Source organism: Etheostoma cragini, chromosome 1 (assembly GCF_013103735.1).
Source record: "Etheostoma cragini isolate CJK2018 chromosome 1, CSU_Ecrag_1.0, whole genome shotgun sequence".
Lineage (NCBI taxonomy): Eukaryota > Metazoa > Chordata > Actinopteri > Perciformes > Percidae > Etheostoma > Etheostoma cragini.
In genome coordinates this window covers 28348501-28412539 of record NC_048407.1, presented here as the reverse complement: position 1 = coordinate 28412539, position 64039 = coordinate 28348501, and the positions used below count along the sequence as shown (strand labels likewise).

The 64039-nt window shown below is 38.3% G+C and overlaps 1 long non-coding RNA gene across 1 annotated transcript; it reads right to left on the bottom strand.

Moving 5' to 3' along the window:
- Positions 1-32513: 32513 nt before the first annotated feature.
- On the bottom strand, positions 32514-54551 carry LOC117945330. The gene is made up of 3 exons (XR_004656777.1): positions 54538-54551; positions 46873-46879; positions 32514-32634 (listed from the first exon to the last, which is right to left on the bottom strand). It is a non-coding gene; the product is annotated as an uncharacterized LOC117945330 (long non-coding RNA).
- Between the last annotated feature and the right edge of the window lie 9488 nt (positions 54552-64039).

The following is a 64039-nucleotide window of genomic DNA, read 5'->3' as shown; positions in this document are numbered from 1 at the left end:
CCTTAGTTAGTTTTATATGTCTTACCTACTCATCTTTAAGTGGTCCCCAGTAACACAACAAACACGTTGGCTAATCCGCTGGTTGGCTGATTTATATATCGTTAGCTAACTCAAACATATGAAATCCAAGCATAGACATTTTGTACCTCCCCAAAACTACTTCTCAGCCAGTTACCTATCAATATGTCAATCCCTCCTCAATCCCTCTTATGTACTGCTTTAACACCATCATTTCCCATTCATTTGGGATCAATAAATATCAATCTATCCATCTATCTATCTATCTATACAATCACTGTAAACCAAAACACATTTTAACAGGAATTTACCATATATGAATTCTAAATTTTAATTGCATAATTTAAAATTATTCTCATCATTGGTTCATAAACTAAAGGACTTGGCTGTGTGATGCCCAGAAAACATCAATAATGCAACAAACAAAGATCTTTAAACGACTATGTGATTGTATATATATGATTATATAAAGTGTTTTAACTGTACACATTGTAGAGAGAGAGTTGCTTTTACCATTTAGAATTAGCAACCCATTTGCTGTTTAAATCTACAGACTACAGAAAAAAAGTGAAATTCATTAAATGGGGAATGTATAACACCTCCCTGGGCCTCCCATATTTTACCTACCAGAGTAACACCAGTGAATATTAATATTTGCTTTTCATTTCAAGCAGCAGTGGTATTCTGTTCAAGAGGAGTGAAAAAGGGAGGAGAGCCTGAGTGTGGCAAATATGGCCTTCAGACAGGATATTATAGTGACTAAGGGTGCTTGATCGCCCAATGAAATAGAAGTTTACTGTAATTGAGGATATTTTTTCAAAGGTAAAATAAAGACTTACATTGTGAGGCCTCATTAAAGCTGTGAGCAGGAGACGACGATTGAAAGAAGATGAGTAAGTCGCCCTGTCACACCAACTGCCCCCGTGCATCTTTCGACGACTAGCTGAAAGCAGTAGCACTAGCTTTGGAAAGGGCTTACCTAATAGTCCACATAACAATTTCTTCAAAAAGAGAACAATTCCAAGGTAAAAGAGCTTCAGTATATATCGCACAGTAAACGGAGAACCTGTTTGGAGAGATGATATCCAAAGCACCAAACACTGTGAAACATCACAAGGAAGCATATCTGTAAGTGATTTACAACAGTGGAGCTCCTTGCACTCAATTTTAAGAAGTTCTGTTTTTTATTTTTTTTATTTTACAACCTGGGTCCCGTTGTCATAGTGTGGCCAATTCATTTGTAAGTTTATCGAAACGTTGTACTATTCACTATTATTGTAGCGACTGTAAACATGAATGGTCAGCAGGAGCAGCCTGTGTGCCCTATGTGGCAAGAAAATGTAAAACTCAGATGGCTTTAATATGGTTTAAGTTATAATCACACTATAAAAAAGGAACAATTTTGAAATCAGCATTAAAAGGTTTTTACCCTGTTTATTATGGAACTACTTTTTGATGAAACAAAAGGGAACAAATATTGTCTGTTGCTGTAAGAAAAAAGGTTTCGGGCTTGTTCCCTTGGTCAAATTAAACTGTGAATGTCCAAAAGATTGCTATTTCCACAGTTACCAAAATAATTTAGTAATATGATATTCATTTATTGGTCAAAACTACAACGTCAAGATTTTTAGAGTTAAAAAAGTACAGAACAGAAGTATCATTCCTCCAGCTTTCCAAGAAAGCACAGGATGATCATGCCTCATGATATGCTGTAGGTATAACATGGCAACGACTGTTGAGGTCAATTAAAAAAGGAAAAACTGACGTTTTCTACATAGTAACAAAAAGAAAACGTAATTCATCATTACAACATATGCAGGAACCACAGACAAGTACAGAAGGAAAACTTTACTTGAAATATGGGGTAATTTCCATCTTTCAAAATTATTCCTTAACCTCATAGGCAATAAAATGCCAGAAGAGGACTGATTCCACATGCAACAAATAGGAGGAGGGAGACTTGACAAGAAAGAGGGCCATGTTTCAGATTTAGGAGAGTGCCCACTCATTCTACACTTCAAAGAGAAATGTATGATTCTGCTAAAATGGTGTCAGGGTCTGCACTCAATTTTGGTAATAACTTGCTTCAAGAAAAAAAGAAAGAATCTGGAAGCAATTTGTGACAGTACAGCCATTTTTTTCCCTTTTCTCAAACGAAAGTTATTCTAACTATTGACCTTCTCAGCGCTTGAATGGCATTTCCAAGCATTTTGGGATGCCACTGCTGCTCTCAAACAGAAATTTTTAATTCTGTGTGTCAGTGTTGTTTTAGGCCTCATCTCCTGGGTAAAGCACTTAGACTATTACTCTATGCTCACTCTTTTACCACATATTTGAACAGTTGGTCTTTCTGCTGTTCCTTTACTGTTGGTAACCCAATATCAAATAAATTCCTACAAATGTATACTTGTTCTGACTTGTCACTAAAAACTGTGAACTTTTGTTTTCACTGCATGGGTGTCACATTGGAAACTTGCCGAAAACCAGACACAGACATCAGTTGTCCTCCCTGCTCTATGATGTGATGTGTTTAAACAACCTACTGAGCCCTCTTCCTTTAACACTGCTGCTCCCTTGTGGTGTATCCAGATATAATAGGCTGGTTTGACGAAGTGTTAATCCAATTGTCTCAGGTGGTTAATTAACAACAAGAAAAGAGATGGATGGCTGTGTTCATTCCTGTTGCAAGAGATAATAAATAGAAGTTGAATTGGTTTTCTTTATGAATAGAAATATTAGAAAAACAGCTTCCTGTTTTGTTAAATTTTAACAATCCTACAATTGTACAGAAAAGCTTGAGTTTGTTTGGTTTAATATGTGTCAGTGTAAGTGTTCTTGACTTGCCACTTGGTGCTGCGGTCATGAGTTGGCTTGATGATCAATGTGAATACATATGGTGGCTGGCTGTATTTAATCTGATAATTGAAAGACAGTCCACACCTTCACATCACTCCAATCCCAAAGTCTAGTCTCTCAGTCATATCTTTGTCCTGCTGCCCTACCACGCTCATCCTCGCTGGACTCTCACCACAGCAATCAGGTAAATCCCACATTAACTCCTGGGAAACAGCCCATTAATATTTCACTTGTTTCCAAGCCTGTTTGTGCCATACATCAATGCCCAACCACTCCTTTAAAAGCCATACATTAGAACTATTTTAAAAATACTTCATTGTCAGCCTGTGGCAGCCTCATTACTTATTAAGATAAGAGAAAAAAATGTGCAGGAGTAGTTGGTGGCTTAGATTGCTTTAAAACCTCATTTCTACTGTTTCCACCTCTTCTGCCTGCCTCCTACTCCACCTCCTTCTCCTCCTCCATTGTAGCCTACTCGCTGTGTGCCAACGCTGTCAGAGAACTTATAGGAAGTTGCTAGGCTGAAAACAAGTGGGATGTTGGTTTAGTTAAGGCAAAAGAAAAGAATGCCTGCCATGCTGGGTAAAGTAGGTGTACTAAAATAACTGTTTAGCCAGCACTCTGCAAGCTGAGTCAAAGTCTGTCAGTATTTGTAAAGCATCAATTTGCCCTTACATTTTCAAGAGGAATGTTAAGAGCAACATATTTGTATGATGTATGTTGGGTGACGTGTGTACAGCATTTGACTATAAAATACAATAAAATGAAAACATCTTTGAATCATGTTAAGCTGTAGTATTACAGTAACAGCCAGTAATTAGTTACACACCCTATAGCATAGATATTTCAAGGCTATAATTCCCAAGAATGAAATGTGTCATTACAGCATGGCTTATTCTTAAAAGGCCAGGAATGTGTGGGGAAATGATCACAAATTATATGATAACTATGTAGCAACACTGGTTTTAGATCTAATGTTAGAGAGGAACATATAGCAATTACATGATTCTGTGATCAATGGAGAAAAAATTGGGCCTTAAGAATGAACACTTCAGGAAAGGCATTGTCATAATGAATGAAGACTAATAATCTCTACATTAATTGACACGTAAAGGGATAATGGCTTGATCAAAGCCCCACTAGGAATGTCACCTCAGGCATATGAGGAATATCTGCAGAGCAGTTCCAAAAGATTAGAAGGAATACTCTGCCATACTGGAGGGGTGACAATAAAAAAAGTGATTGCATTGTTATTGCCTCATCCTCTCTGGTAAAACATATTAAATTGCTATGAAGGGTGTAGAAAAACTACTACAAAAGGAAGAAAGGATCAGAGAGTCAGATGTAAGAAAGTTAGAATCTTACTTTACTGTCACTCTTTCAGCATGATGGCATACCTTTGTAACCATTTGGAAACACTTCCAATGCTTCATTAAAGGTCTACCCATCAAACACCTTGACAGCAGAGGGACGTTGTTCTGACAGTGTTTTCAAATCCATTATATAAAAGCTGTATAATACATCATACTTCTATTGAATCTGAAGGCCCACAATTGTGGAGACAATTCATCAGGTAGGTTAATAAATTGAAACCAGTCTATGGAGTGGCAATTAATACTGTAATCGAGTACTAACGGGAGGTCAACACCGGGTTGATAGGAAACTGGGTCTGACATTAATTTCCTCAAGTGTCACAAAATTTGCCAAAGTCTCCCATGGAAAGTCAGGATAAAAAAGTATAATAGTCTTATGTTGTCTGACTGACAAACTCTCCTGTGAACAGTACTCAAACCGCTGGGCCTATTGTGTTTGTCAAACGTGTCATTCACTATGTGTCAAAGAACTGTATTAATCAATTAGACAGATAGGTGTACTGTATACTGAATTCAGTATAGACTGAACTGTGTTCAGGAATTTGCACAAAAGACGTTTTGACTTGTCACAGCAGAAACAGCACAGGTGTGAGCAATAATCCTAATTATAGCTCTGTTTATTTTAAGTATGGCTGTCCATGCCAATCAGCAAACGATAATTATAGCATGACTCTGGACCTGGAATCCAGCCATCATTATTAATGTGATTAATTACACCTGTGCTTTTCCCGCTAAGGAAAGCCAAAATGTCTAGTGACAGCACAGTGTTACTGGTCTTTACCTTCACGTACTGAATGACACAAAGTGGGCTATGTTACATTAAAACCACCAGAGTAAAAAAAAATGTTATTTCATCGTGTAAAGCAACAGCAATTACTACGACTATAACCTAATTACCATTACCTAGCATACCTATTAACTAACAACAGTGTAGTCTATTACAAATAGACAAAGGCAACAAGGTTTACCATACATAAGTTATATCGAGTTAAGTAGCTAGCAAAATACCTAACGTTAGCATTTAGTTTGAGTGCATTTTTAAATAATTTTCGTTATATATTGTCAAAATATGTCCAGCAATTAACATTTTACGTCATGCAAAGCAACGTACTTTCACCCAGTAAACACGGCAACAAAGCAGGAGGAAAGTAGCGTTAGCACGTAACATTACCTAGCATCATTTCTCTTCAAAATGTCTTCATGGTGCTTCTCTCGACAACATTGGCATCTATGAAAGGCTTACTGTAATTCAGTTTATCACGGTCAGTTTTGTAAACTCTTTCTGTTGGCCGTGTCTTCTCTTCCATTTCTAGAAAACACTTAGGAAAAGAGCGAAATTGGGAATAATATTTTTCCAACTTTCTTTCCATTCAGACAGTCTGATTGACCTTTCACCTCTGCCCGCTGCCACTTTTCCCGTCATCCTCGGTGCCTCGCTGCAGTGAATAAAAAAACTACAATCCTGTTTTATCCATAGACTGTAAACGGCTCTGGTTTTATCTAGGCCTAATGTCATTGTAAACAAAGTTGTTCTTCTACTAATTAATAGGCTTAGTTAGGCTACATCTATTTTTGTATTGATGCAATCTTTTTGTGGACCTTAAGCCATCTCGACTGTAAAGCACTTTGGATCAATGTATGTTATTTTAAATGTGCTGTATGAAATTATTATTCATTTTAAAGTTTCATTCATTTTATTACCATAAAAAAAGAAAAAAATATATAAAATTGCAACTTGAAAGAAATAAAAAAAAACTTTCCACTGAATTACTTTTAGACATGATTGTTTTTTTGACATATTTGTTTTACAGAGGAAATATGTTAACACAACGTATTAGTTGGTGGGGGAAGGCTTGTCTGGTTACTTTAAAGCAATCATGTACCATTTTTAATTACCAGCGCTTATGTTATTTGATTACCATGTCACAAACCCTTAATGTTTCCAGCGTGTGTTTGCGACTGGGCTCACTTAAAAGAAAACATTATCTCTACATGACAACATTTTGAAATGTGCCTTCTCTTCAGTTCCTTAGCTACAGTGTCATGGATTTAGGCTGACAACACAGGCACTCTCACTTTAACGTCCAGTTCACTTCTCCTAGTAAAGCCATATATTGACATTTTCAGTTGAGATAGTGTTTCTTAAAGATCCAATACAATTTTGGGGATACCTACCATGATAGCAACATCCTCACACAGCAGTGATGGTTAAATCACAAAGGAACATCTTGTTGCCAGGAGAAATTGAAATAGGATTTTGCAGGTTTCACTTAATGTATCTGCTGCTGGGAATATTGTCCGTGAAACTTAATCTCCGTTTATAAAAAAAAAAAAAAAGTTTCCCCCTCTGTATTTCTCATTTGCTGACAGTGTAGTTTAACATATAACATTACACTTTTTTTAAATGATAATCTATTTGCAAAAACATTGCAAATCATTGGTACATTAGGAAAAAAAAATCCTTTTTATCGCTTCAGTGGGCTGCATTGCATTCAAAACAGTTGTCACAAAAGAAATTGTGGGAAATGTTTACCAAACTAAAAAGATACAGGGCATTATTTACAGTCCCACACAGCCACCTTTAATAAAGACAAAGCTTGGTCAGCACTGCTAAGTTGATTAATGACTGAAGTAAGGACATATTTTTCAAACCACTCCCAAAGTGGGCACTTCCATGTACTTTTCCTAATGGTTTAAAAAAAAAACGCTTGAGGGGCCGGGCAGGTGCAGTGCAGGGAGCATCATCTGTTCCCAAGAAGATTATTTACACTGTGCCTTTATCAGCCATCTAAACTCAGGCTATTTGTCATCACAGAGCAGACGAAAAGCCCCGGAAACTGAGCATTTACTGTTAAATGGTGATGAATGGAGCAGCACTTCACTGGTCATACATCATCGCCGCATCAGCTATACATTGACCTCTCATCTTCCTCTGGATATTCGAGTTAATATTTAGTATACTCATAATTTTGGGATCATATTTACAGTTATAGTTAAACTTGTAACACTGGGAAACTTGAGTTAACATCCAATACCTATAGAGCTGTTTTCAGTCTTGATGAGATAATAAAAGGCCTTTACATTGAAACAACAAGGTCAGTAAACTAAGATTTCCAGTTACTGCTTAAGGCAGCATTAAGGCAAACTATTTGCTATCTATACATGCTGCTGTGTTTTCTGAATTTTACATCATAAGGCTTTTAATTCTTTTAATAGCTGCATTATTTTGATACCACTAATATGTATGATGAATACTGCACTTTCAATTTTAATTTTTGAAGTTTTGCCTTAATCTTAAAAGGTTAGTGTCATCCCTGAAAAATGAGCAGATGAGTGCAGATGGAGTATTTTGGTTCATGCCTGCCTCCACTTCAATCTTTCCATGTGTGTTCTGAAAAGAGAAAACATTTTGCAGTTAAATAGCAGCACAATCTTGGCTTATGCTTTATGTTTCTCAGTTTAGTGCTCAGCATGAAAGACTTGCCTCAATCAGTGCGTAGGAAGTCAATGTGTAGTCACTCTGCTTGGGTTTGCTTGTTGACTAATTTCTCTTAACCCATACTCAAACAAATCACCAGCGGGTGTGGGGGTCATTCTAGTGAATCGAATCCCTGGCAAAGAGCCGACAACTCTCCCAACAGACACAGCGGGAGTGTTTGGGATATAAACAAACCACCAACATTATTCTACCTAATCCATACATGCATTCTTTTAGCCATGATGCACCACCAGGCTTCCTTTCGACCAAACACAACCCTCAATGCACACACAAACGCACACACAGCCATGCCAACAACTCTTTTTGCCGGTACAACCTTATAAACACACTTCATTTTGCATTTACCTGTTATACCACCAATTTCTTGGTTATGCTTACACATACACACACACACACACACACACACACACAAACACAAGCACATGCATAATGCATAACCACACAATCATGCAAGCACTGTCATCTACAGTACATACAGTAAATATGTACATGGACTTTGGAGCAACATAGTAAGGGTGATAGGTCTGGTAGATGTGCACATCTACAGGTACTGTACTGTATGTGTGAGTGTGCGGTGTGTATATGTGTATAAGAGAGTTCGGCAAGGACGTCCCTGTACTTCAGTGTGTGGCTCCCACGACAGCCTGGGGTGGCACATCCATCTATGTCTTTTTGCCAAATTTGATTTTAAATATTTATCACACCATACATCTTGGCTGAAACAAATTGCTGGCAAAGTGCTATTGTCTGTGAAACATGTAGTAAGAAGGATGGAGGCTTAGAGGGAACATCAATGTTTCATTTGGTAAAATATATGAGTGGGAAGTGTATGTGCAACGACAGCATTTTAAAACAGGAGAATGATACAGAAGAAAACTTTTGAGGTACAAAGGTGGAAGCAACTATTTTGAGATTGAATGAACGTACTCTTCTCTTTCTAAAGCTGCATACTGTATGTGAACATTTATATTCAAAGGGCCCCTTTATTTCTTACAAAGCCATTCATGGACATTTTCCCTTGTTGACACCACAGAGCTCTTCTTAAGGGTTTTCTTCAAGCTTCGTGTACAGTAAGATACCAATATCTGAAGTCTTACAACAAAGTAGGGTACAGGTACATTGTGAATTATTGTGACAATTTGCTTAAATTATTTTACATGTACATGTGCTGCCTGTATCACATTTCTTGAAACTTTCTTTTAATTCAAGGGAGGTTTGCTACTTTGCTTGTTCTTTCTTTTAAAATACACTTTCCATTACTTATATTTAGACTCGAAAAGTACCGTAACTCAGTGCAGTCTCCACATTCTACTGTTAACCACAGAGCAGCTCTTTACAGTGCCTTGCTGGAGGGCATTTAGACAGTGGTTTTTGAGGGAGAGGAGAGCAATATTTATTCATTTTCACATTGCTGTGTGCAGAGAAACCAATATATTGGACCGGCTGCTGCTAACTGTTGGAGTAACAATGGGCCAAATTCAGAGTAATGACAGCTCTCCCAGCAAACAAAAAATGATGTACAGCTTACCTGGGGACAGGAAAGACACTCCAACACAGCATTCCTCTGCTGGATAATGTCAAAACAGCAGCAGAGCCAGGTGAGTCAAACATTGCTCCACTTTTGTAACAATGCTGTGCTCAAGGGAAGGCACTGCACCAGATGTGATTTACTACATTGGTTTCACTTTGAAGAACACACATTTTCTTTATTGTATTGTATCATATGATTCAAAGTGTAATAATAGAAAAAGCTCTGTCAATATCAGCAAGTAGGGTAAAATATATAGCGATGGAGAACTGCAACAGGAAATAATAAATAACTGATGGTCTGACCTATTTGAGGAGAAATAATTCACACACTCTGGACTCTTTAAGATGTTTGAAGTGAGTTATCTGACTGAATCCTTCCAACATACATCCAAATTATGTGAAGAAAAAATAATTATACGAAAAAAAAACATGTTGGCATTGTGCAGAATAATGCTTTAAAAACATCTGGCTTTGATACATTCGTTTAAAATGTTTTTATTCATCAACGTTTGAAATGAATCTATGTTTGGCTAAACAATGAATAGTAATCTCAATGTGTTCAATAAATTATTCTTTTTATTTCTGTTGCCTCAGTGTGCAACCCAAAGATGACCACACGATGGTGGTCTTGCCTTATGTAAGATGAAAGAATACCATTCACATGAAAGGGAGAGAAAACATATTGCTCTGGCAGCGTGCAACATTCTTACATTTGGGACTTTATAATATAATATGCATCTTACAATCTGAAATCTAGACATGTTTTCCTTATTTGCAGAGATATTAGCTCAATGTATTGTAAGCCACAGTTTCATACTAACACTTCATATCTGTAAAGTGTCCGTCCCCTATCATAGGCCTCCCCCGACTTAGTGGGGATTTGTGTTATTAGTACTTTCTGGATCAACATATTCGCGCTTGGCCTGGAGAGCTTGACAAGCTTCATGGTGAGTGCATTACCACCAACTGTGAGCCATTGTACCTATTTCTCTTCCCTGGCAACAGCAACCTTCCACTAGGTGGCACTAGTGTAGCACTGCTGCTGGGAGAAGAGGCTTCTGTGCCGTTGCCATTGTTTAAGTCAGCACCATTCCCTTTAGCAACTGACTACTACTTCTATACTGGCTAAAAAATGCAGCAGTGATTAATTACTGGTTCAGTGTCAGTACAAATTACTATGCAGTATTCAAAAAGAGGCGCACCAAAGCTGCTATGCCACCAAACAGTGCACAAAAAACAAAATGAGGAGCTTTAATGTCATTTGGAGATGCATCCCACAAAGCTTCTCACCACATAAATATGTATTACATCTGCAACTCACTTAGACATGGTGAAACTGGCCTTTGGGGTAGAAACCTGTGAACTTGCATAGATTTTCGCTAACCACTCCTCCATAGGCCTTAAGCTGTACGGCTTTTGCTTTTACTGATAATCATCCCAGCTGACCTGTATGTGGAGGTTGTGATCTAATATACACTTTTGATACGCGTGCGCCAAAGGCTTTAAGCTGCTTGCATACACCTGGACAATGCCATTAAAGTGGATCAGGGTCTGCCGAATAGCTTTATTACAGTCAGCCGTGTGGAGCTGGCATATGCAAATATCCCAGAAATCCAAATGGAGAAATGTAGCTTCATTAAATTTGGCAATAAAATATTTGCAATACCTCATTGGCCTCTAATGGCCATAATGAGTAGTAAGACTGAATCCAATCGGTGTGCGTAATATTTAATTTGTTTGGCATTTCACAGATGGGAATGCATTTAGAACTGTGAGTAGACATGAGATGTCATTACAAAAACCAGGACATAGACGAAAGCTTGCCTTGTGGTGAGGCTGTGCCACCATAGAGCCACAAAGACCTCCACTCTTTCCAGTAGAGATGTTTCCCAGAATGCTTTTATGGAATATGCAGAGGCCTGAGCCTCAACCACATACTGGAAATGCCAGTGGTTGATTTTACCATATTGCGTTTCAACATATTAGGTTACCGGAACTTAATTAATGCAATTCCATTCCTTATAACTATCTGCAGCTGGCTTTTGTCCAAGCCCAGATAAGATTGGCCGGCAGACTACGCATGCCAACTCAGACGATACCAGAGGAATAAACAATGAAGCTGCTTGTCAACTGAAAAAAGAGGTAAATGCAGATAGACAATGCCAGTCCAACGCTGTTTTGCAGACTACAAAATTTGCATTATTTGCACTATAATCTAGTAAGTGCAGAAACTGATCCATCACACTGATAGTCGGATCGGTAATAGATTTTTGTAAGTCTTTTTATTTTCAATAAGCAGCCAAGTGATACACATGGGTAAAAAGGATTGCCTCATTTTATGGCTGCATACGACAAATAGGTCCCTCCACATGTCTGCCAACAAGCTGTCAAATGTTGCGTGTACAATAAGTGCTCAGTAGACACTTAATTAAATGTACTACATGCTATGTGTAATTCTATTTATCTTTAGTTTGCCATATATTCAAAAAATATGTTTTGCTGGTGGATGTAGCAGCTGTGATAATAATAAAAACAATGCTAACAGGAGAGGAAACAATGAAGACTACAGTGTATGAAAAATTCATAGCACAGTGCAGATGATTATATTCTGACAGGAGTATAAGGCTCAATTTGATCATATCCTTTCCTTTTTAGGGCGCTACAGCAATCTATTCTCTATTCACAAACTAGCTAATCAATAACGATCCCCAGCTAATGTAAAGATGCTTTTCATACACAACGCCCCTCACAGTGTAGTGCTAAGATAAATTGGCTGTGACCCAAGCATGACCCTGGCTGATGTTCATGAGACCATTAAATGTTGTGCAAAGAGGGTGCTGTGGGGTTCTTTGTGTGTGCATGCGCATTTGTGTGTAAGTATGTGTGTTTGTATGTGTGTGTGTGTGTGTGAGTGTGAGAGAGAGATACACAGAGAAGTAAAATAAGACAAGGGGCAGGCTGGGCAGAAAAAATAGAAACAGAAATGTGGTGAGGGGTGCACACATAAACATGAGTTACACATTACTGCTTAATCTCATCTGCTTTTAACAGATGTTACTTAAATACCAGGCAACCTTTTTTTTAAAGGTGTCTGGGTTTTGAAATAAGGGATAGAGTATATTTATTTTTATTCATTTATTTAAACTCTTTATTTTTCAGTTTTCCAAGCTTTCTGTGCTGTTCTTGTACTAAAATGAGACAGTGAGTAGAATTTGGTATGCAGCCACATTAACCCTTAGATATGTCATTGGAACATACACATACCAAAAATGACCTGCATTAGAAGCATTCACTTTTAATATGCTACAAGGTTATGATGGATCTGTATTTTTCATAGATGTTGTAGTTATCTTTTTAAAAGAAAAGTAAAGAAAAGGAAGTAACAGTATTGTTGTATTTGACAAACAACCTCAATTCTATTTTTATTTTATAAATTTATTTATAAGGACATTGCACATTTGTTGACATTACTGTAAACGTGCCAGTGTTAGCCAGGCTAATTTTCAACTGTTGTCCGTTGGCAAGATGTTATGAGAACTCAATTGACTTGGTCAGTTGTTCCCAGATGTCAAGGAAGCAAGAAAATAAGCAAAAAAATACTCGTTCTGGCTGTAATCATTGCACACATGTATGTTTCATTTTATGCTATTGCATTCACTTCTGCTTGGGCAGATCTAACACTTTATTTACACCCTTCTGTGCAGCGTTGTGGCTTTTGCCACCCCACACCTTCCTATTGCTTCAACGATTAAATTAATTGTGTCCTCATGTGTGGTCTGCCATGCTCCTTTGTGAGCTGGCTGAGGAAATGCTTTGATGATTTAGTGATTAGTCCAGGTAGTCTCCATCTGAAATGTTAGATAAGTCTTACCCCATCACTAATTCTTTATCCAACATCTATGAGACCATTTCAGCAGACATCTAACGGCGATGTCAATACTAAAGAAATACAAAATCAAGAAAATGTTTTAAATAGTAGTAATAATAGTAGTAGTAATCAATCTCTGGCACCACCATCATCACATGCACTTCATTATACTTAAATATTGGTGTGGTTTTATTTCAGTTAGCCCAAGAGCTGGTTTGATTTGCATTGAGAGATGATTTTATGGAAAGTACCCAATGCCAATCTTTAGGTAAGATGAAGTGTATGTGATGATGCGGGGCTATTTTAATTCCAAACTCTAAGGGAACTTTATCAGGATGCATAGTATCCTGGATCCATGAAACAACTGGCCTTTAACAATAGAAATCTGCCTGCCTCTATGGGAAGTCAACATACAATTGTGTATACGTATGCTCCCTCTATTGTGAGGAACAACATTTATTTATTCACAATACATTATTTGTTCACAAATAAAATGGGTCTCCTTGAAGGTTGTTTTTTTTCCCTAATTTTCTCAATGAAGGCAGTAAAATTAATATCTAAAAAGATGTTTTTTTTATTCCTCTTTTTAGTCAACTTTAACATGGGTTCATAAACTTATGAGCACCACTGTAGACCACATCCAAATAGGAAAGGGTCCATGTCCGGATAGAGAGGTTGTGAGGTGGTTTCCAACGGGTTGCAACCATTCTTTGCCGCTGTAAGTCCAGAAAACACAGCACGTTTCTGATTCCCAGAGAGCTGAAGGGCTGACACATCAGTCAGAAACAAGACATTGACAGTAATAGGCACAGTTACAAGGCGGAAATTTTAGATGCAATACTGTTCCAGCACTGACCAACGAGAAAGCCCTCCCAGATCATGTGAAGATATACGCCTTGTGTTTTTATTGGGCAGAAAGTGCATGAAGGACTGTTATTAATCATTTTCACATGGTGCATTTTCACGGGGGTGAGATACGTCCTACAAATGAAATTGTAGTGAATCTGCTGATGGTCTGGATTGCATGATGCTTCTGGAATGCTGGACTCTACAACATGCCAGTCGAGATCAACTTTCAGTCCTTGGAAATTGCGTGCCCACATCCTCTCAATAGGAAGCCGCCAGATATTACTAAGAACTGATAAATCCTTGATACCATACCACAGTTTATAGGTTGCACTTCATTCAGCAATTGGTTCCACACTAAATTGACAACAAAATAATGTTAACCCTCATGTTGTCCTTGGGTCAAATTGAACCGTTTATAGTAAAAAAAAAAGAAAAAAAAGTCACAAAAAATGGGCCGTTGAAATAAGCGCTGAAAATGTAAACATAAAAAAAAAAAAAGTGACAAAAATGTCGGAAAAAGCGATAATAATGTTGGAATACAGTGACCATTGTTAACGGGAAGACAACACAAGGGTAAAACTGGCTTGAATTAGCATTCAGAAACACAGTCTCTATAATCATATCAGACAACAAAACCAAGACACATTTAGAGAACAAGACAAACCAATGGTCTAAGTTCATCAGGCAGTTGTTTCAGTCCGGATACTTCCCCACGGCACCCTTCGCAATAGAATCCGAAACGTCGGCCGGAGGAGGACGGGGCGCAGCCCGTTTCACATAGTCCTCAGGCAGAGGTGAATGCTCTATACTGGACACCGTCCCTGATCTTCAGTGTTTCCGGACAAAGCAGGGAAAAATCCCGACTCTTGACTCATGTTGAATCCATGGTTTGATTATGCTTGACAGTGAAGTTGCTGTGATCCAGGGAGAAGCAAATTTTCCTGCCCTCAATGATGAGCGGAGATTTCCAAGCAGCTAATAGGATAGCCTGCCTGGTTGTGTAGCAAAGCCCGTTGAAAATCAATGTGCGATTAGTAGGGGTGTCCTTCTTTGGGCTATCACTATAACTTCGGTGGGCTCTGATAATCTCGATCTGAGCATTTGCTAGATTCAGGAACCACTTAGGCATGGACCGTGAGAGATACTGGATAGCATTGGCACATCCAAGCCCCTCTTTTAGCTCGACGATGCAGATGTTGCATCTTCGTTTCTGTCTTTCATTTCTGATAGCTTCACCTCCCGCTCTTAACCAGTGTTGGCATGGTTGGCAAAAAAACCTGTGTTGCTTTCCAGTGTGGTTTTTAGGTTGTTCACATCAGATCTGATAGAGCCAAGGCTCGCAGTTAGAGATGCTAGCTGGGAATGGATAGCAGTTATCTTATTGTCATTGTCGATCCCTATCTGTTGAAACTAAGATTGAATCTGATCTGTTTCTCGAGCAATGCCTCTGCAATGGTGTCCAAATCGGCGCGTTGTCCTTTGTTCTTGTTTGCCGTTCTGCTTTATGTAACTCTAATGAGCACAAAATGGTAAAATATCAAAGTTGGAATCATGTAAAACAACTATTTGACAAATTTGGGCCAGGAGCTACACCTTAAGCCGCCATCTCTGTCCAGCCGATCACCCAATGTCAAAAATTTTTGTTCCCATCAGTCACTTAGACACACAAACAAAGGAAAATAGGGTTAAAACTCCAGGTTTTACCTACCTCTGGGAAAAGAAAATGGTAGTCCCCCTATCATGGCATATGTAACACATGCTTCATTACATAGGAACAGCATTTGTTTACAGCGCAAGCACACCACTCTGTTCCTCTGTTGTTGTTTTTTTTGGCTCAAATAATAATTTAAGTTTTTTTTCCAGGTTGAAAGAAACGGTAGTTACCTTTTAAATAAAGAGTTAATTCCAGGTCAAGAAATTCTTGTTTTCTGCGTGACATGTTCCAGGCTCAATCATTGATTTCCGCTAGGCTCCACTGGGTGATCTGTATTGAGGCAGATAGCAAAATAGTAGATTGACAGTAATGGGAGTTCACCATGCAAGGTCACCTGATAGAAATACATGAACATCATCTTCTACATCCATGTGATGGATTCCAGAGAAAAATGGTGTGTAATTTCTGAAAAATGATCCCAATTTGCCAATTAAATTCAGCAAATGCATCACTCTCCCACAGACAATCCATTTATTTTGTGTAATATCTACAATGAGGACAAATGGGATGGTCTATAGCATGTCACAAATAAAAGTTGCTAACAATTTGCACCCAAACAATGCATGACATCGCCCCAATTACTTTAATGCCATTGGCACTGCAGAGATCAACTGTAGAATCATTAGCTTATATTAGCCAACAGACATTGAGTGGAGGATGCCACAGGGGTAATGTGAATCTTTACACATGTTGCGAGCAAAATGATGACAATTATTTTCGTTGCACTGTATCTATGTGCTGTGTGTCCCTGATCCTTCTAATGGATTACCATGGTGTCCATGGATTCAAGGGTCAGCTCTTGTAGCTCTGGGGTAAGACCTCACTGTACTGTACTTATCCCACAGCGTTAAAACGCTTCCACTCCGCTGTGCTTGAGGCATTGTTGAGGTAGTGAGAGGCCCCACCACAGCAGTTTGTCATGTTAACGTAATCCAGAGTGATGTCTGGTTAATTTGTGTCCCTCTTCTAATAGCCTTGTATATAAAAATAGTTACCAGCAGGATGCTTATTTTATGGATTTTCACCTCTTGAGCCTCAGAGGAAATTAGTATTTGAATTTGTAATCAAGTCTCTTTTAAAAGTTGCATCACATGCAGAGGCTGAAATGAGGAGACAATTAACCTGCACAGCAAAGTGGACAAGAGGATCTGACAAAAATAGCTCAGAATAAAATTAAGTCAAGTTATGTATTTCATGTGCTGTTCTAATCAGGTTGGCTAAATACTTCATTATCCAATCTCAGTAACATGGGTTGTAATATGATATAATTGTAAGTTGAGCAATACACCTCTTTTAACACAATGTAATATAGCTTTTATAGAATTGGCAGACACACAACAAATAGTTACAGTGTATAAATGTATTTATAAAATGGGAATTTATCAGGAACCCAATAAAAACAGCCTTATTTAAGCTGCATGACAATACATTTTGCCATTATTCAAAGTGTTTTTGGATGACTGCACGAGCCCGTGGTTTTTTTAAATAGTTGGAGGAGCATTCTTCAGCTTCTTTGAAAGAATGAAAATCACCAAAATGGGATGTTTTAATGTCCCCTCCTGTGCTGAACACATACAATATATTAAAGCAGGCTACATGGCACTCTACTCAATCAGAAAACAGTTGAGAACTATGTCTTCAAAATGTTTCCTTGACATATACTCTATGTAGGAACCAGTTTTTAAGGACACACAGGAAGTACGGAATGTTCACAAACTATCAATTAAAGCTACCATGCGGACTTTTTTTGTAACAAAGACAGTTTTTCTCTTCCAGATTCAATATTTTCCACCTAGCGCCACATTAAAAACATGCCAGGTTCGCATTAGGAGTCTGTCATGTTGTACAAAGCAAAGCATGAGTAGTGACTCATAGGGACAGAAAGTTAGGGTTATTATTAATAAGTGGAGGAGAAAGAACATTATGCTGGCAAGCTGGCTCATGAGCCAGCAAATTGAGCTTGCAAAGTACTAAAGCACCACAGTGATAGGTCATTAAGATACCCAGAATGGAGCTAAGAAACACAGTTCTCACCATAAGGATTCTGTGTACGTCTGAAAACAAGTTTTCTTGTATGCACAACTGCTAAACCCTCCTAGTGCTGTAGAGAAACATTAAGACAGGTTCTCTATGCAAGTATTGGCTCTATGCAGAACCGTTACGGTGCATGAAGCTTCAAACAAAGGTCTTCAGCTGCTAACTTCTCCCACAAGCAAATGCTTCAACCACTTCAACTCAGATCTGCAATATTTATTTGGATTTGTTGGAGTATAGAACTATTAAACCAGCAGGTTCTATGAGGAAGCACTAATGGTTTTGCAAACATCAGCAAACAACCAATGAAAGGTTGAAGGGGCCCTTGAAATGGTGAACAATCTATAGCTAAATTGGTTGCCAGTAAGAGCCACAACATGCTCAAAATAGTAAACAAAATCATTAACGACAAAGCTCTGAATAGATTTAAATTACATTTTGAAGGCATACATGTTAGAAACAACAGTTGTGCCTTTGTAGATACCCAGATCCTTGGGAGATGAGGTTTTATTCAAGCAATCGTCAAGAGCTGAACTGAAAAGTTATTACTGGAAAGGATCTTCTTGTAAATGATGATTACCTATCTGTCTGCTGCTCAAGGACATACTTCCATTTCTTCATGGATAAATGGTATTTGATTTGAAATGATCAAAGAAAGAAAAAAACACCATCTCTGGGACAAAAACCCTTTGGAGAACCAGGATTGGGATTTGCCTTCTATCATTCACTCTCCATCCCTAGTTTCTCTAGGGAGCGCTGACCCACTAACCAGGAGGTCACTGACTTGTGTGGTCACCTCTGATTTCCTAAGCTAAATAACTGTCTGTATTACTTTTGGTTATGCATTTTCTGTCTACACTTTTAAGCGTTTTAGTTTTTCTCTACCATGGAAGTAATGGAATTGGAAATAAAATGTTTAAACATAAACAGGAATAGCAAGCAATTGGGTGGCATTGGGTGGTAAATATTCAACATTGGTATAATTTGGATACTGAAAACCAAGGAAAACAAAAACATGTTACTGCTGTTTTACAATGTAATGTATGCACATGTGCACTTATGCCAAGTGTCTGTGTGTGTGTGTGTGTGTGTGTGTGTGTGTGTGTTACCATGAGCATCAGCACTTTTACTTTTTTACCTTTAATAAATCAGAGTTTAATCTCCCCTGTTCATGACTCCACATACATAACAAAATAACCATAAAAACCATGTATGAATACAAAACAAGTTGTTGAGATTCACCAGTGTTACTTTATTAACACAGCAAAAATACCAAAGTACGGTCCCATTATCGTTGCAACAGAGATAAGAACGTGAAAAAAGCCCTTTCCAAAAGCAAGATCTAACTAATCAACAACTCTCTTTTCCAGCCCATCTGATATACAAATTGTGCCTAATGAACCTTGCAAAATCAATTACCAAGGTAATACTTTGCATGCTAGGGAAACCAAACACAGACTGCATGATGCATACGTAAACAGACATTACTCACTGCAGATTATTTTGCTCCATTTACATTGCATTAGCACTAGAAAAAGCAAACTGACTGGTGCATATTCCTCAATCATGTTCATTACATTAAAATGCAACTAGGCCAGATACAGTACATAAACCATATCCACCTAAAGACTAGTTAGAGCATCCATTACACCCACACACTCTAGCTTGGTTAATGTTACAACATGCTGGACATCAAATAACAATAATGTGTATGTTGGAAAAGCTAGGGCATAGAATAATACAGCATAAAGTATTTAATTGACTCCTGAACAATGGATGATGGTACTTCATTCTTCTGATGAAGTTCTTTTAACATGCTGATTTAGCCTTGATACTTTAGCATGCAATACTTTCTCATACATGCTGAAGATAACATTCTTAATGTATTGTTTGACCACGCTGTAGTTTAGGTTTAGGGCATGAAAAGAGAGAGCTTTACGAGTCTGTTCTTTGTGGTGCCTTGAGACTTCGATTAAGCATCTATCTAAACTTTCACATGCACCATATAGGAAGCTTTTTCCAGAATGAATTGGCTTTTGTAAAATGTTTTGAGGTATGAGCCTAATAATGAAAAGAGGCACAGCACATGCCCTGGATACAATTCGTCCTTCAGTGCCTGGTCCGTTGCATTCACAATAAAATGGTATGTGATCAACGATATATCATGCTTGGTAAAAAGTTGTTTAACTGTACATCAAACTTTCAAAAAGCTGATTCACAACTCTTCTGCAAAGTAACATACTGGAGAATTTTCTGTTTCTGAGCAGTGGCACGAATCTAAATCTGGCGTCATGAATTATTAAAGCCCCCTTTATGGAGCTTTCTTCAGAGGAGAATTTCCAGCACAGTATAGTACAAGCTTGACATCAAAAGGAGCAAAGAAAAGGAGCCAAATGTAACGCAGAAAGTATGTCCACTGAAGTGTTTGCGTCGTTGTTCTGCACTTCAACATAACGGCAACTTCAGTCAGATGAAATGTGGAGCAGAAGCTCAATGATTCTGAGGTGAAACAGGGAGAGAGGGACTAGTGTCTCTTTACATGGTCAGAGGGGGTCTCTTCCACGGCAACCATCATTTGAATGCAAATCCAGAGGAAATAAAAAAACTTGAGCAACCTTATTAGATGATAAGACATTGACAGGAGAGAGGATTGTCGTCTGCTGAAAATCAGTCAACAATAAATAGTTTGGGTTTGGAGGTGAGTGTCAATTGTGGATGAATCACTCATCTCTGTGTCATCCAACTCTGCATGCCTAGGTGAAATTGCTGTTGGCGCTACTTTCACGAAACATTTGATCTCATCCCTAAAAGTATTTCGAAATGGCATTTCAGTTGAGTTGGAAAGTCCTGTGTTTTATGACCCACCCCGACCTCCTCCCTACGTGGCCAACCGTGTTCTTATACGACAGCAGCAGTCATTGGGTTGCATACAGCAAAACATACGTGGAACGCTTCGAATTACAATGCTTAACTTTTTGTAGCTATGTGAACGAATGGTTCATGAGAACAGGCTGCTCTGATTGAGCGTGATTGAGCCTTCAACATGAGTTTACAAAAATCGTTATGATCCGAAACCTTTCAAGGCAGTTTAAAGAGACATACTATTGCATTGGCTGACATATTCCTTCAGTACAGTGAACATGATAAGTTTTATTTTATTTCTTTTGTCAAGCTAATCAAACCAGCAAAGCTGAGTAAAAATACAAAGCTGTGTCAGTGAGAACGCTCAGGTGTGGTGCTGTTTCAGCAAACCCAACCTTGTCCTTGTTGGTATGGCAATGTCAATAAGCAATCAGTCGTTGCAAAATCCTGAATTTTTAAATGTGATCACTGTTTTTTTCATTTATAACAATGGATCTCTAATAGCCAAGCCATCTCATTTTACAACTACAAGACAGTGTTAATAACATAATGTAAATATTGTAATTTTCTGGTTTTGAATCTGTCCAAAGTAGTTCTTGTCCCGACTATATTTTTTCAAGTCCAACACCACTGGGTATAGAGCAACATTAGGAATTGTGTGTCTTTCGCCTTTTTTTTTTCTCCATCAACTCTGTAGAAAAACATCTGGCTCTTTGGCTGCTGAATTCTTTACTACGTTCACCAGCTAGTCACTGACTTGGTGTTTAAGAGGGGTCTTTAAAGCTTTTTAAACACATCCACATACCCAAACAACAGACACGTTGATTGTCATGGACTCCTAAAACAACATAAATGCATATGATGGTTCTATATACTGCCGCACGGTGACTGTAACATGACCGCGCTGGAAGTTTTAATCATGTGACCTTTGTATTAAAACGTGTAGTCACGTAATCCTGTGAACGATGGAGGAAGGCAAATTTTAAAGGATGATATCTTGAGAATAGTTATTTTCCAAACAGAGATCAAGCAAGATCTCCAAAACAAACTATTCACTTATATATGATAATTAAATACAAAAAAGTACAGTGCCCTTTCAAAATGTGCCTGTTTGGAATGGGCCAGTTGCTTGGCCTGTGGTATTGCTGCTTAAAGCTTTCTCCAAAATAGAATTGTACCGCGAAGTTGCTCGCAGAAGGACCTCAAACCACTTAATATGCAACTCCACTGTATTGCATGCTACTGACTTAAGGTGTAGGCTGCATTTACATCAGAGGAAGACATTGTACCACCATTTACCTGACAGAGAACGTCGCAGATTCAGAATTGAATCACAAAATATCCCAATGAAAATGTGGGGTACCTAACTGTAACTGCACTGTAACCGTGTCACATTCTAATAAAGGGCTGAGCCCCACTTAAGGTCTGATCCTAGCATCGCACCTGGTTATTAGTGCTATTATAAGTTAGCAGTAGACTTAATTAACTGAATACAGGGGGAGTCAGAGGAAAAAGGCTTTCCGGTCAGCTCTGAGATAGTTTTGCATTGCACAGCACTGTTGCGAATGCTTTGAGATTAGGTTTTATTCTGCCTCTGTTTAGAAGTGGTGAATGTATAGGCTACAGCTCACTGCAACTTAACATGATATAGTGTCTGTCCTTTATTTGATATTTAGTGTTGGCAAATGGCTTTTTATTGAGATTCCTCTAAGCAAAATTATATACACAGAAGAGCCTTTTTTTCCAACCTTATTCAACACATCAGTTGAGACGTTTCTGTCAGCCATCCATTTGTGCAGGATGCAAAATTTGCTCGGTATATCCAGCAATCATGTTATGTTAGAAGCTTCAAAAAGTGAACTGCAGCTCAAACCTTCTAAATTCAACTCAAATGTTATTTTGTCTACTCCCCCGCATTTCTCGATAATTACTCTACCAAAAGGGAATAACTAACAACACTACACTAACACCTTTTCAAAATAAAATGAAAATACCCTGAAATAAAATCAAACAGAGAACAATTCCAAGTGCCAATCACTTTGCAATCCTTTATACCGCTCAACCTACTTGTAACAAATCTGTGTAATTTTGAGGTGCTAATTAAACACGTTTTTAAAACCAGGGACTTTATTTAATTATAGTATTTTAATTGTTACCCCTCTAATTTTAATCCTCTCTCTCTCTTTCCAAATTACCTCATTGATTTCTCACTGTGAGTTAAAGTTTTGTGAAGTGTTCCACTGTTACCCACACAGTGCAATATTTTATTAACTGTTTAAATAACAGTTCTGGATACTTTAAGAAGGATCAGTTATTGAGACACATTGATAAACACTAAAAATGTCCGTATACGCATATGCAACTACATTATAGTGTGAACACATGTGTTATAAACCATATAATGTGTATGTACTTAGGAATACTGAACAGTCAGGATAAATAAAGTGTTACCCATTTTAGTTAGGGTAAGGTTTTATTTGAATGGACAGGACCATAATGTAGACCAGAACTTTAAAAATTCCAAGTTCAGTCATTAATTAAACACAATCCACATTATTGTATACAATAATTTTGCCTTGTAATATTATTGCCTTGTTGTATATTACCGGTGCTGTACTGCATTAACAACAAGGTTCCCCTGAACCTTCCACAAAGGTTCTATTTACTGCAATGTAATCTAACACACTTTTGTATGTACACAGATGCAAAGATTTACAATATCGTTCAAAATGCATCAGGTCAAATGACAAAAAGGGGATCTTGCATTGAAAAGCAGGCAGTTACTCAATAAAGGGGTAGGACATCTTCCGACTTAAGATGACTTTTTAAGCTGTTTGTGTTTTTTTTTTATAACATACAAAATACCCCCCCCCCCCCCAAAAAAAAACAAACTAAAAAAGGGCATGTAAGAAAATCAGAAATGTGGAAAAAAACACCCCAATTACTTACAAATGGATGGTCTGAAGTGGAGAAGATGCCATAAAAGGTGATGGAATAGTCGTTTTACTTGTTTTATTTCTGGTGTCCCTGGTACTTTTATAATCCACAGGCCTCATTGTTAACAGCTGTCATAAGGACTATTTCCTTAAGTAAGATGTCTTTCCAATAAAAACTGTCCTGTGGATTAACCTGGACATTGTTTCTGGAAAGTGATTTTAATATTGAATGTTTTTAGATGTTATTTTTTTTAATGCATTGAGCGTCAGTTAAATCATTTTTTTAAATCTACATTGTATTGAGGTAAAGGCAGAATCAGATACCTTTACTGCAAAACACTTAATATCGTAATGTATACCACAGTTAGCTATTGGTGAGTGATGTGACAGATAACCAAACCATGCATACATTCAAAACTTTAAATAGTGTACTGTGTATGCTGCAGTGCCTTAAAAACGATGTGTTTGGCTGCAGTTGAAGCTTGGTTTAATAACAGTGAGTGGCAAGCTGTGTAACTCTTAATAAGCATCAGAGAAAAGCGAAGCACTTGCTTCTTCAGACAGATAAACTCAACTCCAGAAGTTAACAGCGTTCTATGGGGAGAAAATGATTTTCCAATGTTTATACTTTAAAACCACAATAAATTAGAAAGAAAAAGGAACGCTGATATAATTTTGTTTCAGTAGAATCTCTCCACTTGACTGAATGTGTCTATAAAATTCTCAGAGAAAAGTAGGTTGCTAAAATGGACTTAATTTGGCATGATAGATTGAGTCCATGCTTCAGTGACTGTAATTGAATCTGTGACCTATTTCTTCAGAAGCAAATTGTCTCTTGGGTTATTTGTCACCATACATGTTAAGGGAATGCAATAGACTGCCACTGAATTTATAGGTTTTCATCCAATTTATTGGCATTCTCCTTCCAATCTGCAATTTGTTTCAAATGTAGTCTTTTATACAGTGATAGCTCAGTCAGAAACAAACAGACTCATGCTTACCATGATGCAGATTTGTCTTGCTTCACTCTATAACTTTCTTCAAATAGTATAATGGAACTCAGCACAAACGCCGCTGAATGACAGGACGCTTTGCTTGGCTGGACTGCTATTTATTTTCTTATATTCTTCACTCTAAATCCCACCAGAGATCATCTTCTCAGACGGAAATCACAACAGAAGCCACACACTTACATTTATTCCCAGACTGAATGTCTTTATTAACAGAGATCCCTTTAGGCTCTTCTACTATAAATAATATACTATATCTCAACTTACAGTTACAACTTTGACATTCGTTAAAGCACAAATGGATTGCTAAAAAAAAACACATACGATGATAGAAGATCAATTTTGCATTCTTCCACCTGTCAGTCAGACAACAATGAAAATAAAGAATCGATGCAAAACAGGTGTTAAACTGTACTGCTACTGTTACATCACTAGCATCATCATTTTATTTGTAGACTGATCTTCCTTAGAATAAAAAACTGAAATAAAACATGATGGTGCAAGCAGACACTGCATATGTTATCTGAGCTTACTGTCCTCCCGGACATCATGGTTTTACCTGAAACTTAACAGGAAGGGCTGCCACCCTTGACACACGATGCTAACCGGGGAAGACAGGTCTTGTCAAACATTTATTTAAAAAAAAAAGAAAAATGGAGAGGAGAAATCTTGTTCTTCGAGAATGCCTCAGGCCACAGAGGGTATTTTTCTGCAGCGTCTCCAAATCCAAAAATGGTCACAGTCACAGTCAAACTAACTGACTTCCATTCGTTGTGTTAAGCTGTACGTTCTTCTCTGCATGCTGATATGCTCACAATGATAATGCTAACATGCTGATATTTGTATGTATAATATTTACCCATTTAGTTTACAGAGTTAGCTATCTAACGTTAGCTGATTAGCACCAAACACAATTTTACAGCCCAAGGAATGTCATTCATTTTTCAGATATTTGGTGATAAACCAAAGTACTGGACAGACCGCCTAATGGCACTAGAGGAAAAGTCAGAGGATTTTCCAAAGGGATTACAATTCATCTAGAGGGAAACATGAATGTACAAAATGTCATGGTAATCCATCCAATAGTTGCCAAGACATTTCACTCTGAACCACAAATGTCAACCTCATGCTGGAACTAGAGGAAAAGTCAGGGGATCATCAAAGTCATTAGGATTCATTGTTTGGGAACTGAATGTCTGTCCAAAACAGTGTACCAATTTATTTAGTGGGTGTTGAGATATCAATGAACTTGTAGTCATAAAATGTAAATGTATAATTACATGACTTAATGTTAAGTGTAGCCTCTAATGATGGAGTACCTCTGTTGGTAAAAAGCAATTACTGGGGGCACCAACCAGTTAGGCACAGCTGATGACATCAGCATCATACACACATTTATGTGAATAATTAAGTTTTAAACTGAAAAGACCCAAACTAATAAAAGCACTTTACTAATTGTGGAGTGTTTAAGCATTTTCTACTTGTTTATTAAGTCAGGTTGAGACTTCGTTCTCTCAAGGTAAACCACTGTTTATTGTTAAAAGTTCAATTGATTGACTCTCGGTGGAAATGTTATCCATATCACACTAATGAGTTCCTAGACATTTTCATTCTAATTAATGCTACTAATTCCTGTTAATTAATTGTTGTGAGGCTTGGTCCGTATGCTGAGTTAAGGAAAGTAAAATTGCCACTGTAAAAAAATAAATTGGTTATATTGAAATGTGGGGCTAGTTTTCCTCTCTAATTTGTTAAGCAAAAAAGCTCAGCAGTGTGCTAAGGAGCATATGAAAGCCAATGTTTGCACTGGCAACTATTTTGCATGAAAAAATCATCCGTTAAATGGGTTATCATGTTTACGGGTGAGCAAAATGTAAAGCAGTAAAAAATGCCAATGGCAGTCAAATACATTCAGAGTAATACACTGCTCAATTAAATCAGCTAACAAACAAGTAACGTGTGAATCCATCACAGGACAGAGGAAGGCATTGTAGTAAAAATACAGCTCCATGGAAACCAACAGAAATCTTATCAGTAGATCATGTTAAAACATATTAAATCTGAAAACGTCCTCTCAGATTTATCTGAGCCTGGGAGCTGGGATCAATCAGCTGAAGGTGAAGATTTGCTTAGATGATTGTGACAACAAGCATAACTCTGCCTGCTAAAGATGAATCCAAACCAATCTAATTTAAACCCATTGACACCGATGCTGTATACCCATAACCCAAGCAAATGCAAGCCCTGTGAAACCACAAGGACAGCTACAATTTGTAGGACAGCATGGTTCTGCATGCATAGTTCTTACCTCCATGTCCTTATCTGATCATTTTGTTTCTGCTGATTCTCAAACACTAAGGGTGAGACTTAAACTGAATGAAGTAAAAAACAGTGGTGTTCCAGTTTGAGCTATTCATCCTGTATTCAGCCTTGGCCTTTCAGATGTGTACACTGAGGCTATGGGAAAATATTTGAAGGTGAGATGTGTTAGAAACTGCAAGTCAAAGCATTAACGTTGACTGCCTTAGATTGAAAAAAAGAGGAAGACCTGTGCAATGTAATACAAACCAATACAGTCACCCTGCAATAAATACTAGCTTTGTGACACTTCAATTCAAGCTGAAGTTTCTTTTTATTGAACGTTGTTTTTAATTTGTTGGCCAACCCTTTTTATACAGATTAAGGAGTACAATATTATTGGCGGGTGTGTCTAGAAACAGGAGACATATCTTCCTTATTGCACCAGTCCAGCTTTCCAATGATGGAAAAACAGGCTTTTTCATAGGGTGTGACATTAGGAAGGATGTTTTGATGTTTCTGTGTTCAAAATATGAATTCTGAAGTTGTGGATGTGCAATGTACTTATACCCACATTTATATGCACACTGTTGGAGCCCTCAACACCCCTACAAAAATCTTTATCTGTAAATGATAGAGGGCATCTCGATTGCCTAGTTGTCGAACAACTTCTCAACCTTGTGGGTACCCTGCATGGTGTCACTTAAAATGCAGGTGCACAGGACGGTTCTTAGACTGATACACTGATGTTTCTTCTATTTCCAATCAGAAAATAAATCAAATAAGTGTGAGATATGCCATCCTAACTGTGGATTGCTTTTGGAGCTTTCTCTTTGCTCTTAAAAACAGATACAAAAGTATGATACACTTGATTTACTTAACAACTGAGATATTTGAGACCTGAAATTCACTGGCAAGAACATAGAGAAACTCATTATTAATTATCTTAAATACCATTCCAGTTACTCAGTTACTCCAGTTATGTATCCTTGAGCTGTTGCACAGCTCAAAGACACATTGTGATCACAACGGCCTTTCTCCGTCTGATGGTATTGTTTATCAAATGCCTGAGCTATTAATGCAAAAATGCCAGTGCTGTGGAATATTAACTATACTCCTCTGAGATGTTATTGAGCCAGTAGTCTGTCAGAACAACAGCAGCTGCCAGCAAATACCAACATTATGATCATAATGATATTGTTTTAATTTCCCCCTGTCTCTCTCTCTCTCTCTCTCTCTCTTTAGAAGACTGGTCAAATTAATTATTCATGTGTGAATGTATACTCTAGAAAAATGAACAATATCCATTACAGAACAAATACTACTAATGCCTGCCAACATGCGTTTGCCCCATGTTGGCTGAGTCCTGCCCGGGTTCAAATCCGACCTGCGACCTGCGTGTCATCCCCCATCTCTCTCCCCCTTTCATGTCTATCCACTGTCACTAAAAAATAAAGGTAAAGGCTTGCTTGTAAAGATACTGTGAAAGAGCTTACTTAACAGTATCTGTGCATTACATCACATGCTTTTATCCAAAGCAATTTACAATTGCTGTTCTGTATGTTAGAATTTGCGTGCATCTGGAAGAATTATATGTGTTATATCCACTCCGCCAACACCACCTGTACTTTTCTATGCGCAGCTAAACATAGCATCACAGTCTTTTTAATCTTTGCTGTTGATGCTGTGGGCTCCCCTAAAGATTACAAAGCTTCTTTTGACTATAAACTGTAAATGTGATGCATAATAAACATGCAATCCCACTGATCAGAGAATGTGAATCAGATCCACGTGGACATTTGACCTTGCCTCAACGCATTACACAGTGTCATAGTGCACAATTCAAAAACCTGTGCTATAGATGATACACTAAATCCATAGCATGCTTTACTTCTATTTATAATCAGACTTATGTGACAAGAAAAAAAGGGATTGCTGCAGTCGAAACATTGCAGTATAGTGTAGGGTTTTGGTTTCATCAGAAACTGGTATTTTAAGAGTTGTAGTCCATGCAATATGGAGTGAGTTATGATAGACACTTACTTTACACCTTAAACATTTACACATTTATCACCTGAGGTGAAGATCCTGCAGGGGACCATGTATTCTGATTCTTACACATCACACCAGGTATGATGAGCATAGTGATTTAAATGCCAGCAATTTTATTGATCTATGTCTGCTTCAAAGCCTTTCAATGCAATTTCCTGCACTACATTAGAGGGAGACTTTTTCATAGGAAGCCCATATTAGAAATGAATCTGTAACATTGTCCTTTTCAATTTCCTGTTAATGTTAAGTAATGTAATTTTTTCTCTGTTAAACAACCATACAACCATATCTCTACATGCACAAAATAGACAAGAAGTCAATGTTGAAGAGAAACTTGACATCCTATTTAAGCTTGAACCTTAAATTGAATGGCCTTCTAAATTGAGGTGTGCAGTACATGAGTAATACATATTTGATTCAGAAAAACAATCAACGAAGTTAACTGACTACACTGAATCATCATTTTAACTGACTGAATAGCTTTTATAAGGGGAGCACCCCTCACTGGCGAGGTATGGGTGCTGAGCGTGGCATAGCCTTGCAATTTGGGCCCGGTGTACCTCCCAGATTTTTAACAGACTTCTTGGGATATTGGACAACAGGCTTACTAGAATTCAGATTTTTTCTGGAAAAAGCGTTGTAACGTCTGTTCAACAACCACTTTAAAATGGGATCAGGATCAATAGATATTACAATAAAATGACTACACATGTTGCTAACTCAAAAAAGGTGAATTTAGTGTTATTGCATATTTCTAGTGTGCATTCTATAAACAGTTGGTATGAACAAAAGTTCAACATCTGGTTGGACCTGGCTGCTGACATGAATGTAATTATTGTATGTGCTGAACTGAAAAATTGCAGCTGTGGCAATTATATGGCTATTATTACAAATTGTCTTTATCAAACATCACATCCACGTGTCAAACTGCCGGAACATTATAGAGCACAGCAGATAGAGAGCTAAGCTGAGCAGTGACAAAATCAAGCGTAGAGAAATCCTGCCTGCAGAGTAGCTACACAAAATAAACACGGTTCCGCCTATGTTTAAAGAACAAAAAAATCATCATGGATTTTATCTTCCCCTTCACTAATTTACAAGGAAATGATTGCCTCCTCTTAATACACGGCCTATAGCATTACAATGTATTTACTAATGTCCTTCAAATGACTGCTTTGCATAACAATGATACACACTGTTGCCTCAGTATGATCATGGAGGAGAAAATACCTCATAATTATGCAGCTGGTTCTAATACAGCTATCCAATCCACAAGGACTGTATATTATATCTTAGTAAGGTGACCTCTTTACTGTGGCGAAGCTCTTAAAAAAAACATCTGCCACAGCATTCAAGGACCGCTTTTGTTCAACAAAGCTTCACATCAACCTGAGTACTGTAGTGCTTTAGAAAGTGTATTAGTGAAGAAAACACACACGCACACACACCGCACATACAGTACAATGCAAGCCTATTATTTATGTCTATGCAGGGCGCCAGGGCAACAAGAGAGATGTGCACCACAAGACTTGGAGTTTCCCGTGGCTGTTCAGGCCCAAGATATTCATTGGTGTGAAAGCTTCAGTGACAACGACAGGGCTTATGGGCAGCCATGGAATGCTTTTCTCTCAGGTGAGCATGTGCTGTGTGATTGCATGTTTCATAATCAACAGAAAAGGGGATTGTTTTCTGCCTATTATCTCCACATTTGTTGCAGCATCAGCAGGCATTTTAAGGTTACAGAAATCACTGTTGCTCAACAATAACCTCTACATATTTCAAGGTGACAGCACAGTCCACTGGAAAAATTGGTAAAGACCTTTCATTTTTGAGATGTCAGCCATTATTATTGTGGACTGGAGACTCCTTATAGAACATACTGTCTGAGTCTGGTCAGTTGATATTTATTCAGGTTGGGAAATTCTGACAATAAAGATTGAACTGTCAAAATACACACTACTTATAGAGCAAGTAACTTCACTTTTCTGTAACCACAAAAAGTAACGCACTGGAATTTGTATGTACTCCATGTATTTTTTTATTAATGTATGCAGCACCTTAAGTGCCGCTGAAAATATCTCACGGTGCTCTCTACGAAGCTATCAGTAAGCTTTTGTCGGCTAAATTGAACTGTAAACATCGCTTAACGCATTTCTTCCAATATAATACAAACCTGTCCATCAGAAGGCCTTGCTTTTTTCATTATTTTATTTATAATTCTAAGTGTTCTGCAAGGTTCTTGACTGTATATGAAATAGGGTCATGTTTTTTTTTTTACACTGACTGTAGAGTGCAATGACAGCTGTTCTTTTACTTTTGTCAAGTCAAGTCAATTTATTTATAGAGCACATTTAAAACCAACCTAGGCTGTACAAAATTACATTATATTTTAAAAACAAAGGAAGACAATACAAATATAGACACAATGAACATCATGTAAACAACACACTACAAATGTTTGTAAACTAAATCATACGCCAAAGAATAAAAAAGACGAGACTTAACAATCTCGGCAGCAGAGGAGAACCTAATTAGAAAGGGAAGTTTGTTCCTGAGACTCGGGACCACAACAAAGAAGGCACGATCACCCTTTGTTTTTTTATCCAAGATTGTGAAATAACTAAAAGGAACTGATTGGATTATCTTAGGTTCCAGGAGGAGTGATGTATGGTAACAAGATCAGTTATGTTTGAAAGGGCAAATCCATGTAATGCCTTAAAAACAAGTAATGTTACCTTAAAATTATTTGAATGGTAACCAGTGAAAAGAAGGAAATATTGGGAAGATGTAATCTCACCTTCTGGTACCAGTCAACAACATAGCAGACACATTCTAGAAAATCTGCAGGCGTGATATATGAGACAAAATAAAAGCATGAATAACAGTCTCCAAGTCCTTGCAATAGAGGAATGATTTTAGTAAAGCAGTAGTCCTGAGATAAATAAAACTAATTTGCTTTTCAGATTTTAATGTTGGGTCAAGATGAAACCTAGATTAATGGCAAAAGGGCACACACTAAAGTCCCCAAATTCTTCAAAAGTTTGTCAACTAAATTTGGGGGGCCAAAGAACATAAATTTTGTCTTACTCTCAATAAGTTGGAAAAGGTTGATAGCCTCCAGCACTTAATGTCTTTCAGGCAGTGAAAAGGGGACTTTAAAGAGTTGGTATCACCTGTTTTAGATGCAGGTAAAGCTGTGTGTCATCGGCATAACAGTGATACAAAATATGTTATGTTTTTGAAGAACGGAGATCAATGGGAGCATGTCAAAGAGAATAAAATTGGCCCAAAAATCAAACCTTGAGGTTCACCGCATGTTATTGCTGCCAAAGAGGAGGAGATATTTCCGAAAATGTTTGCTTGAAGGCAATCCAACATGCATGATGAATAGTGTCAAATACAGGGCTGGCCTCTAGCTCACGCAGTAAGAGCGTTTGCCCCGTGTTGGCTGAGTCCTTCACGGGTTTGAATCCGACCCGCAGCCTTTTGCTGTGTGTCATCCCCCTATGCTGAGCAAGAACAAGCTTCTCCAAAATCTTTGACACAAAGAACTAAACATCTTTGACATAAATGCTCCTTTAGAAATAAGCCTAAAGCTGTTACAATCATGTTTAATACAATATCCATCAATACTGACAGGGCCACAGGCACAAAACAATTCAGAGAAGCAGGGCATAGTATTGATTTAGAAGAGTCATGATCAGTAGGTGAAATACAAAATCTGATAATGTCAACCTTGTTGATAAATAAGCTATAAAAAATGTTCTGTAACTTCACGTAGCATCAGGGGGTGCAATAGCATATTTTGGTGCAGTATGTATTACACTACACAAGATCTTTAGCCACGATATTAGAAAAATGCTTTGCTTTAGATGCTTTGACAAGGCGTTGGTAGGATACCTGGTGATCTCTCACTATCTCATTGGACACTTGCAGTTTATCTTTTTCCATTTCCTGTCTGCTTTTCTACACTTTTGGGGGCACAAGTCTCACTGTTAAGCCAAGGTTGGGCTTTGATTTTGGCTCGCTTCAGTTTAAAATGGACAACAATACCAAGAACATCTGTGACAGGGGAATTAAACTGAGTAACTAGCTCATCTGTAGACAGAGAGGCGGAGGTTATCTCTATAGGGCTAGTAAAAGGACAAGCTATGAATTAAGCATCAGAAAATTGCCTAGCAGTGGACGTGTTCGTGCTCGGATCGATCTGGCAGGCGAGGTAATGGATTAGAAAGTGATGCATTAAAAATTGCATGTTTATGGTCCAATAGACTAGCAATATGAAGATAAATATGGTGCAAAAGGTGAGAGATTGTAGAATACGATGTGAGAACTTGCAGAACAAAAAATCGGAACTTGATGTTAAAATTTTCACTTGTGAAAAATAAAATTTCCATTTGTAAACATGAAATTTGCACTTGTTAAAACAGAATTTGTACTTGCAAAAAATATTTGCACACATGTGATCATACGTTATATAAAGAAAAAAAACACAAGAGCTAGTAAAAAAATGTACTCATGTAAAATGTTCACACACCTGTATTCAGAATGTGAAGTCACAGAAAAAATATTCACAAATGTTTTGATTGATATTTGCATGAACAAAATGACAGTTGCAAGCGTGTAGTGCAACATTCATTCGCGTACTTTTTCATTTTCTATCACAATGCCGTTGTGTTTTTTTTCTTTGTGTGACTTTAAATCAGATCACGTGTGTACATGTGTGTTTTGCAAGTGCAAATTGTTATGCTTACAAGTGAACATTTTAACAAACAAGTTTAGATTATTTTTTCTGCAAGTTCTCACATCGTATTCCACACACCATATATACCTTCATGTAACAGTACAGTGATATCCAGCTCAATATTTAAAACAGGAACACCTAATGATAAAACAAGATCCAGTGTATGACCACGTTTGTGTGTGGGAGCAGTTATAGACTGAATCTGAATGAGTCCACAAGTTGTAAAAAGTGGCTAAATAAAGCCTTTGATGGACAACAGACAGATATTAAAATCACCAACAGTTAAACTCTAGTTGGGCACAATCAAGCATAGAAACTCTGAAAATTCACTGACAAAGTCCTTATTGCACCTTGGAAGTCTATACATCAGTGCACAATCAGTGGGCAGGACAAATCAACTGTAATTGTTTGCACCTCAAAACTAGTGTACATATTAACTGGCAATTAATGGCATTTATTGGGAGTTTGGAAAATTGTTGCTAAACCCCCACCCCTGTCATTTTACAATAAGAATTGGCAAAAATCCACTGTTGAAACAACATTTTCAACCCAATCAGGTAGCTTAATCTAGCGACTGAAGTATTTGCTGTTTCATTAGTGTGATAAGGGGCATGTTGCATGTGCTCAACATCCTTTGTTAGAGTGAAACTCTGATGTTATTTGTGAAAAAGTATATACTCATGAATTACAATTTACCATGTGACACTAATTGCATCACACTGGACTTCATACCCCTGAACCCATTTGAGGGTTGTTTATTTGAAAAATAGCTGTAGGTAGCTACTGTGAAGTCTCCAGTTGTTGAAGGCATTTTAGTTCATGAACATGCATCATTTTCTTTTTTTCCAGGTATTCTGTGGCCAGTTAGATAGCAATGCAGTTAAGGTGACAAATGTAGCCTTTGTAAAACAATGTAATATGTTGACAGGCACAGTCCCTGAACTTGATTGGACGTTTGGGGTGGGAAACAGCAGCTACTGCTGGGGAGCCTTTGAACCAGGCATGTTACACAGAAACTGCTCCAATGCGACTCTATTCTGAGAGCGTTGAGAGCTGTGATTGAACAGAGAACAAGTCTTCAGAAATACACATCCCTGAATAAATAAAACTAAGTATTCCACAGTTTTTGTCACATTTGTGTTTGTAGAGTGATGCTAATGATTTTGTCTGCAGGTAATTATCAAAGCATAGTACCATAGACATGATCCATTACAGTGGATCACAGCACAGGCCCACGTGTCCGGACAATAAAATCCTTCCCATCCATCCCGGCCTTCTAAAAGTGCATGCATAATGTTTGAATCTTGTCTTTGCTGCTAATTAATTGGAGAGGCAATTATATACATGCAGCTGTTCGGCCAGATGTCAGTGAACCCTGCTCTGAAGTCATGCTGGCAAATTAAACCTGACAAACATGATCATGTAATCCAGAGTTTGTCTAATAACAAGAATTGCATCTGGTCTCAGACTTGCCTGAGACTCAGGGACTTTATTACGTAGCAAGAATACCGCATGATTGAAGTCTGTGTGAAGTCTGATTGAAGCGGAGGAGTTACATTAAGAGAACAAAAAAGGTGTTTAAGATTCTGTAAGGTATGATTTCAGTTTAATGTATTCTTGGATGCTCAATCAAATAATGTGTTTAAAAGGGTGTGGCATGCAAAAGAAAATTTTAAGCGAGGCCAAACTGATTTGGGTAAATATAAAATTTTACTATTGTCAAAAAAAATGGCTTTAGGTGAAGCTGAAAGGAAAAGTTGTAACAAGAACAGAAATGTTTTAGTTTTTAGTGGCCTTTTTCTGACTTATAATGACACAGTGCATTTAAAGCAACACTGTAGGTTAGAAATGAATTAAAACCAACAGGAAGGTCTACAATTTTGAAGTAGGAACAATGTGGATCTGTAGCGTTAGAGTGGTTAAGATTGTATGCACATAGACAAACTCTAGCACATTAATCCAACTTGCAATGTGTTTACGGTGGTACTCATTAATTTCAAAAACACTTTGATGATTCTCAGTCTGCTAGTAATAGTTTCCCTATCCTCCAGAGAAAACTGCACAGCTCCAAAGCAACCAAACTGTAATGTGCTGCAATGCAGATGGATGTTTATGTGCCCTGCTTGGAGAAGGGCAAAGAGGTAACATTGCCTCCATTCTCGCCAGGCTCTCTCTTGTCTCGGCAGCCTCCAGCTAAAACGCATGATCATCACTCCTTCTCTCTTTATCACCTCTATGTACAGCGTCCTCACTGCCTGACATTTTCATATACGACAATTTCATATATGAATGCAATTCATGACCTCATCACAATGGAGAAATTGATTTAGCATGCTGTGATTTCCTTTTGCTTCTGAAGCCTATTCTCATTTTTGTTTTTGGAAGCAGTGAGAATATGATGTGCTGAATTTTTGCACTGTTCAATTACGTTTGATGTTGTGAAGTCAGATTTGATGGTGCTCAAAGAAAACAAGCGGCTGGTCCAACGTTTGGCAATAAACAATGGAATACAGGGATATCAAACAGCCTACAAATTGACTACGGATCTCTATTTCCACTTTAAAGTATCACAATAAATGTATGTCATTTCTTTTCAAAAGATATAAAGGCACAAAAGGGCCCCCATTTTCTCTGTAAAGTCTCCAGTCCATAAAATGTACATTTATCTGGGAGGAGCCTGAAAATTATGCACTGCTGTGATTTAAAATAGGGATTGAATTAATAACTGGTTGCCTCAATAAAGCGTATGCTGTCGTCAAAGATGATGTATTTGATAGGTAGCGTTTGTAAATCCCATTGAAAGGCATCATTAATCTTCTCATCTTGATGCCGTGGGACATAAAATGAAAGAGTGGGAAATTACTTGTCATCCCCACAGCAGTGCACTGGAACATTTTAAATGGGGGTGTAATTGTTTTCCTGATTAGTTCAGCGTGGGTATGTGTCTATTTATTTACATGTTCTGTTAACAAGGACAGTGTTTGTTGTGAACCACTCCTCCTCCCCCCTACCCCCCCACCCCCATACCCGATTGAGGATGAAAAATCCCTTTGGGCTCTGGGAGCAGCCATAGAACTGCCTCTATTGTATTAAGTAGACAGTTCAAAGATACATTTTCACTAGTGATATGAATGGATTCTTTTCTTCATGAACAACCAGATAAGTACGTGTGAAGTTACTAAACCCCCCTTTAATGATCCTGCTGTGAGAGTACACAAATGGTAATGTACAGTAGCTGAGATGAACACACAGGATTAGAGTTTCAACAGAGCCATATGTTTTTAGTTTCTTATTATAAGATTATTTATTTGTCAGGAAAACATGGAACTAGCCACTACATAAAGGGAGCTATTATTGGACTTGGATGTGCTTGGTGTGAAGATTTAAGAGATTTACAACTATGAAATACACAAGATGACAAAAATAAGAACGTTAAACGACTAAGACTAGACAGCCCCCAAGCAGCTCTGTGAGGCTGTAATTAGGCACAGGCATGCCTTATAATTAATGTCTCGCTGTATAGTACCGGCAAGACTCGACTTGCCTGTAACTGTTATTTTTTGGTTTTCTATTGGCAAAAGTTGTGGATTTGACCTGATACAGATTCCTAGCAAGCTAAGCCACAGGTGAAGTAAAAGCACTGCGGACCACTGATTTCTCAGAGAGGACTGGCACTAGCGCAGAACATCCTTCACAAAGCTACGATCAATGGTGACTGCAATTTTTTCATTCTCTCCATGGATTAAAAAAAATGGCATTCCACAAAACCTGGATGTGGAAAATTGACAAATTGCAAAAATTTCTCTGTTTTTGAAGATTATTGCATCCAATAATTTTTTTAGCTTTTATTGTTTTTGTGTCTCCACCAATTCTTGGGGGAAAAATCTGGCTCTTTAGCTGCTAAACCCTCCACTATGTTCACCAGCTAGTCAGTGACATTGTTTGCCAGCTGTTTAGTACTGAGCAGATAGCGTTAAATTTATCAGGGACTTTTTCCTTAAACCCCAAAGCCTCCTGCGGCTGAGTGTGAAAGGCCAAAATAATGAGCTGAAAGATGCTAAACCGCTCTGTTGAGCTGAGGGGAGCTGCAGAGTTGTTGGATAATTCTCTGTGGGTTCTGCACTACAAGGGACTGCTTTAACATCACATATAGTCATTGGTAATATAAAAATTTGGATTAGGGCAGCTTTGAATAACTATCAAGGATATTCTTTTTTTAATATATAACAACTGAACTGTGCAAATTATTGGCAGTAGAGGTAAATCAACATATAACATTTCTCTGAGCTACAGCAACACATCCATCCACATCCTCCGGCCAGACACTCCAACAGTGAGTAATAATGCAATGCCACTGTCTTCATAATGAGAATGCAATTATAGGGTAGAAGCAGAGACGTCCGACCTCTGCAGAGAATTCTCAACTGAATGGGAAAAAAATATATAGAGGTCTTAGCATTGGTGCAGTATATTTAGTTTTACTGTCCTTGCAAACCAATAATTAAACTACCTGCCATAGGTTTAAAGGTTCTAAAATAACTGAATAAACAGATGTTTTTTAACAGCAGCTGTCATGGCTGTGTGCTGGCAGCCTCATAACATACTTGTTGTAATTGAGAGGTAGTTCTGCTTGTCAAGTGAAAAACATACATCTGTCATAACAAACTGCTGCTTCAGTAGGTTGTAGAAGTTCTGGGCAACCTGGAAATAATTTGAACTTTGTTACAGAGCCCTGAAGTGTACAGTGCTATCGGGGCCGGCTAGGCATCCTTCATCACACCGTATCTGAACTCGTCTGTCATGGTCATGTCCGCGCTCAGGCTCCCACTGCGGATGGATGAAAAAGATGGTGGAAAAAAAGGCTTGAAGAAAGTATATAGAGGATTCAATAAATGTTTGTAAAAAAGAAATGACATTATCCTACTCCTAAAAGAAGTATTTATGAATATGAAAAATCCCCATATACAGAATAATTAATATGAAAGCTATTACCTATTTCTTTTGAAATACTGTCACTACAATCTTAATGAATGAATAATGAATGATTATTTTGTATTATTGTGTCATGCATTAAAAAGAAATATGCCGAACACCAACAGGCTTACCAGACACTATTTTTTATGGCAAAGACCCGATATAAGAATAGCAACATAAATTACATGTAGTAAACAAATAAACCTTCCTGTTGTTGTTTTTTTGCATCTTTTTGCAACAAATGTTGACAACTTATATCAAATTAAAACAACCACTCCATTTTCGTCATTAGTATACCAAAACATTTCTGGATTTGAAACATTTAATTTAAGATGGGATGTTTTTAACTCATCATAATAAGGACAACACAAAAGAAAATGGGATTCATTCTCAACTTCTCCTAACAGTTTGCACTTTTTGGATATTTTCAAATCTACCAACTTCAAGGCCAAGTAATACTTTGTGGTATATTTGTTCATTGATTCACAAATGTAGGTTACAAACATACTTATTGTTAACTTCAAGTCACAGTATGAATGAAATCCAGTTCTCTCACAGATACACACACACACACACAAGTTCATGATGCAACTAGATCTGAACACAGAAAAAGCTGAACCAAGTCTCCTGGGAATCTGCTGATGTGCCAAAAGGGCTCAAGTTCACAAGCAACAAAAGATCAAGGACACAAGCCACCTGCTGCTGCTCACACAAAACAACAGGCTTCTCCTCCTCATAAGCAGTGTTGAGCAGCCACTGCAACATTAGCATTGATCCAGACAAAGCCAGCCCCACAAGCCATCAATAATACATGTTGAGCCATAATGAAAAGGTCTTTATTAAATGACTAGTTGGTCATTGGTCTTTTCAGGAGCACCCAGCTGTGTTGTAGGAGAAAGTTGAACCGGGGCATTGTTTGATCCATGTCTTTTCTGCTCAACACCACGAGTTACTTTTATTCCAATCTAAAAGCAAAATTACCTGTGTTTGTCAATCTGTGAAACAAAACTGCATCCAAATAACTGGAGATAATTTGTTTGAATAATTTGAAATTGCATCACTCACTTGCGATAACAGAGTTGGGCACTCTCGGCCCTACATTAAATCGGCTCTCTGCTGCTGTCACAACTGAGCTTTAAATAATGTGTGCTATTTCAGTCTGCAGCGGTGGGAAATGTGATCTCAAATTTCAATGCCCTATTCACTGTACAGTCCTCGGTTGCTCAGAACCCAGCTTGATGAGGGTGCACAGACTTAGAGTCAGCTTAGCAAAGTCAGAAATCATCTATCACCCAGGGGCAGGAAAAAAAATATCACAAGACAGCTGGTATGTGTGACCGAGTAGGTGTGGAATCCGGATCATAAAGAAAGTATGTCTCCTCACAACAATAATGGCCCATAACTCCTAGGACTGGAGCATCTCTTTAGAGAAAACAAGTTATGGACAGTTAAAGAACATACAGTACGTAAGTATTATTTCTATCACTGGGTGCCCTTCCCTATGATCTCTTTATTATACACACATAGGATGAAAAGAAAACACAATATCATTCCAAATTAAATAGAGATAAATTCAAGTGAAGCCGGTGGCATAGAAAAAACTAATGTATGGGCAGCTTCAGGTAGTCAGTGATAACAAATGAAACTAAGCCTGCTAATCAGACTTTTTAGTCATTTCGATTCACTTTATTAATTAGCCTTACATATTGTCCTTGTTAACCCATTTTGTTTTGGTTTCATTTAGCCGTAATCAATAAGTAGCAAGTTCTGCCAACACCACTGGCATTTTCAGTTGGAAGCTTGAAGCTAGAAGCAGAAACTGTAATCTAATGTTTATTCATGACAATAAAAAGAAATATCTGAGTTCAGGAGCTACTACACTGTATGTGTGAAGTAACTTCTGCGTCAGCCTCATCCACAAACGTCAAAATGCCATTTTTCGGTCACTATATATACTATTTAAACATTTGTACCTGGCTCAGAGTTACATGTTTATGGGTAACTAAAGCACCAACTACAGCTGATACAACTAGCAGCTGCTGCACGGAGCTCGTAGCCAACCGGCATCGCGTGACCAGCCGTCGGTCTTCCAATTTTGTAGGATATCATTCGTTATGGTGTCCATACATTTTTGTACGATACGGACCCGTTCATGAAAATGCGTTGATAGCATTGGATTCAGCAAGTTGTTCTTTTTGTTGCCATTTGGCCTGTTAATGTTCAAAGATAATAGCGTCATGTCTGTATATTATACTGCTGTGTTTAGGACAGCTTTGTCTGCAAAACCAAGCTCTATTTTGCTGCACAAACTAATGAAACACATGCTGGCACCCATTTGCGTGTTTTAGAGCTCATGTATTTGTGCTTGGCACAGTGTCAGTTTTACACAGAAGTGAATGAGAGATGGAGGTTGCACCTGCCCCTTTGTTCTCTCCCCTGAGGGGGATCTTTGTGTTTGTCCCGAAGCACTGTAGAGTACAGTGACAAATTTCAGTCTATAAACCACAAAGTCTCTGACAATGACATTCACACTTACAGTTATGTGCATGTTAAATGAGTGGAATTAAGCAGCAGGTCAAGCTATAGAGACGTGTTTTAACGGAACAATGTCCGCTCCTGATTTTATTTTATTTGTCTATTCTGTGTTGCCTTTTTTAATGCAAACACACACTTACATGCACTTACACGTACATGGATGCACACACAAGCACACACACAAAACAGATAAATTAGTCATTCTGCCAAGCACAATACCATTTTTTTAGAAAGCCATTTACTGGTTTAAAAGGGCAAAAAACTGAAAAAAAATAATTTAAAGTGAATTGGATACGGTATAATGGAAAGAGGGTTGTTAAAATGCAAAAAGCATCTCCAACACCTCTCCTGAAAGAATAAAATAAACATCTTCTCTTCGGCTGCTTCGGCCCCGTCCTGAGAGATTGGAGCCGCAGAATAAAGAAGGCATCTGTACTCTTCCAGGTCAGTCATGCCCTGTTTGGGAAGGTTGGAATTTGAGATCCAAGGATAAACATCAGCTCCCCAGAGAGGACGGTTACTCATGTTTGAATGCTGCACGGGTAAAATAAATCTCTCCACAAGCAAAACAACCATGAAGAACACTTTCACAGGCTCTTTTGGGAAAGTTCATTCTTAACCTGCGAGTTTAGGCTATGCAACAACTGTGTTCAGCTCATCTTCAGCCAATTGTTTAACACAGGTGAAAAATATACCATGTGGAGAAAATAAAGAGAAATGACAATGCAAATGGAAACAGAAAGTCTCACATTTTTCAATGAAAAATATGTACATCTTTCGTTTGGTTGCAGTAATTACTGATGATAGCCTTGAATAAGCAATTTCCCTGCAAAGGTCCAAAATACTGTTTTGATGTGCTATTTTCTATTCATTTTGATTCACCCTTTTCTTTTTTTGTGAAGAAGAAATAATGTCCTCATAGGCAGAACCAAGAGTAAACAGCTGTGTCTTTGTATTATGAGCTGTTACAGGTAATCAACAATGCATCCACTTACCCAATACTCTTCACAGAGGGGATAGTTTTCAGCTGCACTCAATGATTGAAAGCATTAGTGATGAATGGCAAACTGCTTAGATGGTTCAGACTTTCACTGTGACCACGAGCACGGGTCGATCAAATCTGCCGTTAGTATGTACTTATCTCTAAAGCAGGTTTGAAATTGTATGCACATAGGAGAATGTTGTTTATATTAAAATGTTGCAGCTTATGGGCTAATATAGTGACAGGCAGCGCTGAATGGAAAATTTGATTTTAGTGAACTACCGATGTGTGTTTGCTGTATCTGGATAATAGAAAGTGGAATTGGAGTGTCCCGGTTGTGTTCCGTCCTCTGCCCTACCACACCAGGAGCGTCTCAGAAGCAGAACCACTTGTTGCTCAACTCGCAGATTTTATTGTCTTTACAAGTATTTTACAAAACAATTGCATGTTTGTTAAGCTAGTATCTACCTTCTACTCCAGGACCTCCTACAGTTAAACTCAATGCCTTCTCTTCTCTACTGTTGTCCTTAAAAAAAAAAAAAACGATCTGTGATGTCTATTATGTTTATGACGTATACGATATTGGGGAGTGTCTTTTGGTGAACTGACTGGATACTCTTACGGTTTCACTTCCTGGCTGTTGGAACGGCTGTTAGCGGAGTGGAGATCTGCTTCACGCACACTTCTGGGATGCGGCGTGGCACAGCTGATGGAATACAAGCAGTTTTACAGTCGACACATCCAAGCTTGCGCACGCCATTATGACATCAAAATGATGTAGATCTCGCTGACACGCAACACTATTTTTTTCAGCGGCTCGGGACAAACTGAAAACAGAAAGCCTGACCGAGCTGGAAGGTAACCGGATGCCAGGACTCTCAGAGTGACTGCGTATCTCTCTTGTAAACTTACTAGGTTAAGATGAGTTCTTTTATGGTGAATGAAAGGTTTGATCCGACAAAGTAGTTCATTGAATTAAATCAAAACATTGATGGCAATGGTTCTGCCAGTTCTGTTGTTGTTTACCTTTTTTCCTTCTTCTTTTAGTCCGTAGAAATAGTAATCTCGGTAGCCTTTGCTCGTTAGAGCCGCCTCTGTTTAGGAGAAGACTGCAACTAGTGTTGTGACCACTATGCGGGACTGTTAACAGTTAGCTCACATGACGTCACTATGAAATACAATTTAAAAAGGAGTTCAACAGAAAACATGAGACGTGCGTGTCACGCAGGCAGTGTGCAAGCTCTAACCTGTTAACATGGGAGCCGAAATAAAAACGGACACGCCACGCAGCTTACATGCTCAAGCCACGCAGGCAGTGTACAGGAGCCCTAAGAGCTCATGGTGTAAGACAAGCACAGGGACTCAAGGCAGACTATCCAGAGCCATTCAATGTCCATCAGTAGGCAAAGTGTGGTGGAGTTACAGAAGGCAAACCTTTTGCCAGATCATTTTACTTACTCTTAAAAGAGATCTCAGTCTTTATCTCCCCTCCCCCCAACACACACCTGTTTAAAGCACGTGTTATCAGACTAAAGGGCCAACAAACCAAATCAAAAAGACAAAACTCAGCTGTTGTGACTTGGTAACATTTCCTTTTCATAATAGCTTCTTTCTAATAAAGTAAATCACACGCTGAAGGGCTTACATTAAAGTGCCTCGCAGTGGCTTGAGGGCATCCCTTCAAAGCTTCATCTCTATAAAAATATGCAGTTATGTACTTTTGTGGAAAAAACTAACTTACAGAGAAAATAATCCTGCCTTTTATATATCACCACATGTTGTTTTTCTGAGGAAAATATTTATATCCTTACTGCTAATGAGCAATTTGGCATGGAGACAATGCTTTATTGTTGCCGTTAGTCTGCTGAGATGCCGTACAGTGATATGGCTCTGGCTCTGTGGTGAACCAGGTCAACCAGAAGTGTAGCACAAACATGAGAGTATGTGAGTGCTAATGAGAGCTGTGTGCTCCTAAGACCCTTGAATACTTTTTAAAACTGGTTTTATGCTGTCTAAATTACAGGTTGTCAATGAGATAGTAAATAATGGCAGATGAAGTTGTAGCAATGTTGCTGATCATCAGCTTTCAAGTTAATCTCTCAAAGGCACAGATGGCGCGGTGTGAAACAAAATGAATAAATTAATTGCCTGTAAACGTGTCTAAATGCACCAAGAAATAAGCAATTTAAAATGTGTGAAACTCCTCAGCATTCATCAGGGACTGATGATGAAAATCTAGCTTCTAGTTTTTAATCTGTTTCTGCAGTAAATAACACTCTAGAACGCAGGATTTAAAAAGAAAAAAAAACTTTTCATGAAGATTTATTTTTATGAAGAATTTTATTTCCAATTGATTGTTCACCAATTGACCAAATTTTGTGTGAACATTCATGACAGAGGTCCCCCCCCCCCCCCCAATTAATTTTAGCTTAGTTTTGGTAGTCTTACATGCACTACAAAAAAAAGCTCCATATCACCACTGCCTCTTTGTCTCCAGGGTTAGGGGTTAGCTCAGTCATGTAGGCGACCGCCTCTTGTTTGGCTTCACTAACAACTGCCATAAAGACAGCAAACAGAAAAGACAACAAATAAAAGTCTATTGATTCTAATTCCTTGTCATGTCATTCATGTACAGTGTATTACACTGTTCAATGGCAGGTGAAATAATGGCCAAACTAAATTTAAGTTTGTGACTAATTACTGCCTAATAGAATCTACAAGGAACATCCATGTGCCGAAAGAACTGATTTGATTGTAAGCAAGCCAATTAAAATCTAATTACCCAGCTTACCTTGTCTTAAGTAGAGTGCTGTGGGTTTGCAATGGGTGTACTGATCATGCTTAGCAGGGTTTTAGTCAAGGCAAGTGTTTATCAAATGAGCTGAGGGCTAGTTTTCATATAAGTTATGTATAAGGGCTTTACTGTTTTGCAGAACAACTTGTTTTCCCACTCTCCAAAGCACCTAATAAAATCTGCCCCACTGATGTTTCAGCCCCAGTGAACGTTCAGGTTACAACCTCTCTCATACTTTAAACCTGCCTTTACTGATTTTTTTGGGCACTTGGGGTATTGCAACACTGACATGCTGGGTTTATAGGGTGAACTTGGTAGCAAACAAATGCTTATTCATACAAACATACTTTGTGCATCCCGCGGCTAAAAAGCAACATTCCCATTCATTCTCTTTGCTTTTGTTAACACGTGAGGAATGTAAGTCCAACATTTACTCTCCTTTTAGCTCTGATTTAATTTCCACCACCTGAAGGAAATATCTGGCTGAAAATGGCTGTTCAGCTGCTAAATGCTCCACAAGGTTATAGACATAATCACTAACTGTGTCCTTTTGCCATTGGATGCTGGGGAGGTAGTGTACAGTGGCTTTATCAGAGCTCTTTTTCCAACCAAAAACATCTGCCAGCATCTCTTATCTGGGTGAGCCAAAACAGCTAAGTTGAATTTACAGGCCATAAAAACTAAGGTGAATAGATGAAAAGCCCTGAGTTTGATGATGATTCTCTGTGGTTCGATTACTACGATTGACACCTTTCACAATACACATTGTCATTTGAGCCAACATAGTAGTCAGAGTGGCTTAAATGATGTTCGTAAGTTTGTTTATTATCTTTAAAAGGCTATAATACATCGTGAATAGAAATTTGGCATAGCTGTGACAGAACTAATAGCAGGATACAAATTAAAGGCAATAATAAAAATGCCATCCCAAAAACATAATCACAACTGGCATCAACAATCAGATTTTGTAATTCAGCAGGTGTCCCCCCCCCCCCCAATCTCTCTTATGTAGTTTGTAGGTCTGACCAGTCAGCAGGACAGCCTGCAGCAGTGTTTCTCAGAGCTGGCTCCAGTTGTGTTGAGTTACGCTGGATAAGAATCAGAGATGACAGCCCGGACAAGTATGAGGCAGATGGTTCCTAACATGGCATCAGTTACAGGTCTTACAGGGAAAACCTTTCATCCTTTTGTTTGCCCTCCGCTCGACGCTTGCAGATATCATGTACATGTTTGATTGGCCAATGTAATGAGTTGCTGGATGACGTTGCAGAGGAGAATTTAAAAAAAAAAAAACTGTTTGAGAACATAGAAGGTTGCTAGCACTTGCGCTGGAATAGACTTTTTTCCCTTTGGCTGCATTAAAGTCTGTGACCATCATGGCTTATCACATTCAGTACTTTCTCCCTTTTAATCACAGAGATATCCCAGTCATGATACATCAAGTTGCTCATCACAACCACACATCTACCTTTAAGGCTATTGCAATTGAAAATGTCAAGCTCCAAGTAACATTTAGGATTTAGGATGGAGACACCCGTTGATTGACTGGCAGAAGGGGACAGTTTCGAGAGAGTTATAAAGAGAGTGAGAAGTTTTTGGTGCAATTTTTGTGGAACTGTGGGAACTGTTTTCAAAGTGTCCGTCTCCATCACCTACGCCTGTTGATGTGCAGAAGAAACTGTGTAGAATAATTCATCAATATGACATATTTGACGTGCATATACACAAGGGAGGTTCTGTGGTTATTTTACAACAGTCTGTTGCTGGTTGCACAACATTTTATCACTAGACATGTTGTGTGTAATTGTATCTCGACAGTCACTCCAGTTAGAGACTGCAGGCCACGGTATTAAGGCACACCAGAGCACAAGTGTGGATATTTACATATCAAAAGGAAGCCTTTCCAGCCCTTGCAAGCTATTATGGCTATAACTACCAAAACACCAAAAAACTCAGTTGGAGCAAGCAAAGTCTCCTCACAATATGATGTCATCAGACATAACTTTCTACATGGTTACATGGACCTGAGCCATGGAATTTCCGGCCCAGTCTCATGGCAGTTTGTGAAATGGTTACATTATTTTATCTATTGATTTGTTTACAGGTCAATTTATTGTCATTTTTTGGCGTGTTGATCATTCATTTGTAGGTAATGTATTTCAATGGGAAGCCTCTTTTGCAATCACAGAACGATTACGGTAGCAAGTAGCATTGAAAAGCCGAAAATCTGCGCAAGAAGATTGGTCGGGGTGGTGGATGGATCAAAAAACACAGTCAACTGTCCCGTTGTTGTGGCTGGTGTGTGGCGTTTCATTTTCCCGTTGTTGCGTCCCCCAAAGACCGCGGATCGCGTCCCAGTGCTAGTTGTTGTCACCGTCCCACGTGTGGCGTTTCATTTCCCCAGTGTCATGGTAGTTCAGGAAATGATCACATTCAAAAAATCCAAATCATGACCGGTACACAAATCAATAAATCAAAATAACGTAACCATTTCACAAACCGGGTTGGAATTTCCCAAAACAAAACTGCGAACAATGAAAGACTAAGAAACTAAACACCTTGCTGGTTGCAAGTGGAGCTGCTGCTCTTTACAAATATATCCAGGCTAAACTTCATTCAAGTGACTGACCAACCTGAGCTGATGATTTCTCTAGCAAAGCAAAATAAATTCTCAGGCGGACGGTGTGTACAACCTGAGGGCCAGCTGGTGCATTGACTTACTGCATGTATTTTAGTAAATGGAAATCTATTCAGTTCAAATAAAACAGACACTTTTAGGTCCTTATCTAGCCATGGGTGTCAAACAGTGATAGAGCACTCTCTTCCCTGGTTTACCTCTCCAAATCTCATTAAAGGCTGCATGGAAACGGGAAACATATTGTCTGGCAGAACCCTAAAAAAGACCATCTGATTGAGTTTCTAAATAACAGTTAAGTGAGCTGACACTTTACGATCATTTTAATCAGAACATAGACTTTATATTTGCATAATTCTTTGTTAACCAAATGTTAATTATAGAAAATCATTAAGCAGTGTTTCATAGAAATGAAACAAAGGAACCTCTCTGACAAAATGTACCCAATCCAGCCGAGCTGGTGTTGAAGTACCCTGCTTCAGAACAAAAGTAGGAGTTAAAGATGGTGAGTAGTGTCTTAGTTACACAAGAGGTAGAGATATGGAAATGGCAGCGGTAATTATGCTCATGCTGAGTCAGATATTTCAGCAGCTGCTGCCTCATGAATAATATGGATTGGCACATAAAATACGTACAAACATTTCTGCAATTTCCACAGTTCCTATATTTCACCCAATATAATACAGTACATCCTCTTTGTCAGAAAATCAGTGAGATGTAAGACAGTGGAAGATTAGTTGAAATAGGAGGCTTGACTTTGACTGCAGCAATGTTCTTGATCTGTGTTTAGGAGGTTTCCGATTTTAGCCAAAAAAAAAGAAAAAAAATAAAAGAAGAAAAAGTAGTCTGGTCCTACCTGCCTCTCGTACATTTCATTTGTACAGAGAGTCTGGCCACACTCCATTGACAAGTGTTAACTTCCTTGAAGGTGGGTATTTTGTTGAAGTTTAAAACTACTGGCTCTTCCCAGAGATGCTCTGGATCTGCCATAAGCAATCGCTAACGTTTGGTCATTGACGTATGTCATGCGCACGTACAACATGCAGCTTATACTAAGGCTTATACTAAGCATTGACATTGCTAGCGTTAGCCTCATAACATTAGCCTTAGCCAACTCCTTCACCACTAACGGAGCAAGCTGGAAAATCAAACTTTTCCCAAACCCCGTGGGGTTCAACCAAACTCAGCAAAGATTGTTCTTGCTCAGGCTTTAATTTCTGGATATCCGATATAACATTACCACAATGGACTGAACAGCTTTGCTCGCATCTTTCTCCGTCGCCATGGAACTACAACTCTAGCGCACGGCCCCAGTGTTATCATTCTCAGCCATTTCCTCTTTTCATTGATTGTACCAGTTAAAATTTGGCCGGAGAAAACCCAAGAACGTACTGTAAACCCAGACGGTGTACTGTAGGGAAATGTAAATTGAGTGGAGGTACGTAGGAGGGCCGAGCCAGCCTAGGGTCTGTTGTGGCCCTAGGTAAAAATTATTAGGGGGCCGCGCAAAACCAGAGTTTGTCACCACTATGTTCTAAACTCTACAAATGTTGCTTACTTGATTCTTCAAATGTTGCCACTGTGTCCTCCAGATCTGAAGACCTTCGCACATTTCACTTGATTGAAATGAGAGCCAGTCCTGAAAGTCTCTCCTTGGACAGGGGCTAGACGGACCTGCACTCCAGGCTGGTTTCTCCAGTTCCACTAGCTTGGTTAACTAACAAAAAACATGAAATAATAAACACCATTAGTCTAATGTTAATGCTAATGTCATTGGTAAGGGTAAAAGACAGCATTCAGACAGTTTCTGTTACACAACTTAACACACATACACAAATATCTCCCCTACTTACCCTTTCAGATGTCATTGCGAAAATAAAAAGTTAGTTTAAGGGGGAAGGGGGTTGCGATCACTGTTGATCACATTTTGAGACATTGGTGTGGAGTAAAGTTTGTCAGCCCTCGGGGGCCCCAGACGGCCTGGGGCCCCAAACTGTTGTCTGGCCTGCCTGTTGAGAAGCTGTGGCTCTGCAATACTCTTGTAAGACAGAAATCAACAATGTTGCTAGCAATTTACTGTAACAAGCCTTTGAAATGATAAGGTATTCTGAAAGAACATAGATGCAAATGAAACCATATCATGATGAAATCATTTTTGTTATAATTAATTCAAAGGTTAAATGCTATATTTCTTTTTCATTTCAGATTGAATGGTCTTGAATGAAAACAATGTATCTTTCAATTAAATCCTGTATAAACCTCTACTCTGTATGCTACAGCTCAGTTCAAATACAAAAGAGGAGGTTCAAATAGTCTTAAACCCTCGCTTTCAGGCCATTAGTGTTAAACAATGACAGACCATGCTGCCGCTCTTCAAATCTTGTGTAAATGGCTTCGGAGTGAAAACGATGTTGTCTGGCAGCACCTTAAACAAGCCACATGGCAATATCATGAATGGCGCAGAGCAGACATTTCTCTAATTGTCATGCTGTTGTATAAGAAATAATTGGCTCATTTTAGTCAGTTGAGTGATGACTGGAAAATGTGCCCTTAAAGAGTATCCATTCTGTTCTTTGGGGACTAATCTGGGAAGCATTCATATTTATTGTCTGTGCTCAGACAGACATGGATCCTTGTCTAGAGTATGAAAGGAAGGGATTATTAATGATGCAAGTTTCTCTTCTAAGTGCTATTATGGGGTGTCATTCACAAATCCTATAAACTCAAGCACAGCAGATCTTTATTCAGCCCAAGCTGCCTCTGTTAAGAAGACAAAATTCAATCACTTTCTCCTCAGAAATGAAGAGGACAGACTGGAAACAACACGTGTTTTAAAAACAGGTGAAGTAAAGCAGCTATGTTGAATTCTGGTCTTTGAAAGTAGTTTACAAGTATAAAAGAGTATGGAAACAAAATGCTCTTCATGCTGACACTCAAAGCATTCAGTGGGAGACTTATAGTTATTATAATCTATAATGAGAATTGTGATAGAGGCTACTGTTTTTATTATAAAAAGCATTCTCTCTAACCATTATACCAGGTACATAGATAATAGAGTTTCCTTGTATCAACTTGCCCTACAGCACTTTCTCACACAATAAACAATGGGAAATGATCCAAGTCCTCCCATACAACTGCTCTGCTTCTGTAAATAGGCCTAATTACTGATTGTTACATAGGTATCTCCGCACATGCACATCTCCTAGAAATGAATACATTCATTTGCAACTATTTTGCATCAGCAATCCTGTTTTGTGGAAATTTCTTGCGGTAATTAAATTACTAATGCAAAAAAATTGGATTGCTCTGTGAATTAAATGAGCTCTTTTCTGCTGAGCATCTTGTTGCAAGGCAGGTTGTTTTATCTTAAACAGGTGAAAACAATGGGCTGTGTGGCTAAAACACTGTATACTGCTATCACTGTGTCGGCCGGACATACTTACCAGAGACCAGAGAGTTCTGTGGTTATGCCTCTCAACAGGCTAAATATAAAGTAAAATTATGTGCCACGCATTTTTTGTTCTGATTAAAACAAAAGATTATGAGCACATTAAAACCTTCTGAGACCGAGAGACTCGCCCACGAGCAAAAACAGCACCTCTGATTCATAGTTTAATCACTTCACCATAAAACGTAGAAACTCACCAAAAGCTAACGAGTTAGCGGTTACCGAGGTCTCTTCCGGGTCTTTCTAGCCTCTACAGGTGATTTTCTATTGAGCCTGGAGCCTGGAAGTCGTTGAGCATTGCATTCAAACCGTTCCATCCAAAGTGTATCCACTTTATGTCCATAATTCATTGCGTTTTTGCTTATTAATGCCGCTAGCTCCGTGGTTCCGTGGTCCGTGTCTGCTCTCTGTCGTTCACGGAAGTAAAGCCGATAGTATGCCCATATATGGGAGATGTCTTCCAAAGAGTATGGAGGCTGAAAGAGGACAATACTCCCAGTCAAACTGGCTAGTATGCGATCAAAGATGCTATAGTGTACAAGATAGATATCTACCGTTTCATAGAGCATAATGGCCTTAATGGTTTGAGATTTGGCCTTTTTTGAAGAAATGTAAATAGTATGTGCTTTATATGAGTTATCATGTTTATTATGTTTATTTTTGCATAAAGGAGAACTGTTTTAGAATAGATTAGATTAGATGATACTTTATTCATCCCACAGCGGGGAAATTCCTTTGTTACAGTAGCATTCTCTACAATAAGAGCAAAAAACAAACAAGTAAACAAACAAGTAAACACACAAGAAAAACAGGCAAAACAGTAGACAATGAGCAGAAGACACACAAATGCTTGTGTAGCATTGCTTTGGGTGTAATATCAATAAATATGACATTATTATGTTGATTATTGGCATAAGTAAATGTCATGAGGGCAAAAGCATCTGGACTTTCTTTGAAAAAATGTATGTATTTTGTCATCTGTATAAGTTATGATGATTATTTCTTCACAGTGTGACTCAAAAGACATATGAGAAGTGTTTTAGAAAGTAAAATGGCTTAGGTTTTACTGCTCTGTCTGTGATATCAATACATATCTGGAAGATTCATGTTCCGTTTTATTTGTTTATTTGTCACGCATTGTTACGCATGACAATCAACAAGCTGTCATTTGCGGGTAGGAACAACGGCTGTATGTAACTTTCTGAAGGTAACATATTGAAGTGTGACAAATGCACACAAAACCAAAGGCAAGAACTGAGCTGAAGATGTTAAATCTACAAGCATTTTAATTTATTCACCCACAACATTGTCTGGATCATGCATAGTTTAGAGAGGTTGGTCCGATGGTCAAAGCACGACATCTTGTGATTGCTGGCCAGAACATCCATCAAATCATTGGGGATATTCATGTTGTCGGGGGGATAATTATGAATCTTTTTTGTGAACACTGACCTTTAAAACAACACTCAGGTCAAAATGTCCCTGTGGTTGACGCTGAGTGAAGTAAAGGCTAGATTTCCATTAAAAACAATTGTTTTGCACCAGGCTGAACGTTTTACAGAAATATAAAATAAAAATGTATATACTCTAATGTGCAGATTGCTTTGTTGATTACAAATGTTTTAATTCCCCAGAGCTTGAAACCTTTTCATTTTTTATTCACTCTGATGGTATAGCAGACTCTTGGTCGATCATGTGATAATGCTTTCAGAATTGTAAAGCTTGCAAAACAAATATTTCCACCTATCAAACAGGATATATTAATGATGGGACTAAAGCCCAGGCACAGAAGGCATGTAAACTATCTGATTATTTTAGTTGCTGTATTATTAATATGGTATTTAATGGTTGGGTTGCTGCAGATTTAAGCTTTTCTAACTGTTAAAGAGCATCAGCTCTGGTCTTAAAATGTTAACAAACAGGGTCTGTGTTGCCAGGCAACAGACAAATGTATCAATGGATTTAAGCATACCCAGACACACTATTAGAAGTGGAGGGACTTGTTTGGCATGACATGAGCTCACGACGGTTCCCAGTGCTATATCCTTAAGTTATTTCCTTAACCAGAGCAGGCACAGCTAAATGTATTCTAAACAGGGTGTTATGTACCATAGTGTGCTCATCTCTCTGTTTACACCTCAGGCAACAAATTTGCTTATTGTGTGCCACTGCGCAATCACAATCCAAGACGCTTTGATAGATGTATAGGATAACATCGAGATGTAGACAGATATAATGTATATTAAGCACGGGTGCAGCAACTCAGTGAACAATGTGGAACAATGGCCAGAATGCTTTTGTCCTCTGAAGTTACGTGCTGTGCTATTATTAACGCTAGCCGAGAAATCTAGACGCAACATAACGGAAGTTAATGTAATTTGCATAGACAGTGAAATTAATGGACACAGCCACGTCGTAGACTTTGACAAAGACCGTTGAATTAAATTAGAAGCACTTTTCCGGTGATGGCTGAGCGTTGCTGTGCAGCTGCAAACTGAACTTGACAACGTAGATGTTACGTTAGCAACCTGTCTGAATGTTGTAAGTCTTCTGGTAGCTGTGCCAAGAGGAATCTGTTTGTGGATAAAATGTTACTTCATATGAATTCACTAACCACATTCCAAAGTATTTCCAATCCATCAAAACGTTAACGCTAAAATATTTAGTTCCAGTGGTTTTCATGGACTCGCTATGGGCTTCTCCCTTAATTGTATGTGAGTTGGAAAAACCAAACTCCTGTCAGGCCAATTACATCGGCCAATCACATCGTGTATAGAGCTGCTTAACAAAATGACGACAGATTTGTGACAATTCAGAGTGAATTCCCTGCTACTTGAAAAGAAAGAAGATGGCTGCTGCTGCTGGCGAACAGCGGTCTTCTGAACAAAAATCGAATCTGTCAACTAGCGTTGCTCTGGTTGGTTGTAGCGCTATCCTATTGCATGCTTCATGATCCAGTAGAACGTGCAGCTGGGAGAAAGAAGAGCACTGAGGGCTTAGGTTCTGCATATGTTCTGCTTTTCTCTGCTCCAGATGTGCCATCTTGCCCTTTCAGCATTTTACCTAAAGCCTCTGAGTTAGAAGAACAAGGCTTCCATTTGTACTAAAAAAACAAAAACAAACAGCTGTTTATCACCAAAGTTCAGGTCAATGTGGAATCTCAGCTTTTCTTCCTTTTTTGTTTAAAATTGTGACCTTTAGGTTTCTAAAGTCTTGTGCCAACTTTTGCACGTCCAATCATTTGATCCATTTGACTTGACAATTCTGCACTTAGAGAAAATCCTGAGCTTGTACTTGCAAGATTTTATAGCGTGTTAGCAGAGTTAAAATTCTATTAAATTCAATTAAATTGAATTTCAATCATTAGAATAAAACATGAATGTATGATATGGTGCACAATAAAGGGAATTGAGAAGAGTATTTGGCAATTAGACCCCAATCATGACATAGTATATTTACAGGGGTAACGAAGATATGATTGATTCAGGTCCGGACATTGGTGGTGGTGTCGCTGGAACATATGTACGTTCAAAAATTGTTTTAGTCACGCAACAGCAAACTCAGATTGGACAGATGGTCTAGTTAGGAGATCTGAGGAGCAGTTAACCATAGTCCTCATAAATCTACTGGAGTTTAGAATACCAACACAAACAAAGCAGAAGGTGACGGACATCCTGCTTAAAAAGAGGGACATCTGGCGAAGTTTCCAGCACCTGAGCAATCCTGGACGTGGAACGTCGTGGACATAGTCTAGCTGATCAGTAGAAGCCTGAGAGTGGGAGATAGAGAGATTGTGAAAGAATGAAAGCAAAAAGACTTTCCTTTAGCTTAATTATATAAAATGAACTTAAGTGAGATACAGTGATAGATAGATAGAATGAGTTGAAATAAGATTTGATGAGATTAACGTGGATGAGATGAGATTATGTGACGTAAAAGAGATGAGGTCAGAGTGCATCACATGACAAAATGAGATCAGAGTAATGAAGTGTGTCTCTGTAAGAGATCTGTGGTCAATGTTCAAAAAACAAAGTAATCAATCTTTAAGGTTTAAGTAATTGTATTTTAGAGAAATGTTCAGCATTATTACAGAATTTGTACCAATGTTAAAGGAACGAGACATCAGTGAGTGGTGGCTAATGACCCTGCAACCGACCCCACGGCGTCGTTGGAGGTGCAACAGGCAGAAATGTCGAGCAAGAACACCCGTCTGTAAAGTCCGCAGCAGGTTTTGAAGGAAGAATATGTGGAATAAAGAAGACTATATCTCTGCTTCTGCTGCATCAATTTTGATCCTTCTTTTTATGTCCATTGTGAGTCAAACAATGTTACAGTGAAATGATAAATCGACAGACAACCATCACATACACTGAAAGGGGGGTGTTCTCTCCTGAGCAGACAGCATTCCTGAACAAAAAAAAGCTGTGATAAACCCACTTCACACTACTCGCCAACCAAACAACAGCAGACAGACAAAGTTAGCGACTAGCTGGTAGTGAAGCATAAGCAGCTAAAGAGCCAGATATTTCCCTGAGGAGATGGTATAGACTTCTAGTTTTGTGGATGCATTTTTTGATGAACGATCCCTGTCAGCGCTAACCTCTGTGAAAATTACTTTGAGTTTCCTGTGAAGACTTTACAGTAAAAGCCACCCGATTGAATGTTTTGCTTCCATTCCAACTTACTTAATGCAGCTCTATAACGTTGCTGGGGCAAGTAAAAAGTAAGCTGTGATGCTGATATTGATGAATTTAAAAACAGTAACACTGGATAACATACATGCATTGTTTCCTGTGAAACTGTATAAGTAGACAATTTGAATCCGGCACAGGAATGGCAAACCCGTAGCCTGACATCGTCATACTCAGATTCAAGTCAGAATTAGTGTGATACTGGTCCATTGGACTGCGATTATGGGACGTGTTTCAACCGAAAAATGTCTCTGCACTCAGTTGGACAGACCTAAATCAATCAGAGCTACGGAATTCAACTCAACTGTTAACAGAACTCAGAGACAGTGTATTGTCTCCATAGAAACTACTCTTGGCTCAATGCACTTGTCTCCTAAGGTCCGATTTTTAGATCTGTTTGTAGCTGGGTGCATTTGTTTTGTGTAAATTTGAATGCGGATAATGTTAGTGATAGTGAGATGCTTGCTACAGTTGCATGTCTAGAGATGAATCTCTAAAACGCATTTTATTTCTCTGATTCACAGCTTTGTTCTAACGCCGCGGGGCGTTTCCTCTCTTCCGTCACTCTCTATCTCTCTCCACCATATAATGTTACGTTACTGTGCTTTTTGGGTGGTCATTGAGGATCCGTCTAAAACTCTGCCATTTTGTACCGCTGTTTGCAATGTAGAAATAAAATGGATCATTTTTTGATTATTTTATTTAAATAGTTCATAGCTGACTTTACCAGCTGTCTTGTCTATTGGCCATTGAAACTGGTAAAGTTCCCTCTAAATCAACCTTCAGCAACTTGAACATCTGAGTCACAGCGACCCCATCAGCTCGTTTGAGTTGAGCTGAGACAAACCAGTTGAGGTTTTTAAAATGAATGCGCTGTCGGTATTGTCCATAACAGACACAATGGCGGAATTTACACATCTTAATTCTACAGGAGCAGCCACCCTTGTTGTAAACTAATTAAACCCAAGCGCTGTTTGGTGACATGGATGACCGTTACTGTTGATCATCCGTCCATCAGCATATAAAGGCCGCGCTGTCAATTTGATTGGTGCAAACCGCTCTTGTTCGAGCATAGTTGCTCCACAACGGATGAAGTCCAGACCGAAATCCCCAACCTCAAATGTTGTGGCCGGGGCAATGTTGGGCTGGCATCCAGGCTAGCAAACTCCGCCACTAACAATGAATTCCATTTTTAGAGAGGTTATTACATAATTTAAATACACTGAAAATGGCTGACCATATGTAGCATCAAATATGGGGTTTGATTTAATGAAAATCTTATGGATGGTAACTTTAAATTTGATTTTAATTTGTCATTAGCATTTTCACTTGAGGATGTGCTGATAATAAAACCTATCAACAGGGGTTATTAAATCTCACAAAATGAGGGTTTTATTAACATGCCATGATGTCCTACAGGACTGTCTACGTGTAAATTGGCATCCTGTTTGTCTGTGTCAATTAAATGGCTCTCTACAGAGCTCAGTCTTCATCAAACTAATCACATCACAACAGAACATTCTTGCAAAGGATCAAGTGAGTGATGTAACACAACAATAAAGACATTGCTTTATGTACCCTTTGTTTTTCTTGCTGCCCTACTTTTGTCAAATGGCAGCTAGGGAAACTAGTGGTTGTGTTGCTGTAATTCAAGCTCTTATCCACATGTAAGTAGGGGGAAAGGAATTACTTTGAACTCTGCCTGAACACAAAACAGATGCTAATGAACATGGTTTTTTAGTACAGGCCTCTGGCAACACGATTCAAACATTTCAAAAGGGAAGTGTGGAGAATAATATATCCACATGAGCATTGGCCAGGTTAGTATAACCATGAAAAATATTTTTCTTAATAACCTTTCACAATAATGAATTTCAGTAATTATGTAAAATAAGTATAGCATTCTATGGTATAGTATTCTCTATTCTATAGCATGCAATTAGGCTTTTGAGGTCAATCAGTGAATGTAAACAAAATGAAATAGATTTAAGGTCTCAAGCACTCTGTCAATGAGTTTATTTTCCCCATGAATACCCATCAAGGACATAAACTAATGGGTTTCTAACGATCACTAAATGATCCTTTGTCTTTAGTCTTGAGAAACTAGGTAGAAAAGACATATAAATAAATAAATTTAAATGAAACGTAAACACAAATGTGTTGCATTAACAAATCGATTGTTGATTTGTAAAAAAATTTAATCTTTTAATAAGTGCATTAAAAGACTGTGACTAAGTACTTTTTCTTATTTATCCACCTTGTTTTCTGACATGATGTCAAGTGTCAGAGTTTTGTCCATTATTATAGGGAATTGACCACCCCTGCCTCCCACCGCAGTCCCTGTAACTGGAGAGCCAGGTGTAATTGGCTATTTGACCGTTGTAGTTTACCTGAGATGGACTGTGATGGATGCGACTGTGAAATTTGAGACATAAAATTAGATATACTGAGACAGCCAACCAGCTAGTTCTGGTACAAAAGGTTGGAAAATGTCATAAGCTGTGTCTTGGTGTAGCAATAACAAGCAGTAGCACAGCACAAACAAAATCATGAATAATGTATTTACATGTGTGCACATATGCCCCCTCCCACACACACACACACCCACACCCACACAAACACACACACATTACAGAACACACATGCGTGCGTGCACACCAAACAAATCATGTCAAATAAATGCTTGATTATAATGTATGAAATGTTTCTGATCAGTCAGCTGAAAAACTAATTTCATTTTCTCATTAGAAGTCTGCCCCAGGCTCATTCTCATGTCAGTGTTTATTACTCTGAAAACAGAAAATTAAAATCATCAGCTTGGTCAGAATCAGAGCAGTGAATCACTATTTACGACTGAGAGAAAGAAAAAGAGTCAGAGAGAGGGAGAAAAAATATATTAAATATTGGACAACAATTGGAGGAATCTCATTTTACTGAGGCAGTGGATATATAGCCTGCATGACCTTTTCTTCTTCAGAGATTTGTTGCTATGCAGCGGTTCATCGTTTTTCTAATTTGGCAGGTAGGTGCAGTAGGTTAGTGAACAGTTTCCATTCAGTTAATGAGTAGATGTTGGCAAGTTGAAGAATGGGTTTTAGTGATGACATTATACCATTATGACCGTTTTTTTGAACGGCTAAAAGATATTTCTATTTGTCTTCTAAGAGAGTAAAATGCAATTAAAAGTATTTGCACATCATCATAACTCATCACAACACACAGTTTACCTTCAGCCATTATAACCACATCTGTGTAACTGTTACAGATTGTCAGGGGAGCAGAAAGATTGTGGAAAAGAACACTAGGTAATAAATCCCATAGCAAGACCGACAAATATGAACCTGCACGAGATGATCAATAGGAGTAGAAGCATATTTACAAAATGAAAGGCACAAATGTTCAAGAAAATTATTTATATAAATATACAATAATAAAATGAAATGTGTAAGGGGTCTCTCCTCTGTGCTACGATAGAACCCAGCTTTGCTCTGAAGCTGATCAGTTGTTGTTGTGAGTTGGTGGAAATCAAATCAGAGAATCACCTGGCCTTAAAAACAACTTCAAATTTATACAAATGTTTCTTTGTGTCCGCTCGATGAGTAAATTAGTTCTAATAAGTTCTTGATAGGCTATACCTTATTGTAGCCTCATGTGTTTACAACTTGTTCTACTGCCAATTAATATGCAGTAAACCACTGAGTAGAGTAGGCGTCAACTTATTGAAAAAAGTACATGTATAATTTTGGAACACAATTGATCAAAGGCAGCAGACCTTGGCTGGGGTTTTGATCCCCTTTCCTCGGCTATCAGTACAGAAGACAGGCCCCCATTTCCATTTGTGCCAAACACTGTGCTGCAGCGGTGTAAACTACTGCAACAGTTACAACACATTCGATGCTAAGGCATGTGGTGTCATCTTTCATGGGTCTCAGTTTTGGGGGGAACAGCTAATGTTAATGTAAGGTTTTACTCTAGACACCTCAATCCTCACCATTCATTTTGATATGATTCAATGAAGATCTAACCCTGTGGTTCTCTCATAGCAGTTGATTACACTCAGTATTTGTATTTTAACAAGGCTTACCTGACCCTAAAACACACGGTGTACTTTTTAACGCCGTCATGACTATTTTACATTGTCTGGGCTGAAAAATAAATGTCAAGCTACACAATTATTTTACAGAGACACGCTGAACATAAATGTTTGTTCAACAACAAAACATGAACTACACTGTTCATCTTGTTTTATGATGATGTTGCAGTTAGGGTTAGCTGTAGGCTGCAAAATTGACATTTATAAAAAGATGAATCAAATGAACCGGCCCTGAATCAATTCTGTTCTGTCTGAGCTACGGTAGTTTGAAAGAATCAGGCTTCTCTTCACCAAGGGATGTGTCTGCACTGTCCTTCCCTGTGTGCGGATGCACAATCATTATTTATAGCTTATATCCCTGATGCCAAATCAGGTTAGTCAAACACAGTGCTGCCTATTATAAAGCCTCTATAATTATTGAATCTATAAGTAACAGTTGTTTTTCTCTGTGTGTCTGATAATAGCATGAGTTACCCTGATTATTGTCTTATCATTGCACACTAAATGGGCAGGCCTTTTGCAGACACTTCTGCAAGGATTGGCCTATCTATTGCCTACAACAAATATACTATTGTCTTATAGTGTTTTCTCTAGGCAGTATTACAGCCTGTGTTGGAATGTGTCCAAGTACATTTACTCAGGTAGCCTACATTGGTCTACTTAACTACAATTTTGAGGTACTTCCACTTTACGTGAGTATTTCCATTTTCTGTTACTTCCTAAGTATTGTACTGCTACATTTATGTTAAACAGAGGGGGATTAGAGCCACATGTGAAAAAAAGTCATGAGTTCTATAAATAAAATCTGAATTCTGATTTTGTTCTGATCTGTTCTTTGTTCTGATTTTGCAGCCCTAATCCTCTTCCGTAATCTGACACCTTTTGAGTCATTGCAGATTTGGATTATAAGTATAAATACATATACATAAATCAACTACTGAATGAAGATGTATTGTGATAGATTAAGCTACCCAGCAGTATGTAAAGTAATTCAAATTAATTTCACCTTTACCAGCTGCAAAAGAAAGTGATGTATACATTAAAATGATAAGAATCCAGTATTCAGTAATTACAATATTATTCTGAAATGGGCCAGTCTGCATTTTAACACATTTTACTTTTGGCACTTTCAGTGAATAGTGATGCTCATACTAGTGTACTTTTACTTAATTATGAGTTTACATGCATGACTTTTAGTAAAAGGTCTAAGTACTTCTTCCACCACAGATTATAGCCTTGCTGGAGCAAAGCACACACACACATGGCTAACATCTGGTTTTCGCTGGTCTGCTCTAATTGTTGTCTATGGGGAACTTTCTTGGTAAGTGAAATGTAAAGCATGCAGGTAAACAGTAGGATCCCATCCGTTCTGCCATCTTTGATGATTATAATTCCACGATGTCGGACGTATCTTAAGAAATGTAAAAAATTAAGTCAGGACTAAATGCTTAACATATTTCAGCTGAGTAAGACAGTATTTCAACCTTAACCTTTCAATCGCAGGATGTTTAACAAATTCCTGAGGCGTTGTTATAAATAATATGCAAATATTTCAGTGAGGCTGAAAAAGACATTGCATTTGTTGAGGATTTTGTAATGACGTGGAGTCAGCTAAAACATTGCTATAAGCCGACTTTATTCCACATCACAGAAACATGTGTCCCGACCTTTCCACCAAGACCTTTCATTTATTTTCTAATACACTTCCCCTTGTGAGTTACTCTGTTCTCATAGTCATAGAAAAGGTCAAAGCAAGAACTCATGTCTGATGTCTACCTGCTGAATTAGCTGTGTCACCTTTAATTTATCCAGAATCAGACCTCACCACTTCGCCGGGTCTCATTTGATTATAGCGTGTGTTCAGTATTCATGCGGTATTACGCATAGTGATTTTGCTGTATTTATGAACATGAATAATACTAAAATATTTAAATTTGATACTTATATTCTCCCTTAAAACTTATCTGTGAATGAATATAAACTCACATATCGTATATTAAGACATTTGTATTGCCATGACTGGGCACCAAAAAAAGGGATTATATACAGTATGACTATCCTCTTCTTTCAGTGGGTACAATAAACATACAAGAACTACAGAGAGGTACATCTATGCAAAACCACAGATGTGTCTTTTAATAAAAAAAGGTTGAGGGGATGTGATTTTCCATTAATCAATAAAGGCAGAACAAGCTCATTTGTATTGTTTCTGAGTGAAATTGTGAATTGAGGACACTGAAAAAAATGACCCCTTTCTGCTTGAGAAAAGAGAGGAGGCGGGGTTGGGGCCTGTCAAAGCTATGTTGATCGATGATGCTGCCTCAGATTATGAACACAGAATTAGCACATTAGGACTTGTATGATAAATAGACCAACCAGCAGTCAGTCCCCACCGCTAAAGCTAATTTCAGCAGCGTGTGTTTGCATAGAATCTCCAGGTCAGCTATCAGGGTTGCCCAACTGTCTGCAGAGTCAAAGATAAGGAATCAGATGCACCTAACTGCATACAACATTACTCTAAATGGCTGGTGACAGTGGCCGTGATTAGTGATTAGAGGGGGCAGAGTAAATTCATGCAAGTTTTTTGAAGTTCAACTTTAACCGCCTTGACAATTCTGACCATCTTGCAAACAGAGAAAAGGAGAAAGCTAGCTGATTAGCTGTGTTGTACCACTTTGATTTAACCCTCCACACTCTTACAAAAGAGTAATTGTTTACAGAAAGGTATGTGACAGAAAGCTCGGGTACAAATACATGTTTTGATTTAACTGCATGAACTTATTGTTCCATTAGTAACCGAGCTAACACGTTTGCTAACTGACAGTTAGCAAACATTTAGCAATTGTATAGCAGTTTTAATGCCGTTTCTCTCTTCAGTAAAATTCTTTATTGAATTTTATGAAGTGCAATCCCGAAAACCAAATGGCAGAGGGGCGTAATTGTCTAAAAGTAAATTAGATTAGATAAATGGAGTACTTTAATAATCCCAGAGGTAGATTTTAATATTTTAGTGTCCTAGAGCATGAAAGACAAAGATAAAGAGCAAATAAATGTACAGTACTTAATTCAATACAATACAATACTCAAATATTGCACAAATTGGCTACTTACCAACACAACACGTACAGATAAAAAGCTCTGAGATCTAATGTGACTATTACCTCTCATTTCCTAGCTGGCTACCGTGTGTTTAACTGTTAGCTCCAAAGCTACAGTGCTGTGACCAGGCCAGCCCTTTAGGTAATTTCCCTACTGTAATGTTGAGGCGGTGAGAGAAATTAGCTTCTTCTTACAAGTTGATTTACAGTAGTTTAACCAACTTGGCACACAGCCTGATTGGACCTCTGATCAGGACATTGGGGGTGTGTAGGCTACTGAGTCAATTTGAATGACTTCTTGTTCCCTAGTTTTTTAGTTTTGTTGCCCCTCTTAGAACAGCTTACACCTGGGGTTTGGTGACCTGAAGTAATTCATAGCAGCACTCCACCCAACTGCAACCTGAGCACGGGTCTAACTAGCCAGAATAATTGAAAACACCTGTGTGAGAGTAACAAGTCTTTGAAATAGCTCTTATTTAAATTTTTGTAAAGTATTAGCGATTTACTTTTCACGGTTCAGCTTTTGTGTTTTCCAGACATCAACAATTCAACAGTTATTTTATGAATTCTGTAATTTACACAGTGGTGTGACTGTAGCTCTAGTTACTATTACCCTCCTTGTATTAATCTGCCACAACAATGGAAGTCTGTCCAACATGATAAGATGAACCTTAGTAGTCTGTCTGATTTCGGTTTTTTCGTCAATATTATTGCGGTAAACTTGGCCGAGACAGACTGTTCCTCAAAGCAAAAACTAAAAGGTTTTACGAGAGGACATAATACTACTAGTGTGCAAAAAGAGGATAATTTGCTGCACACCTAAATCAGAGACTGACATTGGCTTATTCCATACACCAACATTACTACTTCAGCCAAGTGTACAAACTTTGTAATATTTAAACTTTTCGGCAAATTTCCTGTTTCCACTCAGGTGCTGTGCACAAATTGAAAAAGTGCATACAAACAGTGTTTTTTTTATGGGTTTTGTATGTATGGAAGCAAACATACATGAACACCAGGAAAAGGTGTCACTGTGAAAATGTTCCTCCACTGAGACACCATGCAACCTCTCAGTGCTTCACACATATTGCATAGGCCTGTGTACAAAGCACCCAATGCCAGTGTGTTATTTTCTAGCTTTGTACT